The sequence below is a fragment of the Helianthus annuus genome, chromosome 2 (assembly GCF_002127325.2).
Source record: "Helianthus annuus cultivar XRQ/B chromosome 2, HanXRQr2.0-SUNRISE, whole genome shotgun sequence".
In the NCBI taxonomy this organism is placed as follows: Eukaryota; Viridiplantae; Streptophyta; class Magnoliopsida; order Asterales; family Asteraceae; genus Helianthus; species Helianthus annuus.
The window spans coordinates 15,533,889-15,605,977 of NC_035434.2; the positions used below are offsets into that span (position 1 = coordinate 15,533,889).

A 72,089-nucleotide genomic window follows, 5' to 3' on the forward strand; every position below is an offset into this window, starting at 1 on the left:
CTTGATACCATACAGATAATGCCTCCACATTTTAGTGCGAACACAACGGCACCCAGCTCCAAGTCATGGGTGGTGTAATTCTTCTCATGCACCTTTAACTGTCTTGAAGCATAGGCAATAACTCTGCCTTTCTGCATAAGCACGCATCCCATGCCAGTGTGTGATGCGTCGTAGTAAACTACGAACTCTTCGGTACCTTCAGGCAATGTCAGTACAGGAGCGTTGCTCAACTTTTGCTTCAGAATATCAAAGGACTCTTGCTGCTTAGGGCCCCAAACGAACTTTAATTTCTTCTTGGTCAAGGAAGTTAAGGGCGCAGCAATCCTTGAAAAATTTTCAATGAATCGCCTGTAATATCCTGCTAACCCCAGGAAACTACGAATCTCTGTAGGCGTCTTTGGCTCTTGCCAATTCATGACAGCTTCTACTTTAGCGGGATCCACTTGGATACCACGCTCGCTGACAACATGTCCAAGGAATTGGACTTCTCGAAGCCAACATTCGCACTTAGAGAATTTGGCATAGAGTTTCTCATGATGCAGGAGTTTGAGAATACAACGAAGGTGTTTCTCATGGTCAGCTTGGTTCTTAGAGTAGATAAGAATGTCGTCGATGAAAACGATGACGAATTTGTCTAAGTATGGCTTGCAGATGCGATTCATGAGATCCATGAATGCAGCCGGTGCATTAGTGAGCCCAAAAGGCATCATTAGGAACTCATAATGACCATAACGAGTCCTAAATACAGTTTTATGTACGTCTTCATCTCTGACTTTCAGTTGATGGTAGCCTGACCTCAAGTCAATCTTCGAGAAATAATTTGCCCCTTGTAACTGATCGAACAAATCGTTGATCCTCGGCAAGGGATATCTATTCTTTATCGTGACCTTATTAAGCTCGCGATAATCGATGCACAGACGCATCGATCCGTCCTTCTTCTTGACAAACAGGACAGGTGCTCCCCAGGGAGACGAACTAGGTTTGATGAAACCTTTAGCTAGCAGTTCATCCAGTTGGGTCCTCAACTCCTTCATTTCGGTTGGTGCTAACCTATAAGGTGCTCTAGCAACAGGTGCTGCTCCAGGGATGATATCGATCCTGAATTCCACTTGCCTATCTGGTGGCAAACCAGGTAGATCTTCAGGGAAAACTTCTGGATATTCCGAAATGACGGGAATGTCTTCTATCTTCGGTTTAGGCTCATCAAAAATCACTTGTGCCATGTAGATGACACAACCCTTCTTTAAACATTTTGAGGCCTTGAGCATAGTCACTTGCTCAGGCAATCCATACTGGGTATCTCCCCGAATGGTAAGTGATTCACCAGACGGAGTCTTTATCACCACTTGCTTTCTGTTGCAGACGATTTGGGCCTAGTTGTGAGATAACCAGTCCATACCCAATACTACGTCAAAACCGGCCAATTTAAAGGGAAGTAGAGATAGAGGAAAAGAGTGGTTCTTAATGGATATTACACATCCATCTAACACAGTGGAGACGGTTTCTATGGTGCCATCTGCTAGCCCTACCTCATAATTCACATTTAAGGTTTTGACAGGCATATTCAGCAATTTGCAAAATTTATGATCTACGAAAGACTTATCAGCGCCTGAATCAAAAAGTACTCTTGCGAAGACATCATTTACAAGGAAAGTACCTGTGATCACGTTATCGTCTAGCACAGCTTCTTTCGCATCCATCCTGAAGACTCTTGGATTGGTCTTCTTGGCCTCTTCAGGCTTCTTGGCGTTTTTAGGGCAGTTGGTTCTAATGTGCCCCTTCTCGTTGCAACTGTAGCAAGTTGCATCCTTTATCTTTTTGCAATCCAAGGTCTTGTGGTCCTTGGACTTGCATATCCCGCAAGAAATTGACTTCGACTGAGTCTGCGAGTTCGATTCGAGTCTGCATTTTCCAAAGTGGTGTCTCTTGCAATTCTTGCACTTGGGCTTCTCACCAGACTGTGGCCCATCTCTCCTTGACTCAGACCCTCTCTTGTTGTCACCGTTTCCACGGTGTTTCTTGTTCGACCTTCGTGAACTATCATCTTCACGCTTTCTCTTCTCAGCCTCTTTGTTCCTCAGCGATCTTTGTCTGACCGCATCCAGAGTGAGGGACAAAGATATGTCGGCTACAGATCTAAAGGTCGCTGGCCGAGAGGCCTGTACGCTTGCCTTTATCTCGGGGGCTAAACCACCGATAAAACGAGCTATTCTCTTTGGCTCCGGGGTTACCAGATACGGAACCAACCGAGACATCGTGTTGAAGCTCGTGAGGTAAGCTTGACAGTCAAGGTTCGTCATAACCAACGATAGAAATCAGATTCTATCTTTTCAACTTCATGTTGAGGGCAGAAATTTTCCTTGATGAGAGAAATGAATTCCTCCCACGTCATGCTGTATAAAACAGCCTTCCCCGAGGCCTGAACCAACGACCTCCACCAAGCCAGGGCTTCGCCCTTGAATGATTGCGAAACAAACTTTACCATGTCTTTCTCTGCACAGCCACTGATGTCCACCACGGTGTCCATCTCGTCTAACCATGTCATACAATCTACCGCGCCCTTCTCCCCAGTGAAATCTCGGGGTTTGCAAGATACGAAATACTTGTAGGTGCAACCCCTAGCGTGAGATGCATCAGTAAACACTTTTTCCTTAGGACGAACACTGTTTTCATTGGATGAGTGTTTATCGTCGTCCCTTCTAGGCTTAGACGGTGGTTTGCTGTGAGATTTTGAGTGGGTTTTCGGCTTTGAGTGTGGTTTAGATATGGTTCTGCTCCGGGACTCAGTGTACTCTTCGTATTGTCGATCCAAGGCTGCCTTAACAGCACCGTCGACAAGAGCTTTTAATTCAGCGCCCGTCAAATGAACCTGGGCATTATCGTATTCATCTGCTTTCGAATGACTATTCACCTCATTTGGATCAGCCATTGTAACTTGAATCTGCTACAGAAGATAACGAAAAAGTTTTATTTAGGAGTTTGTTATGGAATTGTCTTTTATGGCAATTCATTAACCATAGTAAACAGAGACCATATCCGGTTAATTTGTTACTCACTTTTATTTAGGATTTGAACATAACTTATCCTAATTACAAACAATATTGTTAGTGGCATAAAAGCCTAGTCACGAGGACGTTTTTATAATATTAGCCGGGATTACAGAGAATCAAGGCATGAAGGTTTGAACCGTAGTCCTTTTACCTTTTCTGACAGGGAGTCATAGACTACAACTGCCTTTTGTCTTATATGACAATAAATATGGCCCGTAGGCACCACACCACTAATGGATGTTTAACAAGTTTGGCCCGTAGGCTCTACATCACAAATGGATGTTTAATAAGTTTGGCCCGTAGGCACTACATCGCTAATGGATGTTTAATAAATGATCATCTTCATTGATGATTTAACCCATGATTTATAAATCATTAATTTGGGCTTCGAAATCCTTAGAAGGATTCTTATATAAGAATGACGCGTGCGATTGTAACGAATCACATCTGCCATGAACGTTAACATGTTTACAGAGGTTAATTGGGAATCTAAATCTTTTAATCAGGTCTTACCATCTTGGCCGGGTATTATAATGACACCTGGCTAGGTTTCACTCTTAAGATTCTTTATTTAGGCAGATTTAATTAAAGAGAATGATTTATTTCATACATAATATAAAAATGAAATTCATAACATAACATTCCATTACTTATAGTAATGATTACACGCTGCCCTAAACGGGACTTTTAAATAAGTAAATACCTACGCAGAGGTTTATAGAAAAACAAGTCCACGCGGGGACCAATACAATATAGATGTCCGCGTAGGGACTAAAAGGTAAGTCCGCGCAGGGACTGAAATGCAATTGTCCTCGTAGGGACTAAACATGATAAATGTCCATGCAGGGACTAAATTGTAATAGTAAATACAACAATACATAAGGAGACTAATGATCTCGTTTCTTCCTTCCTTTTAGTAGGTTTGCTAGGCCCTTGAGGAATCCACGATTACTCTTACGTTCTTGTTCGAAGTCTCGTTCCACACGGTTTAAACGGTGGAGTATTTCTTCTTGCTCCGGTGGAGAAAAACGTGGCTGCTGCGACGGTTGCTGAACCGGAGGTCTAGGAGGTATTGGATACCCATGAGCTGAGTAATCTGGTCTCCAAGAGGTTCCATGGAGAGCATTGTAATTAGCCGCTACCACGTATGGATCGGCATCATAGTTATAGTTGTAGTGCGTGTGAGTCGGCTGCTCAAACGGATTGTACGCGGTGGAACCGCCGTACGCTGGTATAGGGTTATCACAGCCGAAAGGTGGCAGAGGTGGTGCAACTGGTGCAGAATTCACCTCTGCAGGGTGACCCGAAGGTTCCCCTAGTTGTGGTTCTTCAGGCACTGACGGAAAGTGACTCGCACTCGAGTGGCGAGGGGTGCTGAAATGGAATTCCCCTCCTCGGGTGGACATCCGCGCGCCTGATCTTCTACGCCTTGGTGGATCTGGAATTACTGGTTGAGCTGGTGGCGGTGGCGGTGGCGTAACTGCCACAAACCGCGAATCCTCAGAAGGATCCTGTTGTTGCTGTTGGTCATGAGGCGAGAAGTGATGAGATGGTGTGAAGTACCAATTACATTGGTCAAACCTCGCCTGATAACTATCGGGACCTTGATAGGGTGTTCCATGAAAGGATGACCCATCAGAGATCTCGATTGGATGATTGGGAGTACCCCTTGCAGGTTCGACGGGATCTGTATCCTCATCCATATCCACTGCATTATCTTCAGAAAAGTGATCCTCTGGTCCTAAAGGGTTATACCCTATTGGCTCTTGGACATAATCAGCTGGGTTAAACTGTCCTACGAAGAAAGGAGAAGGATCGCCATAAGAACGGTGCGAAGCAGATCGCTGGAGGGGTATAAATGATGGTTGAGGGTTATTGGGGTCATTTTCTGAGTTTGGTCCAAAAGAATGACGGTATGAAGGTGTTGAACTGTGCGAGGTAGAATGTCTTGCAGGTTCAAAGAGGTTCCTTCTTCGCCTCTGTGGTTCCTCACTCATTGTACTGGAAGGTGCTCGCATGTTCGAAGGTCCGGCCTCGTGATCATTGTGAGTGATGATCGGCCCTTTGCCTCTTCCTCTTCTAATTGCTGGTGGCATATTTCCTGCTTTCAAAACTTTAAATAACAATAAACAATAAAAAGACAAACTGGAATAACAATTCGAATCTATCCTATATTCTTGTCTAGACTCAAGTATGTGCAATTGTGTCATTGAGATTAAACACTTAAGGATAGTGTTTAATTCACTCAACGTTGGCTCTGATACCAACCTGTCACACCCCGATTTCCACGTGTCTCACCGGTGGGCCCGGTGGGGGATTACCGTGACGTAGTTGGCAACAATATAGTCAAACCACACAATATATGAATGCACAGCGGAAGCATAAAGATAAATATATTTCAACATTTAATGTAATATCAAAGTATCACCATTGTTGAAATAAAATCCACAGGGGATCAATAATAATAATAAAAGTATTGTTCAACAGACGTAGGCATCTTAAGCTTGCGAGACTCTTTATGATGCTAAGGAGAAATATCCAGCCAATTACGCATAGTACCTGCATTTAGTCTTTTTGGGAAAATACGTCTGTTTACACTGGTAAATACATTCAACCGACACTTTTGTAAAATGTTTATTAAAATTGATTTGAATGCACAAGGCACAAACTCTTTTATAACTCGGGAGAATTATTTAAATTTATAATCTTGTGAACGGATTATATGTTCCTTATGCGTTCAGTAGCCCGGATCTTGTCCAGGTTAAAGATCAATAGACACACCACATCGACTATTTATGCACTGACGAGTGTACGCCTACACTCCGCGCTTAGGTCGGGCCATTTCGTAAAATGATGCCAGGGATATCCGAGACATGGTCATTAACCCCCCAAAGGCTTTTAAGTAACAAGACTATTTAAACGAGCCGATCAAATTTATTCAATTACCCACTCAACGGTGGAGAATTTGATGTCCGATCAAGCGGTATGCTATATACCGTAACCCAAGCCCGTATAACGGAAAATAAGTTAAAAGTATTTACCTTTGCAAGTATAAATCCTTAATCGAATAAATTGCAAATAGCTTTTACCGGTCTCCTATTCTGGAACGAAGGTTTAAAATAACCTATTAGAATCCTAACAGGTCTTTAATTTAGCCGTAGCTTAGACCGGTCAGTTTCAAAGGATAGTTACGGTTTAATCGCGTGAAAGGCGAAAACCGAGAATGGAATGTGATTTGGACCCAACAAGTTTGAATACTTGTTTTATATGGGTTTAATAACCACACTCTGGGTTTTGGGGTCAAAACAATATGGTTTGACCCGTTTCGGCTAGTTTATGTAAACTAGTTACATAAGTCGAACCGTGCGCCCAGAAGGCGCAACGGGTAACCGTAAGAGTCCTACACTGGCTTCCTAAGTCAATATGCTTTAAAGAGGTTATGGTATCAGTAGGATACCTTCCATAATGCCCGTAACGATTTTAAATCCACTTTATGCCCCGTAGGGGTATTTCGGTCTTTTTAAAGATTATAAAAGAGGTTTCTGAGTTCTACAGGAAATCTGAGTTTCCCGAACAGTTTATAAAGTCCAAAATACTTTATTTATTATTTAAAATCAGTAGCAACTGGAATCGGGTCAAAAGACCTTGTAGAACTCAAGTTATGGCCGAAAAGGGTATATTCGGTATTTACCGAACCGTTGCCATAACCGCAGGTTATGAGCAGGTTAAAAATAATTAAAAATCTTTAAAAATCCCAAAATATTACTTTACATCAATGTGTAAAAGGTTTGGTGTCGAAATCTGGGTTTAGATAGGCGTTATGCTTATTGCGCTATTTAATTACTAAAGTTTCCGTAATTTGCGCTATTTAGCATAACTCCTATTCTGGACCTCGGATTGACGTGAAATTTTAGGGATATGCTTAGAAATCAGTAACCAAGGTTATGGTTCTTTCACATGTCCGAAATTCTCGTTTTAAATTAAAAAGGGCGTTACGGTCAACTTTTAAGCATTTAACGGAAATGTGTAAAAGACTCGGACAAACAACGAACCGGTCACAGAGGGTTATACCATCATGTAACCTGGTCCTAAGAGAGTCCTAAGGCATATCTAACTCATATTTTAACGGGTCAGAACTGAAGTCAAAGCAAAAGTCAAAGTTTTGCGACTTTCGGCTCCGAACCGGGTCAAAACAGTAAATGGTCGGATCAAACAAGCTTAGACTAGTTAATATACTTATTATCATGTTTTATGAGTGTTAAAACAGGTTATACACCATCTACATTACTGATTATGCATGAAATCGCAAAATAGCATTTTTGTTGACTTTTTCTAAGCACGTTTGACTCGACATTCGGACTAGTTAGAGTGGGAATCAGAGGGTGCCCTTTTAGGGGTTTAAAGCCCACATGATTACCAACATATAACTACCTTTGATTCGACAAACCACTGCACCATTTGTGATTTATCGTAAAGTCAATCGTTAATTACGACGGATTGACTTTTAAGCTAAACTAAGCAAAAACTAAGCCACAAAAGGGTAGGCATACTTACAGAAGCTTGGTGCACGACTAAGGATGTTAGGAGAATGCTTGAGAGCTCCAGAAATGATCAGAAGGCAGGTTTGAGGTGTGTTGAACAATGGAACACTACCTTGCCTTTTATAGTGAATTATAGTGCACAAGATCATTACCACTCACTCTAGGATTGCTCATGGATGATCAGCAGGTGTCCTAAAGTGCTAGGGGACATGTAGAGGGCGCCCATGCTTCAATTAATGCACACAAGGTCGTTCACAAGCTCAAACATTGAATCTGTCCAAGAATTCTGCATCTGGGACCTTCACGCGGCCCGCTTTAGGATTCAAGCAACACAGACGCGGGCCGCCTGAATCCTTAAGTCAGAAAACGAATCTGCAGGTGGCGCGCAACCCGCATTAAATCATGCATAACTCTAACGCGGCCCGCATTGGACTTGTTTTTCAAGATTTTCATATCTTTTGTAATGATTAACCTGACCTTTCGATTTTGAAGGGGTAACTTTGCGATTTGGCCCTCGATTATTTACAATTAAGGGCCTCGTGACTTTTACCCGCATTGTTAAGTCCGCGGTTAGTTTAATTACTATCCGAAAAGCCTTAACTTTTATTGTTGACGCTTTTTACCCCTCGTATACGAATTTGATCATAAGTTTCTCGTTTTAAAACAGAACTTCGCGAAATTTATATCGTATATTCTAGGAGTAAATTACAAGTTTTGTCCTTTATGTTTGTCCAAAATTGCAGGCGCTGTCCTTTGTCTTTAAAATTGATGAGTTTTGTCCTTAATGTTTGCAAATCTTGCACGTTATGTCCTTTAGGCCAAACCCAGTTAATTTTTTTTGTTAAATCTGGTCATGTGCAAGTCATGTGAGGGTACTATTGTAATTTCATTGTCCAAGGACTATTGTGTAAGATAAATTATATCAAGGGGCTAATATTTAAAAATAAAACAAAATAATTTAAAATATTATTTTTATAACCATATATATATATATATATATATATATATATATATATATATATATATATATATATATATATATATATATATATATATATATATATATATATATTTCTGAAATTAGCAACCACCTATCACCACCATCCTGCACCTCCACCACCACCCCCCTTCACCGCCACCACTACCTCTACCACCCTTCATCATTTACAACCACCATCTCCAAATCAACCACTACCAATTCAGTCTTTTCCCTACTATTTTCATTTTCCACATTTATATAATCAAAAGGTTAATTCAGAAAATCTGTACACACTCTTCTCTTTGAATCTGTACACCCCTGTTATCGCCGTCATCAAGTCTTAGGTCACATAATCTAAACATACAACAAATAATCTACCTCTTGAACCCACAGTTAAAACTAATCTGTACACCCCTGTTATACACTGCAGACTATCAAACATTTGTTAAATAATCACAGGCAAAACTTAAAGGCCAGAATCCAAACACAAATCAACAAATTCATAAAAAAAGAAACAAGATAACAACTTTTTGCTACAAAACTAACAAAACCCATATTTTTCAAGTCTAATCAACTTCATTCTTGAACATTTAACAGCAAAACTAAAAATTTATCAACAAACTTGGAAAACCATATGTCGCCGGAGAAGACCGCCGGGATGGAGAATGTCACACCCCCAAAATCCACACGCGGAGTACCACCGCTAGGAGGCGTGACATGACCAGGATCAAGCCACCAATCATATTGAACAATATAAATAATTAAAGAAATTCATAACTCAATTCAATACAATTGATGTTCCAACAAAACATAGTTTAAGTAGCAGAAGCAAGTAAGTAACCCAACATAGTTAATAGTTTTAAATGTCATAACAGTTCAACGTAGTAATCACGATCCTTGTCCACAACGACCGCGCCTCCAGTGCAAGCTCCATAAGTACCTAAGGTCCTGCAAGGCATGCAGCAACGAGTCAACAACTAGTTGAGCGAGTTCACAGTTAACAGTTCAGTAATAGTATAGTGTGAGTAGTAGTATGTTCGTTCGTTATGTCATTTATCGTATTAGTTTCCATGGCGGCCTCCCAGGCAGGTATGCGAAGATATTAGGGGATGTTCATCCCGAGTATTCTAGACTAGGTTTATCTGTATCGCGGCCTACCAGGCAGGTGTGCGAAGTTTAGTAAATTTCAGTTCGCGGCCTTCCAAAGGCAGGTGTGCGAAGTCAGTCATAATATCGCGGCCAACCCTTGGCAGGTGTGCGAAGATCAGTTCAATAAGTGTTACTAGTCTAGTCGTAGTTCTATCAGCGGAGTATGTACAATAGTTCATCAAATCCCATTCCCACCCGGGAACCCCATGCCTTGGCTGTGTGAACTCACCTTGGTTTGCTCGGTATGTTAAACTATGTGCTCACGAATACTCAATCCCGTCCTATAGTATGCATGTGTATACAATCAGTTAAGTTCTCAAGGATTTCGCATGCAACATATGCAACGAAGTGTCTTTAAGCAATCATCATCATGCAATACATAACAGTTATAATTCACGTTTAACCAATTATGCATCATATGGCCGAGTCCTTAGTCAATTCTAGCGTAGTTAATCAATGACACACCTTATGGGTCATCAGGCTGAACAACAGTTGCATGATTTACAAATCTGATGAATATAATACAATTAACACTTAACAGGTTAAATCATGTAATAACATATATTCAGTTTCACTTAATCATCACACCAAGACAGACAGGGCCTTGCCCTTCATAGAGCCCAGACAAGTGTGGGGGGGGGGGGGGGTTTCCGCTGTTCAACACTCGGATAGCACATGAAAACATGTCACAAAACTCGGACAAGGGTAATGGGGGTTAATGTTCGGACTAAGGGAAGTGGGTTTAAAGTTCGGATAGCATGAGTGGGAGGAAAAAGGTCGGACATGGAGGGAGTGGCCAAGAAACTCGGACCAACTCACACTCCTAAGACAAACTCGGACCTCCCCTTGTCTAATAAAACTCGGACACCCCCTATTGCACAAAAGTCGGACTATAGCTTGCTTAATATTCGGACCAGTTAGTTCTTTACAAGGTCGGACCTTATACTCCTCAAGTTAAAACTCGGACAAGGTGTTTAATGCTTATAAAGTTCGGACATTACCCACTTCCTAAGCTCGGACCACAAACAAAAGCTTAAGAAACTCGGACCTCCATGTGTTTGTTTAAAAGCTCGGATAACATGTGTGATCATCAAATAATTCGGACAAGTTATCAAGTATAATACTCGGACTTTATTCATGAATCAAAACTCAGACAATCACAATCACAATTGTAACAGTTACGCACACATATTCAACAGTTACGTTCTTATAGTTCATATGATCTAGAAACCCTAATTCATGTATACAGAGTGTAGATTTCATAAGTAATCAATGAACGATTACAACAATCATTCGGCGAACAATCTTATTGCCATACAACTAATCATTCATCATATCACAATAATCAACATCAATTGAAAACACAGAACCATCATATGATAAACTAGGGTTTTCAAGAATTACAAGAAACATGCATTGTTAACAATCCAACAATCAATAAACATGTTAGTACATTAATGTCTATCGCCTCCGTCATCTCAGTTCATAGCAGAAACAGAAGAACTTTGTGTTTACAATGTAATATCTTGTTACTAAAAGGCAAGGTGGCATTATTGTAAATAAGGAAAGTTTCCTTATCACCTTTGGCCTATAAATAGAAGCCTTAGGCTTTTAGTTAAGGACTTTTGCCATTTTGATCTTTGGAGCTTAGAGGTTAGAGAGAGAAGCTAGAGAGAGAAAGTAGAGAGAGAAAGGCAAAAGGTGATTCACGGTTCTTGTATCTTTTCAGATCTATCAAAGAATCACGTTAATAGTACGTTTCGTGTGTTTCGGTTATTCACGTTCACGGTTTCCGCACGTCGAACGTGTCATACGCAATCGTTTCGGAGTCAAACCGGTCCTAACAAGTGGTATCAGAGCAGGAGCTCGATTGCACAGATCAAACGCACGAATACGCACAGAAATCCTTCAGATTCAGAGTCGAATTTACTCAGATTTGTCAAATTTCTTCATACTTTCTTGTTCTTCACGTTTTTATCTGAAAATTGCAAAATTAACAGTGTTTTTACGGTTGAAATTGGATGAAATTTTAATATGTTGTGCGCCTATATCTGATCTATGATCCTACAAATTTTCAGGTCAAAATTCCAAGCCGTTTGAGAGAAATCAGTGATTTTGTGTTCGTTTGAGCTGAAACTGTTCGTCATGTTGATGTCAAACTCTGTTCGATCGAACAGCAGAATTCCTACTTGAATCGAGTAGACCAACCGTTCGGTTAGGCTAGTCGAACGGCTAGCAAAGTGCTAACCGTTCGAACAGGAAATTACCACTCGATCGGCCGGCCAAGTCGTTCGAACAGCAGCTTCTGACATTCATTAAAAAAAGTGATGACTTTGACCCTGTTCGATCGAATAGAAGACATATTTTCTAACCGATCGGCTAGCTGCCTCGATCGGCTAGCTTCACCGTTTCATTCACTCGAACAGCATATTAGTGCACTTCAATCGAACAGCTGTTCGATCGGCTAGAAAGTCATTCAATCGAACAGCTGGTTAAAATTGGTTCGAACAACAGGCATTTTGGTTGTTGTTGTGAAAATCCTAACCGATCGGCTAGCAAATTACTAACCGATCGGCCAGCAACCTCCAACCGAGCGAACAGCAAAAGATCTTAGTCGAACGAACAGAATAAGCATATCTTTGAATCGAACAACTGTTCGATCGATTGGCCTAATCGAACGGCTAGCATATCCTGTTCGATCGAATAGCAGCATAACATTCATTAAAAGCCATTGACTTTTTGACTCTGTTCGATCGAACAGCACAGCATTCCTAGCCGAACGACTAGCTCCACCGCTACAATCCTTCAATCGAACAGCTGTTCGATCGGCTAGCAAAGTCCCACTCGTACAGCAATACCTTCCTACTCGATCGAACAGTATCCTTTCCTACTCGATCGAACAGAGACATATCCCTACTCGATCGGCTAGCATCCTATCCCTACTCGATCGGCTAGCATCCTATCCCCACTTGATCGGCTAGCATCCATTACTACTCGATCGGCTAGTAACCATTCCCATCCAATCGGTTGACAAAAAATTCAAATTGAATAATTGGTTGTCTTTGATTTGGAGCATATTATCTGTAAAATCATATCAAATCGATTAATTTCCAAAATTAAGTTTGTTAAAAATCGTTGAACTAATCGATTGTTTACGTAAATCATTCAGGTGTTTATTCAAAGTTCAAAACTATGGCTGAGGAATTTTATAACACGTTTTTCAACGCATTCACATCCGAATCGTCCGAAGTTACAACTGTTACACCAAAAACCATCACGAAGGCAATCAATGAGAACATCAAGCATGATAATTTCTACGGAACGCATTCTAAACCACCAACGCTTGAAAGCATTGAAGATTACACTTGGTGGAAAGAAAGATTTATTAATTGGGCAAAAGCGTATGCACATGAAAGTTGGTTTTGTCTTGAGTACGGATACGAAAAACCAAAAGATGACAAAGGTGAAGATTTACAGTTCAAAAAATTCTCCAGAGACGACAGAGCAGAATTTGCCGCCGAACAAAGGATGATCGCATTGATACAGTCAGCAATTAGAAACGATATATTTGCATTATTAAATCATAGCGGGACATCCAAATCAGTTTGGGAAGCTTTACGTATTAAAGCTGAGGGTGGCAAACAAATTAAAAAGAACAAAATCGCGCTAATTAAAAAAGAATTTGATCTTTTTGATAGTTTAAAAGGAGAATCGGTGAGGCAAATGATAGAACGATTTTGTCACCTAAAAATCGAACTCGAAAGATTTGAAATTGCTAAAACAAGAGAAGAAATCATTGATAAAGTGATTGAAGCGTTACCACGAGTTGATCAGTGGCAAACGTTTGTGTTTATTTTGAAAAATGATGATTCATATGATACAATTTCTCTTGATACATTGTTTGAAAAGATTGAGAGTCATGATCTAGAGCTGCAGAAACAAAGCAAGATGACAGAATCTTCACGTCAACAGAATGTCGGCTTGTATTACAAAAGTAGTGTACTTTCAGAGAAAGGCGTTGGTTCACCAAAAACAGCATTCGTTGGTGAAAAGATGAATGAATCTCAAACAACGTCAACAAGTCATCATTCTGGATATCATTCATCTTCACAAACAAATTCAGAAGACACAAATGAAATTTTATGCAACATTGCTCTTAAACTGAAAAATTCTCCAGCAATGAGTATCAATGCAACGAAGCAGCAAATGAGTTTTCTTGCATCTGTCCTGGAATCATATGAAGGTCTGGTAGCTGGAAAAATCGGCAATTCTGAACTGACGAAAGAAGACTACGACCAGATTGATCCAGAGGAGATGGAACTTATTGATATTCGTTGGTGTTTAGCAAGCTGCATTCGGAGAGCTCAAAGATACATGGAAATTACTGGGAAACAATCTCTTGGTGGTCCATCAACAAAGCTCGGTTTTGACAAGTCAAAAGTGACCTGTTTCAAATGCAAGCAAAAGGGTCATTTCAAAAGAGAGTGTAAGAATGCAGAAGTTGCTGAAAGAAATGAACGTCCTTTCAATGATGATTATTATCAAAAGGCGATCTACCATCGAAGCAGAGAAGAGCCAAAGTTGATTGAAGATAGACCAAAAACAACTTCAAGAGCTTGTCCTGTCATATATCCTGATGAAGGATATGATTGGTCTCAAATTTGTCCAGAAGAAGATCGAAATGATATTGTTCGCAAAACAGCTCATGGGAAAGCTACGACAGCACCAAGAAAGTTTGCGAATGTTGCTGAAATTAAAGAAGAAAAAGAACCTGCTAAAAACCATGAAGAAAAGATTGAGAACAAAGAGAAAACTCGAGAAGAGATCTTGAGTGAGAAAACACATAAAGAAAGAGATGTGGTTTACAGAAGAATGGATGAGATGCAGGAAGAATATGAGAATGCTGTCAGCAACAAACGATGGGACAAGAAGAGAGAATGTTATTACAACAGAGAAGGAGAACCAGTTGTTCCAAAGAAAGATATAATCTTTGATGATGTTCTTCTTGCTGTCCCGTTGAGAGCTGAATATTACAGAAGAGTGACGAAAGATGATGCATATGTTAAACAATACGAGAAAGATATCCGATATGCTATGCTGTCATGCTTGAGAAAAAGGGATGAAGAGAAAATGAAGAAGAGTGTTGAAGAGATGGTAGTTAATCTGAAGAAGGTTGCTGAAGAAGTTGAAACAGAAGCTATAGAAGCTGAAGTGGTGAAAGAAGTTGAAGAACAGCAAATTGAAGAAGAAGAAATGAAGAATGTCAAGTCAGATGCTGGTGATGTTGGCGAAGAAGTCAGTGTTGAACAAAAGCTAAATGATGCTGAGATGAAGCAGCCAGAGGAAGCTGAAAACACCGAAGTGCCAAACACTGAGGTACATTCTGATTCTGAATTCTTAAAATCAGCTGAACAGTGCAAGAAATGCATGGAACAGTGCAGAGCTTGTACTAAAAAAGATGAGCAATTCAGAACAAAAGAACTTGAATTCACAAAAATTGAAAACATTTTCAAAAATAAATGCAAAGAAATGTTAGAAAAAGAAAAGGTTTTTAAAGAAAATGATGAAAAACTTTCTGAAAGATGTAACAAATTGGAAAAAGAAAATAAAGTTTTGAAAGAAAACGTTTTGAAAATAACAAATGAATGTGAACAAAAAGAAATTGCTTGTCAAGAAATGAAAAAGGAATATGATTCAATGAAATTATCATATGAGATTATAAAAGAGTCATATGAAAAAGTGAAAGACGAAATGAAATATGCTCAATCTAGAATGAATTATATGTCTGAAACAACAAAAGAGCTTAAACGAATGTATGCTATAAAACAAGATGTTGTAAATTCCTATATTGAGGATGTTGCTAAGTTAAAGCAACAGATTGTTGATTTAGAACAGGAAAACAACAAGTTAAAAAGTTACCATGTGTCGTCATATGTGCTTGAACGAATTTTCAATATAAAACCGGGTGATGGTGAGTCTGAGCAGAACAAGAAAGGCATTGGCTCAGAGTTTCATCAAGTTCCACCACCGGAAAAGTTTGCATTTTATGATGAGGAAAAGGTCGAAAAAGCTTTCAACATGGTAGACCAATTGCCAGACAACATTGACATAACCTATTCCAAATCTGATGATATTCATGATTCAGAGGTGGTTGGTAAAGTCGTTGAAAGTGTCTTGAACGAAGAGTCGGTTCATACAGGTAAATCTGAATCACATGATGAAGATGAAGGAAATCTTCATGATGCATATCTGAAGAACACAAAATCTGAGAAAAGTTTGAATGATGATTCAAAGGGATTGGTTTATACCATGATTGGATCGGACAAATTATTCTTAGACGTTGTATTCCCGATTCAGAATGTGATTTCAGAAAAGATTGACAAAGTTTTCAAGATGGTTGAGATTGAAAAATCTGAAATTCCAAAATTTGCTGGTAAAGGTCACAAAACTTTTTATGACAAACATGGTTACAAGAAGAAAAACATGAAGGCTGGGTTGGGTTATAAGAAGAAACAAAATTGGAATAAAAATAAAACTCGTTCAACAACAACAGGTCAAAGATGTTTCAAAGAACAAGTTCAGAAGAAGAGAAAGAACTCAAATTTAGACAACAGTCAAATGAAGAGTTTCAGGCCCAGAAAAAGCAACAACAACAGGTCAAAGATGTTTCAAAGAGAACATGCTTTAAATGTGATCAAACAGGACATCTTGCTCGCAAATGTCCAAATCTGAAACCTGTTAGTGTTGAGACGGAAAAGAAATCTGTTTATGTTCAAAAACAGAAATCTGAAGTTGTGAATCAAAAGTCAACCAAGTTTGAATCGAAGCAAACTTGGAAGCCAAAATTGTCAAAGGCTGACTCACAACAAACTTGGAAACCAGTGACACCCGAACTTAGAACAACACAAAGTTGGAAAACAACTGTTGATGTAACAAAACCAAACCAATTTTGGAAACCAAAAGATGTTGTTCAGAGTCCAAATGTTCAAAAAGAGTCACATTTTTACAAACGTGGGACTCCAAAAGGTCAAACATGGAGTGTTAAGAAACATGTTGATTTAGTTAAAAATGAGAAACAAAAACAAATCTGGAAAACGAAAACAGAAACAAAAAGTTCAACTTATGAGGTGAAAAAGGCTGAGGAGTCAATTTCGATTGATTATGATGCAAATTTTCCACCACTTAAGGCTGAAAACTTTAAAATTCAGATTGCTAGAGTCAAGGTTACACCCAAGGCTGGTGAGGCTTGGGTGGATAAAATGTTTGATTGAACAATTTGATTCGCCGGAGCTTCCTTTATCGCGAAGCATGAATCGGCATCCATCTTTAATGAAAAGAAAATTATTGGGTCGTATTTGATAAAATTTGAATGTGCAGGTGTTTCTGAAGAAAACTGAATGTCAACCAAAGGAGAAACGAAGCAGCCTGGCACCGGAGGCTGCTGATCCCTGCAACGGTTAAACAGGGAGTTTGTTTGATTTCTGTACATAAATAAACAATATTTTCAAAAACTCTAAAAAAAAAAAAAAAAAAAAAAAATTTAAACCAAAAATATGTTTTCATTTTGTCAAAAATTTGAAAATCAAAAATATGTTTGTTTTAAATTTTTCAAAAATACAAAAATTCAAAAATATGCTATTTGAATTTGCCGGAACTCCCAGGTTGGTAATTGAGGAGTAGGAATCGGCATCTTTCTTGAGAAATGTTTTATCAAGGACATTAAGTTGTACTTGATTTAACTTTCGAAGTAGTTGATGAAAGAACAAGGTGATGAATAAACCCCGTGTGTGAATTAAACAAAATTTATTTTCCGGAAAAACCATTTTGATTAAAATAAACTTAAGTGTTTTGAAATCATAATGGGAAAATAGTTTGTTATCAGGGGATGTTCTGATTGAATACGCCGAAACCCTCACGGCTGAACAAACATGATTAATTTCACAATATTGAAAAACGGTTTTCAAACTGTAAAAGATCAATGTGTTGTAAATCATGGGGGTACATTATGTTTTCTGTAAATCTATGCATGAGATGCAGAAAATGGATGGCGAGACAAAGCTATCAGTATCAGGTTGTCAAATTTTCTTTAAATGGTTTTGAATTTTAGGGGGAGTAAGAGATATTATTTTATTGTCAGAAAATCCAAAAACATTAGAAAATTTGAAAAAGCCAAAAACATGATAAAATTTTGTTGATAAAAGAGGAAATGATAGTACATCAGTAGACTATCACAGTACACTAAAGAAATGTAATGTCAAATGTGATAAATGGTCTCACTGATGATGTGACGATAGGTTTTCGTACATTTAGTAGATTTATTCGGGATATAAACCTAAAATTTCAAACTTGCGAAATTTGTGGGGAACACTACTTGGATATATAGGTAACCCCTGAAATCTCGTTTGAAAGGTCTCGTATTCTGATATACTAGGTATTAATACTCTATGATGTCTGGGGTATTATTCCGGGACTTCTGCTGAACGGTAGTTCTGACCTAGTCCTTGGATAATGCTTTGCAGTAAATGCTTGAAACATAGCATTCTAGCCCTCAGTGATTAGACAATAAAATTGATAATCATCTGTTGTAGCTAAAAGATTCTCTAAAGAGGACACACCGCAAAGTCGAAATTGATATCTCTCTGCTGAACGGAAGTTCTGACCTGAGATCCCTCAATTCTCGCATTTAACCCCTAATTTATGTACAGACATCATTGTAGTACTCTTGCCTGTAAGACTGAATATTGAGATTCTAGATACGGGAGTATATTCAAGAGGTGGGACACATAAAACGAGCTAAGTTCTTAAAACATCTAAAGCATATCCTGAATAGATTGAAAATTGTGTGAAAATTTAAGAGGACAACTATATCGTTAATCGAGGTGAATCGTTTAGAACTTAAAATGATTAAAGCTTAACGGTGCTAGTGAATCGTCATAAACTGATATGATCCTCTTACACGAACTCAAACAAAAATATTGTCTGTAAATATGTTTGTACATATTTCTTTACTGCTTTATATTTTCAGAAAAATACAAAAAGATTTTGATTTCCGTTTTATTTTCGACAACCGATGTCTGAATGTTGTGTTTCAAAATCTAAGTATGCTAATCGTGTTTCTGAAAATAAATCAAGTTCATTAATTTGAAACTTGAAGTTTTTAAAATTAAAATCAAAATTTAAAAACAGTTTGTGATATCTCAAAGGTCATTAATTTGGACTTGGATGATCAACCGTGAAGGATTTTGATGCTCATATTGTTAAAATCATTAAAAGAGTCAGTTTTTCGATTTGGATTCTTTAACGCTGTCAAATCTATAAAGTATTTTGATAGGGGGAGAGAGTCAAGATAATCCTGGATATATTCATATTATTATATCTTAAAGCCAGAATCTTGATTTAGAAAGTTTAAAGAGCCAGATTACGATTTCTGGACAATTTCAAAACACTGTCACTTATAAACGTATGAGTGTTGCAGATGTTATTCCAGACTACGATCCCGACAGCCGAGTCTGAGGGGGAGTCTGAAGACGAGCTCAATGCTAACGGAAGCGTGTAAGGAGCCAGGTATCGTTCCTGGAAGAGCTTGTAACTGGAAAGCCAGGTGTCGATCCCAAAGCACGGAAGCTTGTCGAAAGGGGGAGCCTGAAGAGTTTACCGAAAGGGGGAGCTGAAGCTGAAGACAGATCCACCGGGATTCTATTCAAGCTAAAGAGAGAGAAAGAAAAGAAAAGAAGCTACGAGTCTGAATGATTGAGATTGACTGCGGCAATATCCAAGGGGGAGATTGTTAGTACATTAATGTCTATCGCCTCCGTCATCTCAGTTCATAGCAGAAACAGAAGAACTTTGTGTTTACAATGTAATATCTTGTTACTAAAAGGCAAGGTGGCATTATTGTAAATAAGGAAAGTTTCCTTATCACCTTTGGCCTATAAATAGAAGCCTTAGGCTTTTAGTTAAGGACTTTTGCCATTTTGATCTTTGGAGCTTAGAGGTTAGAGAGAGAAGCTAGAGAGAGAAAGTAGAGAGAGAAAGGCAAAAGGTGATTCACGGTTCTTGTATCTTTTCAGATCTATCAAAGAATCACGTTAATAGTACGTTTCGTGTGTTTCGGTTATTCACGTTCACGGTTTCCGCACGTCGAACGTGTCATACGCAATCGTTTCGGAGTCAAACCGGTCCTAACAAAACAATGATTACACAATTACCTTGAATGGTTCTAGAGAAAGAGAGGAATCAAGAGTGATGAATGTCTTGTGCCAATGATGGTGGTGATGATGATTGCTAGGGGATTAGAGAATTGCAAGTACGTGTTTTGTTTTGTGTGCAAATGATTAGTGAAAAGGGATTAGGGTTAAGTATCTCTAGGATTTCACTAATTACCCTCTACCTCCCTAAGTATCATATTTTACACATGTACACCATCTCATAACCATTTCATAGTTTCACCACCAAGTTCATGTATTTACCAAGTCTGTCACAATTAACAAACAACCATGCACAATCACATAATACCGTTCATTGTATTAAAACGTATACAATTCCATAGCAACTAATTGTGCAAACACAACTAAACAATAAATGAACGTGCAATAAATGCGAAATAGAAATCTTGGAAATTTGAGTTGTGACATTATCCCCAACTTAAAAGAAATTTCGTCCCGAAATTTGGTACGCACTCCCTGAGGAAGCTAGGTAAGCGGTGTTGTTCACTGGTTTTCCTGGGGTGTCACATTATCCCCCCGTTGATTTGGAATTTCGTCCCGAAATTCCGTAGTAGTAGCTTCAGACTCAGTAGTGGTTGCATTGGTTCCGAATAACTGGGGGTACTTTTCTTTCATTTGGTCTTCGCGTTCCCAGGTGTACTCTGGGCCACGTCGGGAGTTCCAACGAACTCGAACAAGAGGGATTCTCTTGCTTTTGAGGACCTTAGCATCCCGGTCCGTGATTTCAACTGGCTCCTCGACGAACTGCAACCGCTCGTCGATAGTGAGTTCCTTAAAAGGAACTATGAGGGTCTCATCTGACAGGCACTTCTTCAGATTCGACACGTGGAATACATTGTGAACTGCACCGAGTTCAGCTGGTAGGTTTAGCTTGTAGGCCACTTTGCCTATTTTCTCAATGATCTCAAACGGTCCGACATACCGCGGATTGAGCTTGCCTCGTTTACCAAATCGAACCACACCCTTCCAGGGTGAGACTTTTAGTAAAACCCGGTCCCCGACCTGAAATTCCAACGGTTTCCTACGCTTATCCGCGTAGGCTTTCTGACGGTCGCGTGCTGCCGCCATGCGTTGTCTTATCTGTGCAATCTTTTCCGTGGCGTCCACTACAATCTCTGGACCCGTGATCTGACTATCCCCCACCTCTGCCCAACAGAGAGGTGACCGGCATTTACGTCCGTACAATGCCTCGAATGGAGCGGCTTGTATGCTGGTGTGATAGCTGTTATTGTATGAGAACTCCACCAAAGGGAGGTGCTTTTCCCAGCCGTTGCCGAAATCAATAACACATGCCCGAAGCATGTCTTCAAGAGTTTGGATCGTTCGCTCAGACTGCCCATCCGTCTGAGGATGATATGCTGTGCTCATGTCTAATCGTGAGCCAAAAGATTTGTGCATCGCTTGCCATAGCTCTGACGTGAATCGTGCATCCCGATCAGAAATGATGGAGTTGGGCACCCCGTGCCTCGAAACAACTTCTTTAAGATAGATGTCTGCGAGAGTGGAGAACTTATCCGTTTCCTTTATAGCCAGGAAGTGTGCAGACTTGGTGAGTCGTTCCACGATCACCCATATGGTATCATTCCCACGCTGGGATCTGGGTAGGCCTGTAACAAAATCCATGGAAATTTCTTCCCATTTCCATTGCGGTATCTTGGGCTGCTGCAGTAGGGCCGCTGGTTTCTGATACTCTACTTTGACTTTTGCACAAGTCAAACACTTGCCGACGTAAGTAGCGATGTGGGCTTTCATGCTAGGCCACCAGTATGTAGTTCTGATGCCGTGGTACATTTTATCCGACCCTGGATGTACCGAGTAGCGGGACTTGTGAGCTTCGTCCATTACCAGCTCGCGTAAACCGCCAAAGAGTGGGACCCAAATACGCCCCGTTACATAGTAGGCGCCGTCTTCCTTTTATTCCATTCGTTGCCTTGAGCCGCGTAAGGCTTCAGCTTTGACGTTTTCAGGCTTTAATGCTTCCATCTGAGCAGTTCGGATCTGTGCGGGAAGACTGGACTGAATAGTGAGCTGCAAGGCTCGTACGCGTCTAGGTAGAGTGTCTTTCCGACTGAGAGCGTCAGCCACAACATTGGCCTTGCCTGGATGGTACTTAATAGCGCATTCATAATCGTTAAGCAGTTCGACCCATCGTCGTTGACGCATGTTCAATTCCTTCTGCTTGAAGATATGCTCGAGACTCCTGTGATCGGTGTAAATTGTGCACTTGGTACCGTACAGGTAGTGTCGCCATATCTTAAGTGCAAAAACAACAGCTCCCAGCTCTAAATCGTGCGTCGTGTAGTTCCGTTCGTGAACCTTGAGTTGACGAGAAGCGTAAGCAATAACCTTATCCCGCTGCATCAATACACAACCAAGTCCCTGTATCGACGCGTCACAATAGACCACAAAATCATCCGTGCCTTCTGGCAATGAGAGAATAGGTGCGCTGCATAGTCTATCCTTCAGGTACTGAAAGGCAGTTTCTTGTGTATTACCCCAACGATAGGTAACACCTTTCTGTGTCAACATAGTAAGCGGCTGTGCGATCTTGGAGAAGTCTTTGATAAACCGCCTGTAGTAACCCGCCAAACCCAAGAATTGGCGTATTTCCGTTGGAGTGCGAGGCGCTGGCCAATTCCTGATCGAATCTACCTTGGATGGATCGACATGAATCCCATCCCTGTTCACCACATGGCCTAAGAAGTGGACTTCAAGAAGCCAGAAGTCACATTTCGAAAACTTTGCGTACAGTTGCTCCTTTCGAAGAAGTTCCAAGATAAGTCGTAAGTGCTGCTCGTGTTCCTCCTGACTCTTGGAGTAGATCAGAATGTCGTCGATGAAGACAATGACGAACTTGTCAAGATAGGGTTTGCACACCCTGTTCATAAGATCCATAAAAACGGCGGGTGCGTTCGTAAGCCCAAATGGCATGACAAGGAACTCGTAATGACCGTAGCGAGTTCTGAATGCTGTCTTGGAGACGTCCTCCTCACGGACTCTCAGCTGATGATACCCTGACCTCAGATCAATCTTGGAGTAGTAACTCGACCCTTGCAACTGGTCGAATAAGTCGTCAATACGAGGAAGAGGATAGCGGTTCTTCACCGTCACTTTGTTGAGTTCATGGTAGTCGATGCACATTCTGAACGTACCGTCTTTCTTCTTCACAAATAACACTGGAGCTCCCCAAGGCGAAGAGCTTGGACGAATAAAGCCCTTTTCCAAGAGCTCTTGTAGCTGTTTAGACAGTTCTTCCAGTTCAGTTGGAGCTAATCGATAAGGTGCTCGAGCTATAGGTGCTGCCCCCGGAGCGAGCTCGATTTGAAATTCGACTTGGCGGTGAGGCGGTAAACCGGGTAAATCTTCAGGAAACACCTGAGGAAAGTCACGTACAACTGGAATATCCTCCAGCTTCTTTTCCTTTGCTGATGCGTCAGTGACAAGTGCCAGAATGGCCGTGTGACCCTTTCGTAGACATTTCTACGCCTTCAAGAAAGAAATGATGCCAACCACGGCACCACTCTTGTCGCCTTGAACTTCGAGAGGTTCTTGACTAGAACGAGGAATACGAATGACCTTTTCCTTGCATAAAATCTCTGCGTGATGCTGGGATAACCAATCCATGCCGATGACGATGTCGAAACTACCCAGAACTATTGGAATAAGATCAATCGAGAAGGCCTGACCCGCTAGAACGATGTTACAACCCTTGACTACATGCGTGGCTTCTACACTCTTACCATTTGCTAACTCTACGACATGTTTGGTGTTTAGGGGTGTTGGTGTACGTTTTAACGATTTACTCATTTTCAAGGACATATAACTTGTGTCAGCACCCGAATCAAATAAGACAGTAACATAAATATCGTCGAGAAGAAACTTACCCATAACCACATTGGGATCATTCATTGCGTCGCCCCGACCCAGCACAAAAGCACGACCCCGAGCTTCGTTGCCATTGTTGTTGTTGTTTCCCCCGTTGTTGTTGTTCCCGTTGCCCTTGTTATTGTTGTTGTTGCGATTCTAGTTCTGGTTCAATTGAGGGCAATCACGTTTGTAGTGGCCTTCAGCCCCACACTGGAAACATCCCCGGTTTCCACGCTGTGGCTGCTGGTGCTGGTTCTGTGGAGCTGGCGGTGGGAGTTGCTGGTTCTGATTTGCTGGCCGTGAGCTTCTACAATCCTTAGCCTCATGACCCATCTTGAGGCATCTTTGACAACGTTCCCTGCGACATCTTCCGCTGTGGTGTCTGTTGCACTTATTACACAGTGGGTGAATTCCCCGATATCCACCCTGCCCCTGACTACCAGATGATTGCTGACTCGGATTCTGGTAGTCATTTGTCTTGCGCTGCTGAGACTGAACAGAAACTGATCCCTTGCTGGAATCCCCCTCCCATTTTTTCTTGTTGTCACTGGGAGTAGCAGAAGTAGTGACAGCAGTAGTGGTAGCATTGATACGTTTTGGCAGCCTGTTCAGATCCACTGCCTGATCTGTAATACGGTGAGCAAGGCGCTGAATAGCCTGGATATTATCAAGATTAGCCGATGTCACATGGCTCTGGATCTCTGGCGCTAACCCCTTGAGATACAACTCAATGCGCTTAACTGGAGGGTCCACTATAGTTGGGCATAGCACGGCCAGCTCATTCGACCGTTTGGTATAAGCTTCGATCTCTGACCCAACCATTTTCAAGTGATACAGTTCATCTTCCAGCTTGTGAATGTCTTCACGAGTGCAGTATTCCCTTTTGATCAATTCCTTGAAATCATTCCAAGGGGTGGCGTTAGCAGCTGCCAACCCTAGGATCTGTACTTGCGCGTTCCACCAAGTCAACGCGATTCCTTCCAAAGTGCCAGTGGCGTACTTGACCCTGCGAGCCTCAGGGCATTCACACATTTCGAACACAGATTCTAGCTTCTCAAACCAATGGAGGAGTCCCACTGCCCCCTCGGTGCCACTGAATGAGCTTGGACGACAGTCCATGAAGTTCTTGAAAGTGCAGACGGGCTGCTGAGCATGTTGACCTATTGTGTACGAATAGGACAAGGTTAAAACACAAGAGTTAATGTAGGATCTAAAGATCCTAGTGTGAGTCTAAACTGCAGGGTATACTACCTGCTTGAGCAGCTGCTAGTGCCGCAGCAACTTGTTCATTAACGAAAGCCGTCAACTGGGCTTGTGTCATGTTAATTCGTCCAGCCATGATCTTCATAGCAAAAGCGTCATAAGTTAGAGTGGTTCGTGAATAGTGTGATGACAGAAGAGAGTAAGCACGCATGTGTTCTCTAGCAATAACAAGTAGTGAGCAATGTAATCTAAGCATACTACGAGCAAAGTTCTATGCAGTTCTAGCAAGCACGTAATAAACATAAACCTTATTACCTAGGATGTTGAGTCTTGCACGTGGAGTGAAGCGTCATTGTGGATCGTTGAGAGCACTATTCTGGTTATAGTCTGGTTTTAATAAAAACGTTTTCCCATATTAAAACCAAGTTCTCTATAACCAATGGCTCTGATACCAATCTGTCACACCCCCAAAATCCACACGCGGAGTACCACCGCTAGGAGGCGTGACATAACCAGGATCAAGCCACCAATCATATTGAACAATATAAATAATTAAAGAAATTCATAACTCAATTCAATACAATTGATGTTCCAACAAAACATAGTTTAAGTAGCGGAAGCAAGTAAGTAACCCAACATAGTTAATAGTTTTAAATGTCGTAACAGTTCAACGTAGTAATCACGATCCTTGTCCACAACGACCGCGCCTCCAGTGCAAGCTCCATAAGTACCTAAGGTCCTTCAAGGCATGCAGCAACGAGTCAACAACTAGTTGAGCGAGTTCACAGTTAACAGTTCAGTAATAGTATAGTGTGAGTAGTAGTATGTTCGTTCGTTATGTCATTTATCGTATTAGTTTCCATCGCGGCCTCCCAGGCAGGTATGCGAAGATATTAGGGGATGTTCATCCCGAGTATTCTAGACTAGGTTTATCTGTATCACGGCCTACCAGGCAGGTGTGCGAAGTTTAGTAAATTTCAGTTCGCGGCCTTCCAAAGGCAGGTGTGCGAAGTCAGTCATAATATCGCGGCCAACCCTTGGCAGGTGTGCGAAGATCAGTTCAATAAGTGTTACTAGTCTAGTCGTAGTTCTATCAGCGGAGTATGTACAATAGTTCATCAAATCCCATTCCCACCCGGGAACCCCATGCCTTGGCTGTGTGAACTCACCTTGGTTTGCTCGGTATGTTAAACTATGTGCTCACAAATACTCAATCCCGTCCTATAGTATGCATGTGTATACAATCAGTTAAGTTCTCAAGGATTTCGCATGCAACATATGCAACAAAGTGTCTTTAAGCAATCATCATCATGCAACACATAACAGTTATAATTCACGTTTAACCAATTATGCATCATATGGCCGAGTCCTTGGTCAATTCTAGCGTAGTTAATCAATGACACACCTTATGGGTCATCAGGCTGAACAACAGTTGCATGATTTACAAATCTGATGAATATAATACAATTAACACTTAACAGGTTAAATCATGTAATAACATATATTCAGTTTCACTTAATCATCACACCAAGACAGACAGGGCCTTGCCCTTCATAAAGCCCAGACAAGTGTGGGGGGGGGGGTTTCCCCTGTTCAACACTCGGATAGCACATGAAAACATGTCACAAAACTCGGACAAGGGTAATGGGGGTTAAAGTTCGGACTAAGGGAAGTGGGTTTAAAGTTCGGATAGCATGAGTGGGAGGAAAAAGGTCGGACATGGAGGGAGTGGCCAAGAAACTCGGACCAACTCACACTCCTAAGACAAACTCGGACCTCCCCTTGTCTAATAAAACTCGGACACCCCCTATTGCACAAAAGTCGGACTATAGCTTGCTTAATATTCGGACCAGTTAGTTCTTTACAAGGTCGGACCTTATACTCCTCAAGTTAAAACTCGGACAAGGTGTTTAATGCTTATAAAGTTCGGACATTACCCACTTCCTAAGCTCGGACCACAAACAAAAGCTTAAGAAACTCGGACCTCCATGTGTTTGTTTAAAAGCTCGGATAACATGTGTGATCATCAAATAATTCGGACAAGTTATCAAGTATAATACTCGGACTTTATTCATGAATCAAAACTCAGACAATCACAATCACAATTGTAACAGTTACGCACACACATTCAACAGTTACGTTCTTATAGTTCATATGATCTAGAAACCCTAATTCATGTATACAGAGTGTAGATTTCATAAGTAATCAATGAACGATTACAACAATCATTCGGCGAACAATCTTATTGCCATACAACTAATCATTCATCATATGACAATAATCAACATCAATTGAAATCACAGAACCATCATATGATAAACTAGGGTTTTCAAGAATTACAAGAATCATGCATTGTTAACAATCCAACAATCAATAAACAATGATTACACAATTACCTTGAATGGTTCTAGAGAAAGAGAGGAATCAAGAGTGATGAATGTCTTGTGCCAATGATGGTGGTGATGATGATTGCTAGGGGATTAGAGAATTGCAAGTACGTGTTTTGTTTTGTGTGCAAATGATTAGTGAAAAGGGATTAGGGTTAAGTATCTCTAGGATTTCACTAATTACCCTCTACCTCCCTAGGTATCATATTTTACACATGTACACCATCTCATAACCATTTCATAGTTTCACCACCAAGTTCATATATTTACCAAGTCTTTCACAATTAACAAACAACCATGCACAATCACATAATACCGTTCATTGTATTAAAACGTATACAATTCCATAGCAACTAATTGTGCAAACACAACTAAACAATAAATGAACGTGCAATAAATGCGAAATAGAAATCTTGGAAATTCGAGTTGTGACAGAGAAGATGGAGGATGTCACCGGAGGAGCGATTTACCGTTATGTCCTTCACCCACCGCCGCTTCTAACCCACCACCGTACACCTACCACCGCTAAACCCACCATCAGCGTCACACCCACCACCACTGCCGTACCTAACCCACCACCACCGCCGTGCCTTCACCATCGCACCTAACCCACCACCACCGCCGTGCCTTCACCCTGCACCTAACCCACCTCAACCACCTGCATCTTCTATTGTTTGAGAGAGAGATAGAGGATATGAAATAGGGTTTCAGATGAATCAGATTAGAGATGAGAGAGAGAGAGAGAGAGAGAGAGAGTTAGGGTTTGATTGGATGATTTCTGGATAGAGGTTTTGATTTCTAGGAGGGTTTTGTGATTCCATTTTTTGATCTGATTAGAGTTTGGATTTTGTTTGTAAAGATTGGAAATGAAGGGATGTTTATATAATGTTTTGTTTTTAAGTTATACAACATGGCCCTTTAATAAAAGTTATTTACAAACTAGCCCCTGGAAAGATCAAATGACAAGAATGCCCTCATGTGCAAGGCACATGATCAGATTTAACTAAAAAATCTAACTGGGTTTGGCCTAAAGGACATAACGTGCAAGATTTGCAAACATTAAGGACAAAACTCATCAATTTTAAAGACAAAGGACAGCGCCTGCAATTTTGGACATACATAAAAGACAAAACTTGTAATTTACTCTATATTCTAGTGAGCGTATTTTACTGTTACAAAGCCTCGGGTTCGTCAAAGAGTCACTCAGAGGTATAAATTAAACATGTTGACACAATTAACCCCTGTAGCTTGTAATCTCTCACTTTCTTCCGCGTTTCGCTCCGTACGATCCATGATTTATTCGTTTGAAGGTACGAGCATCATTTAGGGTTACTATACAGTATATTTACCCCTCGTTGACATTTTCAACCCTCGAATTTACATACTTTCAAGGTTTGTCAACTTTAGTCCTTTATTTAGTATTTAATACCACATGTAAACTCATGACACGTGTCAACACATTATTGGACACAAAATTTCAAGGTGTTACATATTTATTATCTAAAAATTTCGGATAGTCTATATAAGTAATTATGATAAAATAATAAAATGTCACTAACTGAAAAATAGATTATTGAGAAATATTATATTTTCCAAAATATATCAGAACCTACATATTCTTTTAGTTGCTGCTGGTGCAACCTTATAAAGGGAATGCCACCTACATATTATCCAACAAAGTTTTGTTTAGCATCAAAAGCACAAGAGCCATCTCTTGTGTAGTATGATTATGAGCCTCATCAGTGAGAGTCAAAACAGAAATGGGTCAAAGCGTGTCAAATTTGGTGCAGGTCAAAATCGGTTGTATTGGGTTAGCTTGACTATCATTGCTTATTTATCATAACAAATCAAATCCATTTGTGGGGGGGGGGGGGGGTTCAATCTTTTTTCTTTTTTACTTCAGTTATTACCTTTTTACCCATATCATGGAACAATCTGATTCTAACTTTGATGATAAAACTAATTTTAGGATGGTTGAGCACAATGATGTGTTAGAAGACATCAAACTAACCAATGATGAGATTGTTAATTGGCAAGTTATGCAACATAGGATGTAGGTCCCGTTTTTTTTCGGTGGATCGATAACGAAAACCTATCCTTGTTTATCACAAACACGGTAACGCGTGCGGAATCCCCGTGACGGTGCAAACCAAACACAGTGTAAAATAAGAACACGTGTAACCAAAAGATTCAATATCTATTGATTAGGGATGAGTACAACCAGAAACATATACAAACAATGTTTACAGACTCTCACTAAGTCTCGCAGGTCTCTCATACTCATCTCTATTTCACACAGAAACTATAACGAGTATTTATACTAAACAGACACAGACCTTGACGAAACAGAAAAGGACTCGGCGAAACACCTTTGGGCAAGAGATTGGGCCTGAAGAAGCTCAACAGGCGACGAAACAGGGAGAGGCCATTACAAAGTCGACGAAACACACCTTGTTTCGTCGACATGTGGTTTGGCCCAAGTTTAGTCAAAGCCCAGTAAGATTTTCGGCCCAACAGTGTGTTTCGTCGACAACTGTTTTTCCCAAATTCAACAACTACGAAGATTAGTCAACCATGACATCATCATGACATCACATTGATGATGTCATGGTGATTTGTCATCGGGACATGATTTATGGCGCTCCGTGCTTCGCGTGTCGAACTCTGGGACGCACGACGGAGGAATGTCGTGATGTCGGGCTTGAGCCGGACCTAACCGTGTCGAAACCAAGTTGAACCGAACCGAGTTGAACCGAGCCGAGTCGCGTCCACATAAAATGTATCAACAAACTCCCCCTTGGACGCTACTCGTGATGGTTCGTCTTCTGTGTCTTTCATGTCGGAGGATCTTCAAAGTCTTCACGCTTCGTAAGTAGAAAGTGTGTCAACAAACTCCCCATTTCATTTAGGAAGTGCGTTAATAAACTCCCCCTTGAATGAACTCTCCATTGAGTTATGCTCGTGAATCTTTTGATCTTCAATTCTTTAGATCCTTGTGGTGTTGATGAGAGGTCAGCGGCAACTCGATCATTTTTATCTTTTGAGTGCCTTCACGTCGTGTCTTCATTCCAAAGCTTGTCATCGAACATGTTCTCCTTGCCTTTAGCATCTGCACACACAAGAAATCTAAACGCATAATGAGAACAACCGCTTGGAATATAGTTTCCATAAACAAACGACACATGTGTGACCATATTTCAATCAACTACCGACCGACAACAGTTTGAAAGTTTAAAAATTGATCAATTTTAATCCTTTAACTTTCAAAACCTCTTAACTTCGACTGTTTATGAAGATGCAATTGATTTCCGGCTTACGATCAGGATTTTGGGTAGGATAGACTCGAGTTCCAACATCGGTCAATCAAAAATAAACTAGAAGCAAAATCTTTTTGGATTTTCTAAAGTTTATATTAAAACAAACCTAAAATCTTTTTGATATTTTTCATTTTTCAAAAGTAAAGACGGAAAACAATAAATAAATATATACAAAGATGCAAAAACTAAAAGTAATAAATAAATATTTACAGACATTCTTTTTGCAAGTTTCGAGGGTAAGAGAATCATATCAGTGTACGGTCATGCCAAAACGCTCTTGTTGTTCTTTTAGTTAACATTTAGATAAGCATCCTATAACAATTATCGGTATTGTTGTCCACATAAGCTCAACTTATCAGATGTAATCATGGCGAAGGGATACGTTAAGGTGTGATTTATACTTACCGACCGATGTTCATCCACACACGACACATTCCCGTATCAAGGTATGCACGAGGGTTCATCTTACCGTTGAGTATATCGTTTATCATCCGTTTGACCGTATATGATGTGAGATTCTCACTTATTTTGATTGAAAACAAGCCCTATGTGATAGAATCACTTATTGAAGAGGAACTTGATTTTCAGATGCATGAGGGCACAGGAGCAAGTCCTTGAACAGGTCAGTATTTTCGTACAGCAGAGAGACGAACTTGACTCCCGGATAAATGTGATATATAATCACTTATTTGAGGGACATGTGATTGTTGATCACTTATTGAGGTCGAATGCAATATGTACACGTATGTATAGTATTATGGAAGATCTTAACTTCGTCTCTGTAATTTTTCGGTAAAAGATACAACCATGATACCCAAATGATAAGCAGCATAAAGACCGAATATCTCAGAACCTCGGCAATCTCTCAAACGAAATTTCGGTACCAAGACCATATGCCAATGAGTGGTTCCCACACAGTCTTCAGTCGATTTAAGTTTATATCACCCTGCACACTTTAAAATGATTGTGAGCTTACCGATACATCTTATATAGAGCTGCTTAACATTTTTCATTTTGCATTTCAGTTCGAAGAGGTTTCGACAGACCACTGATTTACTATCATTTTCTCTTTTTCTCGCCAGGAAACTCATTTTTGTTTTTCTATTGTTTTTTAGTTTTGAAAATTTTCAATGTTTTTGGATTTTTAAAATTGGATTTACTCCCCCTAAAATCAACAAACTATGATAAAATTTACAAACACAAAGGTATTTACAAAAACGATTTCCCGATGTCAAATTAACTCATATTTTACCTCAATGCCGTTTACCAAAATTAATTTTAATCAGAAATGATTTATCGAATTTTGGGAAAATGAGTTGGCATGTCGGTAAGCGATGCGGACCATGATAGCATTGACGAGTTTCATAGTGAAACAATCACGTGTGAGGTGATATTTGAGTTCAACGTGTCAGGCCAAAGAGTGCTGTACGAGATGATAATAATTCATAAAGCAGCTTAAATATCGACAAGCATAGGAGAGATTAGAAATTCAAAACCGTATCCTACAACTGCTTCGTGCATTGCAAGGAACCTGAGTGCTCTCCCAAACTGGATATCCACCCGGTGTGGACTTCAAAGCCGATTTTTGTAGCTACTGAGAAATCTCTTCAGACTCAACTACAGTTCTGCCCCAGAAAGTGTTGAAATTAAAAAAAAAAATTACTTACCCCAACTTTGGTTTTTTGCATGGCCAGAAAGTGAATCCCATTGCTGGTCTTCAATCCCTGAATCCAGGTCTACTTCCTCGCATCCCTGACCTTCCAGATATTTATCACCAAAAAATTCATTGTTGAACAATAGTTTCACCATCTCCATCTCCATCTCCATCTACCATTTTCTGCACTTGTTCTTCGAATCCATTCAGCTTAATTCCAACCATTTCCCCAATCGCCACTGTATCAGCAACTTCTTAAGACCAATTCGACATTCCGAACACAGGTACCGTGGTTGTCTCACACGCCGGCGTCTCATCAACCAAGATAGTCTGGCCGTCCTCCGTCGATCTATCTTGTCCGTCCTTAGGAATCCGGCAAGAATTATTGAGGTCAATAGATTGATTTTCTGAATTAGCTGGGAAGGGAAAGTTCCAGTGTTCATTTGTTTTATTTGAGTTAACTGGATCAGGTGACCTAAGGCCATGGGTCCTCTTCCTGGGCCTAGCTGCAGGTGAAGGGTCCACCATATCATTTGAGCCCACCCTAAAATGATCCACATTACCCCCTAAGCCCACATCAGGAATCCATCTCTCACAACCTTGGGTGGGTCCCTGTGCTTTATCTCCTCCATAAACAAAATTCTCAGCCGTTTTCCCCCATTCCCATGCAAACGTGCCTCCACTTCCCCATTCCCATTATTACCCCCCAACGTTTCGTTTCCCGACAGTTCATTACCCGATCTTCCTTGACCGACAACCTTCTCACCGGCGGCCATTTGTGATTGCTGGATTTCACCTTCCTCTATATCTTCATCTCCGACTGCCGAACCTTCTGATTCCAGGTCTTCGTACATCATCTGAAACCCCATGTTTTGATCATCTTCCATAACCCAAATCTTCTGTTGATTCCCACTCAAGTTTATTTCAACTTCCTCGTCAATTCTAGATGGCGAATTCATAAGAACACAACATCTACCATCTGAGTTATCTGATCTTTCCCACGAGAAATCCGACTTACACACCACTTTGCCAAACATTTCTCCAATTTCATCATACACCAAGTTATCCTGCATCTATATCGGGACGCCCATAATTTTGACCCATGCAAGTCGGTCGAACTCAAGCATTTGGCCTTCCCATAGTGCCACCGAGTTAAACACTCCACTCCACAGATTCATTTCTCTGCCCACGAACTCAAGAGCCGTTCTCTTATCTTTAAACACTACCATGTATTTTAAACCACCTATGTAACAAACTATACTATTTACGTAACCTCCTCGTGCCAACATTGGTTTAATTTTTTCAACCTTTGAGACTCCATTCACCTCTGCCACTACCGCTCGCATCATGCAATGATCAGCGTATAGATTTCCTCTCTGGGCCAACGTGATGACCTTCCTAGACGACTCCTTTCGTTCCTTACCAACAAGAACCTCACTATACAGTATGTTGTTCTCCTTCCAGGGAGCCGGAACATAGATTGGTGGAGGTCTATATTGGTTTCGATAATGCTGTTGTTCTGGCTCTTTTGGAAGCTGTTGATTTGCAAATCTTTGGTGATTCTTATTGTATTTGGCAACCAACACACCTACCTTAGCCTCATATATTTTCACTTTGTTCATTCCCCGTAATACCTCCATCATATTAGCTACCCCTTCATAGCGAATGAATCAAAAATAGTTCCCCCATGAATCACTCTTCCTCGCCACATACGCCTCCTTGACCACACCAAACGGTTGGAGTTGTTAACCGATAATTGTGCCACATAATTTTCGGATCAATATTCTGTAATTAAATGTATTGATTGTATTTGATTATTTCCGTTTTGATTGGTGAAGTTGTGGAAACTGGTGTTGTCAAATTCACAGCCCATGTCGCATTGGATTGCTTGTATGGGTAGCCGAAATTGAGTGGTGACAAATTGGTGAAATTGAATTAGTTTTGAATAAGTTTCTGATTTAAAACGAAGAGGGTAAACCCACGTATATTGAGTAAAGTCATCAATGATTACTAGATAATATTTGTACCCTGCATAGCTTGCTAAAGGTGATGTCCACAAATGACAATGCAATAATGAAAAAGGACATAAAGTAGAATTGATAGAGTCGGAAAAATGGTAAGCGTTTGTGTTTCGACAATTGACACGCATGACAAAGAGACGAACTCTTGTGTTTATTACAAGAAATAAAATTATTCAAACGAAGAAAATCCACAACGGGTTGACCCGGATGACCGAGTCGGTTGTGCCAAAATGGAGATTCTTGAGTAGAAGCAAAATAAGCATTGGCGGAAGCGTTGGGTGTGAGCGGGTACAAGTCACTCGAACTGTTGTGGCGACTCAGGATCGTGCCATCCTTGAAATCCTTCACAGAAAAACCATATGGGTCAAATTCAATAGAAGTGTAATTATCGATATTGAATTGGTGAACAGAGATAAGGTTTTTAACAATATTGGGATTAAATAGGATATTTTTGAGGTGAAGAGGTTTGGAGGCAAAGTTTAGGGTTGAGTGTCCCGAGCCCAAAACCGGAACTTTGTTGCCATTACTGACAATTATTGACGCTATTGGCGCAAACGTGGAAAACGTGTCAATATTAGTTTTATCAAAAGAGATATGGGAAGAAGCACCTGTGTCGAAATTCCACTGATCATCGGTTGCACTAGAATCCACAGACAGAGCATGAACTGCATCCGCAAGCTGGGTGGGTTCAAGAGGATCCACTGCTGCCAAATTAGCCTGTGCCGACCTGTGATTGCCTTGGTTGGACTGAGTGTATGGAGCGGGTGGGGGCTGCCATGGGTTGGACCAATTTTGAGTTGGATAAGGGCATGGTGGAGGTGTCCAATAGGGTGGGGCCCAATAGGGTGGGTAATATGGCTGCTGGGGAGGTTGGTTGAAGGCCCTGTTGTAGGAGTGTTGGGATGGGGCATTGTGGTTTCGGTTTGAGTAGTGACTGGGGCCGCGGGTATTGTTGTGAGAGCGGGAGTTGGAGCGGGTATTATTACGTGGGTTGGGGTTACGGTGGGTGTAGTGTGCTGGTGGGTTAGACTGGGCCGAATTATGATGAGAGGGTGGGGCCGATTGGGGGTTAGGTGGTGTTGGCGAGGGTGGAATGGCAACAACCAAAGCAGGAGAGTTAACAACCGCATCTCGGGTTTTTATGCGACCGGACTCGGAGTGGAGTTGGTCGATAGCATCTTCCCACGCCGGGAGAGACTGGTTGAGAATAGCAGAGATGGTGTCATACTCTTTTGGTAGACCCTTAACAAGATGTAAAATGCGCTGTTGGTCGTTCATAGGGAAATCCAAGGCATGTAGTTGGTCGGTTAGATCACGTATTTTCTGACAATACGCATCCAGGCTAGGCATGGAAGCAAGGGTGAGATTGGCAAGCTCATGTTGGATAGCTTGGGAACGGGGTCCTTTGTTATTCACAAAGAGTCGTTTGACCCGTTGCCAGGCCTCAGCAGCAGTGGACTAATCGGCGAGAACTCGAATAAGTAGATCATCCGAAAGGGTGCTATAAATCCATTGCAACACAATGGAATCAATGTTCTCCCATGTCGCGTATTCGGGAGTGTCTTTAGCGGGGGACGGCGAACCGTCAATGTGAGAAAGCACTTGGTAGCCTTTTGCATGAAGCATAAAAAGCTTAACCCATGATGCATAAGAAACATTGGTACCATCGAGGATACGAACTTTATTCTGGATGTTGCTAATAGTGTATACCGGATGTAGCGGTTTGTGGGTGGAATCGGCAGTGGCAGCAAGGATTTCCTTGTCTGCAGAATTGTCTTTGTCTGGCATGGGGCCGAAGTGAGTGAAGAAAGAGGGTTAGTGTGAAGGCTGATCGAAATTAGGTTTGGACGGCAGTAGGGGTGATCGAAATCAGGAACCCTAGAAGGGTGATACCATGTGAAATATTGTAATCCCTTAGGGAAATTCATTAACATCCACTGTACATAAATAGTTACAAAGGAATAAGATAAATACGGAAATAATCAAATACAATCAATACATTTAATTACAGAATATTGATCCGAAAATTGTGTGGCACAATTATCGGTTTATATATGGACGATATTATATTAACCGTATCCAGTGATGATCTGCTCCAGCAAATAATTGGGTCCCTTACAGCTGAATTCAAAATGACTAACTTGGGGACTTTGCATCATTTCTTGGGAATTGCTGTAACTAAACATGCTAACGGGTAATTTTTATCTCAGTCTACCTATGCAGCGGACATTCTCACTCGTGCCAACATGTCTAATTGTAAACCCGCTAGCACCCCTGTCTAGCCTGGCTCTAAACTTAGTGCCGACAGTGGTTCACCCTTTGAAGATGGTTCTCTCTACAGGAGTTCAGCCGGGGCTCTTCAGTATCTCACGATTACCAGACCTGACATTGCCTATGCCGTTCAACAGGTCTGTCTCTTCATGCATGCCCCTAGAGAACCGCATTTTCAGTTTCTCAAACGGATCCTTCGCTACCTCAAGGGCACCTTTGAGCACGGTTTACTGCTTTCTAAGTCATCCAGCACAGAATTGACTGCCTATTCAGATGCTGATTGGGGTGGGTGCCCTTATTCTCGACGTTCTACATCCGGCTATTGCGTTTATTTGGGATCCAACTTGATCTCTTGGTCTTCTAAACGTCAGTCCACCATTTCCAGGTCAAGTGCAGAAGCTGAATACCGCGCCGTGGCAAACACCGTTGCTGAACTCAGCTGGGTTCGCAACCTTCTACTCGAGTTACATGTCCCTGTTCGCCACGCATCGCTCATCTACTGTGACAACGTCTCGGCTGTCTACCTCTCAGATAATCCGGTTCAACATCAACGCACCAAACATATAGAACTGGATATCCATTTCGTCCGAGAAAAGGTCCGCCTTGGCTCAGTCAAGGTCCTTCACGTCCCTGCCGATTACCAGTATGCAGACACTTTCACGAAAGGATTACCGAAGCATCTGTTCCTGCGTTTTAGATCCAGTTTATCCTTCGGTCATCTCCGGCTCAAACTGCGGGGGCGTGTTAACCGATAATTGTGCCACACAATTTTCGGATCAATATTCTGTAATTAAATGTACTGATTGTATTTGATTATTTCCGTATTTATCTTATTCCTTTGTAACTATTTATGTACAGTGGATGTTAATGAATTTCCCTAAGGGATTACAATATTTCACAGGAGTGCCCTACCAAGCAACGTGTTTGAGATACCTTCAGGAAGATTAGTGATGTAGAAAGTTGTTTGTGGCAGTCTGTTTGTTGGTCTTTTCTTCTCTCGATAATCCACATCCTTCCAGGTCTCCACTCTCCCTCTCCCCCCATTTCCGCAACCGGAAACCCAGATCTATAAGAGGTTAATAGAATTCGTATAGATCAAGCTAAACTATTCGAGAAAACCTGGAAACCCAAAATCTGGGATCCGACGAGGAAATCCACCGAAATTTTCAAAGAAAACCTTAACCGATCAAACCCAAAAACCTGCTAACAATGCTCGTATCGAACAGCTTGGATTCGATTCAGCCGTACTATCACAGGATTGTTACACAAGAATCGGATGTAAGATCGATTATGGATGAGATAGTCTGTTCATCTTCCCTCACAACATAAGTTAACATTGCTTATTTGGAAAAAAAAAAATTAAATCTTATTCGTATTGCATAGAAATTTTAATATGTTATTCACAATGCATGTGTCTGCACCCATCGTTCTTAACTAAAGTTAGTTGATTTTTTAAATGTCTTCTAATTTCAATGTATTCTTAATAAATACTTATACCCATGGTTGCAAAAGTCGCTAGACGCTCTTTAGTTAGTCGATCGGGAGTTGAAAATAGTTGGCCTAGGCGGAGAGTACTCGGGGAGTGCTCGGACATGTTAAATTCTAAAGAAATTAGTTTTCAGAAATTAAATATATGTTAAATAACATAAATTTAATAATATTTATAACAAAATACGTGAAAATGATATTCATTCTTTAATTCTTTAATATGATAAGCATAGAAATTATTTTTTATTTTTTTAAGTCAAACTTGGCTTGAGTTGACCTACTAGCTCCGATTCTACACAAGTTTGACCGCGTTTGATTGATTCCGAGTAACTAGGTGAAGTTGAAGAAAGTCGGCTGCAGCCTACCTTATAGTGACTACTCGGCCTTGGAGACCTTTCTTTACAACCATGCTTATACCGACACCATGTTAGGATTTAAACCCTCCACCCTTAAAATATAAGAGAGACACGTTCAGAGGCGTAGTTTGAATGGAAACTCAGTAGGATCCGGACTCTAAAAATCAAAATCGATAGAGGCTAACACTTAAAATTCAAATATTTTACAAAAAAAACAAATTTTGATAAAATTAACATTACGTGCGAAAAATCACCGTGGGCCGGGCACCTCCTGGCCTCCATATCCTCCACCCATGGACACATTACTTCTAGGATGTGCCTTGAAGAATACAGTTTTGGTGGATAAACATTGTTAGCATTGAATGCCACAAACTGTATATGTGATGTGGCGTGTGTTATGATAACGAAGAACAAATCAAGTTGATTATGCGAATACCCGTGATGATCTTCCCCAAACCCCCAAAATTCAACCCTAAGGTTAGAGAATTTGAAGTGAAAAGTGACTAAACTCGAAATTGATTTCTGACCATTGAAATTACAAGAGCAATACATAAATAGAGACTGAAATTCGAAATGGGTCACAAAAAGGCCATGGGCAAAACATAAGCCCAAAAACAAAATGCATAAAACACCGAAAAAACATAAAAAGTGTCCAAAACTCTCATTAGAATGCGTTTTCTCGTTTCAAGCTTTGATTTGACTGGTCGAACGCCTATAACGGTGACCCGTAGCCAAAGTTATGCTCGTTTTTGTAAATCACCCTTGGAAGCTCGATCATGAGCCTCCAGAAATGTCATGGCCCGATCCTCTACACTTGAGACAGCATCAATATGTTTATCATTGAACGAATTTATGGAAATAGTTAGGTAAATGAATTTATAAATTGTTTAGAAAATTGGTGCACAAATTAAACATTGTTTAGAAAATCACAAACAATGTTTAAATTCACTCACCTAACTATTTGTCTATTTCCACGAATTCATTCACTTGTCGACACATACAGTTTGTGGCATAGTGGCATTCAGTGTTTCATTATGCACCCGTTTTCAAACAATATTTAATTATACATCAATTTTTCAAACCTTATAATAAAAGAAATTATGCACCAGTTTTCAAACAATATTTAATTATACACCAATTTTTCAAACTTTTTAATAATAGAAAAAAGAAGATAAAGACACTTGAAACAAACAAGCCAAAACAAATAAAGCACGGGTAGTGGATTTCGTTTGTCATGGTTGGCCATAAGAAGATAAAGAAGATAAGACACTTCACTACTTTTTCGTTCTTGATTCACTTGCAAATACGTTGGTAATGAAGTTTCACAAACAATCAGGTAAATTCATAAAACCATTGGTTCCAACTCCTTCAAACCTTAAACACTACAAGATAGGCTTCATCGACGAACTTGCTCCACTTAGACATGTAGCTATCGTTCTTTTTTTCACCAAAAATCCCAACCAAGACCCAAAGTTTGTTGTCCAACTAGAAAAATCCCTAGAAAAAGTCTTGACGCGATTATACCCTCTCACAGGTAGATATGTTGAAGAAAGTCACATCGTTGACTGTAACGACGAAGGTGTTGAGTTCATACAAGCCAAAGTTAACATTAAACTTGAAGATATTCTTGGTCTACATGTGGATGTTAGGCCTGTAGATGAATTTACAGTGGAAACAAAACCTCAACACATTCTTACAATTCAACTTACCACCTTTGAGTGTGGGGGTGTAGCACTTGTTGGAAATATTAAAGATAATATTAAGAGGAACATACAAGTTGGTATGTTTCCTCCATCCCACATTGGTGGAGTGATTGAAGTTTGAGTGGTTTATAAGGGATTACCCCTTATGGGCCTCCAAAGTGTTAAATGGGTTGAGTAGTGGATGAAGCCCACACGCGCGCCGAGCCGAGCCGCGAGCTCGCGAATGGGCGCGTTTGAGGCGCACTTCGCACTTCGCACGTCGCTAGGAGCTTTTATTTTTAGCTAAGGTTTGGTTTCAGGTGGGTCAGATCTGTAAACCGAATAAGATGAGATAAGAAGGAGATAGGGATGGATTCGAAAACTGTGGGGGTTATCCCATAGTCAATCGAATTCGTTTAAGGATAATTATCTAGTAACCGAATTCGTATGAGATAGGTAATTCGAATTGGTTATGGATTGTTATCTCTCTCCCTATTTTTCTCACTCTCTGGTATAACCCACAACTATAAATAAAGGCTTCCTGTTACCCATTCAAACACTGAAAATTTCGCAGCCTACTCTCCTCCATCTGGGTGTTCGTGTTTTCGTTCCAGCTTCTGCGTTTTTCTGGTTTCCATTGCTGTTGGAATACCAGATCAGTTCTGCATTAAATCCTGGGAGTTTACGCTGCAGCTCACAGCAATACGAGCGCGTAAAATCCTTTAAGGACAGGAATCATCCGTGCAGTTCAAGTTTCTCGTTTAAAGATCTTCGATCTCAATCGCCAGGTTGGTTTTAATTTTGCGTGTTATTTAAATTCGTCCGACAACGGGACAGTCTCCTTCTACCTTTCTTTAATCAGTTTGCTCAAGTTGGAACAAACTGGTTTGGCTGATAACTCGGTAATTAATAAATTAATTGTGTGATTAAATTATTTTCAACAATCTTAAAGGATTTTAATTTGTGTTTTAATCAACAGAATTAATGGACTCTGAACTACCAACAGCCAATCTGAGATTCATGAATCAAGAGTTTGTCAAGTTGGACAGATTCGATGGTCAGAACTATACCCGCTGGGCGGACAAGGTTAAGTTCATGCTAGTTGTGCTGAAACTTTACTATATCCTTGATCCTGACTTGCCTGCAATCCCTGATGACCCTCCTGGTGAAGCAGGAGAGCTCCCAAATGAAGATTTGGCAAGGCAAAGACTTATCCGTAAGGAAGCTGAAGATCTTTGCCTGGGTCACATCAAAAATTCCCTTTCGGATCGTCTCTATGACTTGTACGCGCCAATAAAAAGTGCTAGAGAATTGTGGAAAGCTTTGGAAGATAAGTACAAGGCTCATGAAGAAGGTACTAACAAATACCTTATTGCCAAGTACCTAGACTTCCAAATGGTCGATGACAAGTCAATCTTGGAGCAGGTGCATGAACTCCAAGTTCTTGTTAACAAATTGACTGCACTTTCTATTCCGCTGCCAGAAATATTTCAAGTAGGGGTTATTATTGCAAAATTGCCTCCTGGTTGGAAGGATTTCTCAAAGAGAATGATGCACAAGTCTGAGGACTACTCTTTGGATGAACTGTTGAAGCACCTTGGAATTGAGGAGGAAACGCGCAACAGGGACAAAAGAGGTAAAGTCGGATCGAGTGTGAATCATGTTGCTGGTGGATCTGGTCAAAAGGGAAAAGGGGCATCATCAAGGAATAAGAAGTTTACAGCACCAAAGAAGAAAGAATTCAAGAAGTCACAACACACTAACAACCATCAACCAAAGAGGTCTGGTAAATGTCATGTTTGTGGAGAAACAGGGCATTATGCACGAGAGTGCTCTCAGAGGAAATCTGGATCCACGGTTGGTTCTACGAGTGCTATTGATGTTGAGAAAGTCACCAATCTAGTGGCCAATGTGGGTCTTGGTGAAGTCAACATGCTTTCTCAATATACACGCATTGTGGCATGTAGAGGATGGTTTTTGGATTCTGGAGCCACTGTTCATGTTTGTGGGAATCGTGGCTCGTTTCTTACTTATGCTCCTGTTCCTCAAGGAACAGTGGTGGTATGTGCTGATGGACATCGTGTAGAGGTTCGAGGTAAAGGCACGGTGCGTCTAAACTTCAGAGATGGTCAAGTGGTTACTCTTCAGGACGTGTTGCATGTTCCTGGTATCACCAAGGGTCTTGTTTCTGCTGATAAGTTTGATCGGAATGGTTACAAGCTGGTTATCAAGAATCTCCGTGTGAAGTTTTCTCTAAATGACATCTATGTGGGTCAAGCAAAGAACACGGGTGGAATGTATCGTCTTGACTTAGCTGAAGATGGGATTGGTGAAGAAGAAGATTCGGATCAAGGGGGCGTTTCAGTGATTGACGGGTTTGGGAATGAAAGTGATAGTGATAGTGGTGGTAGTGTTAGTTCTAGTATTGGTGAATGTAATGCAATTGGTTTTGATTTGAATGAAATTATGTCTTCTGATTATATCGCTTGTTCAATTTCTTTATGGCACAAACGTTTAGCTCATACAAATATTAAAAACATTGAAAAAATGCAAACTAAAGGTTTATTAAAATTAAATGATAAAGACTTTGAAAAATGCGAAACTTGTGTTAAATCAAAATTCACAAAGAAACCTTTTCCAAGTGTTCCTAAACGCAATACATCACTACTAGAACTAATTCATTCAGATATTTGTGAACTGAATGGAGTTCTTACTCGTGGGGGTAAGAGATACTTTATCACTTTCTGTGACGACTCGAGCCGATACTTATATGTTTATTTGTTGCATTCAAAAGACGAAGCTTTTGAGGCATTCAAAATATATAAGGCTGAGGTTGAAAAACAAAAGGAGAAACGCATTAAAATTCTTCGCTCGGACAGAGGCGGAGAATACTTTAACCGAAGGTTTGATGCATTCTGCGAAGAAGAAGGCATCATACATGAGAGAACTGCACCATATACTCCCCAACAAAATGGTTTGGCTGAGAGAAAGAACCGAACCTTGGTAGAGATGGCTAACTGTATGTTAAACCAATCGGGTCTACCTCGTAATATGTGGGGGGAAGCTGTGTTAACCGCATGTTATGTTCATAATAGGATCACTAGTCGTGTGATACCTACGAGTCCATATGAGTTATGGAAAGGAAGAAAACCAAACCTAGAGCATTTGAGGGTTTGGGGTTGTCTTGCTTACTATCGCGTACCTGATCCAAAGACACTCAAACTGGGAGAACGAGCTTTCAAGAGTGTGTTCATTGGATATGCTTCGCATAGTAAATCTTACCGATTGTTGGATGACGAATCAGGTATAGTTGTAGAATCCAGAGATGTGGAATTCTTTGAGAACAAGTTTTCTAGAGATGATGAAAACTCAAATGGCACCACAACTTCTAGTACTTCTGAGAAAAGGGTTCAACCCTCACCAATAGTTGAAGAACCAAGGAAAAGTACTAGAGTTAGAAAAGAGAAAAGTTATGGAGATGATTTCTTTTCTTACCTGGTTGAAGGAACTCAAAAGAAAGTGACGAGAGAGGTCATTTTTGCTGTAAATTTGGATGATGATCCTAAAACTTTCAACGAGGCAATGTCATCAAGAGATGCTCCTTTGTGGAAGGAGGCAGTCAATGATGAAATGGATTCCATTATGGGAAATGGAACTTGGGAGTTAGCTGATCTACCCAAGGGAAAGAAACCTATTGGATCCAAATGGATTTTCAAAAGGAAGTATCATCCAGATGGATCCATCTCTGCCTATAAAGCGAGATTAGTCGCTAAAGGGTATAGGCAGAGAGAAGGGATCGACTATTTTGATACCTATGCACCTGTGGCTAGAATAGGTTCTATTAGAACTCTGATAGCGGTGTCTGCTTTGAAAGGACTTTACATCCATCAAATGGATGTAAAGACGGCATTTCTAAATGGGTATCTAAATGAGGAGATTTATTTGGAGCAACCAGAAGGGTTTGTGATGCCTGGACAAGAGAACAAAGTGTGTAGACTTATTAAATCTCTGTATGGTTTGAAGCAAGCTCCTAAACAGTGGCATGAGAGATTTGACACCACTGTGACTGCTTTCGGGTTTCGACACAATAGTGCTGACAGATGTATTTATACTAAATGCGAACCCGGTTATACAGTCGTGATTTGTCTCTATGTTGATGATATGTTGATCATTAGCACTCACCTTGAAGGTATTTCTGAAACAAAGAAATATTTGTCCTTGAACTTTAAGATGAAAGATCTAGGAGAAGTTGATACCATTCTTGGGATCAAGGTGAAGAGAACTGGAAGTCAGATTTCTCTTAGTCAATCTCATTACATAGAGAAAATTCTGACTAAGTTTCAACACTTAAATATTAAAGAGTTTAATACTCCATTTGATCCAAGTGTGAAACTTAATGTGAACTCTGGAAGAGCAGTGGCTCAACTGGAGTATGCGAGTGCTATTGGAAGTATGATGTATGCAACACATTGCACTCGTCCTGATATTGCTTTTGCTGTAAGCAAACTGAGTCAGTATACTGTTAATCCAGGGACAGAACACTGGAAGGCAGTGGGTAGAGTACTTGGATACCTGAAAAGGACCAGTAACTTAGAACTGACATACACGTCTTCTTCCAGAATACTTGAAGGTTATTCTGATGCAAGCTGGATTGATCGCACAAATGATTCAAAATCTACAAGTGGGTGGATTTTCACTCTAGCAGGAGGAGCAGTTTCTTGGGCGAGCAAGAAACAGACGTGTATTGCCCACTCGACTATGGAAGCTGAGCTCATAGCGCTAGCTGCGGCTGGTAAGGAAGCAGAGTGGATTAGAGATCTACTTACTGACATCCGTCTGTGGGATGTTCCAATGCCGTGTATTCCCATGTATTGTGATAGTGAGGCCACACTATCTAAAGTGTACAACGCAGTGTATAATGGGGGATCAAGACACATAGGTCTTCGGCACAATTATGTGAGACAACTGCTTGAAAGTGGTACCATCAAGGTTGTCTATGTCAAGACAAGTAAGAACTTGGCAGATCCATTTACTAAACCTCTGACGAGAGATTTGGTTGTGAATACCGCGAGAGACATGGGTCTAAAACCACAATAGAATCGTTAGTGATGGAAACCCAACTTGAACTTAGTGCTCCTATTTCTCAAGTTTAAAGGGTAACAACGAAGTCACTTAACGATAGAAGGTACTATCAAATTTGATAGATCCATGTGAGGTATGATAGTACGTCGTTGCCGAGAACAAGGGTGAGCTTATGCTCTTAACAAAGTTTTGGAGGCATCCAAGCAACGTGGATGATGTAAAACTTTGCCTATATGATCTAGGGGTGGTGCCGCCTCGAGTGAAGATTAGTGGTTTATCTTCTAAAGGGTCATGAAAAGGATTTATAGCGCACGGCCATATTCGCGCTCAGTGAGAACGCAAAGTCAGCTGGTGATGTGTGGGGGTAAACCGAAGGGGGGTATCAGGTTAATGGTTTAATTCCATAGGACACCATCTAATCTGTCTCTTCTTGTTTGTCAACATAAACTGGGTTTAATCTTCGTGACACCTAGTGACATCATTAGTCTAAGTGAAAGGAAACATTCCAACTTGGTGGGGGATTGTTGGAAATATTAAAGATAATATTAAGAGGAACATACAAGTTGGTATGTTTCCTCCATCCCACATTGGTGGAGTGATTGAAGTTTGAGTGGTTTATAAGGAATTACCCCTTATGGGCCTCCAAAGTGTTAAATGGGTTGAGTAGTGGATGAAGCCCACACGCGCGCCGAGCCGAGCCGAGCCGCGAGCTCGCGAATGGTCGCGTTTGAGGCGCGAATGGGCGCGTTTGAGGCGCACTTTGCACTTCGCACGTACGCATCGTCGCTAGGAGCTGAGGAGCTTTTATTTTTAGCTAAGGTTTGGTTTCAGGTGGGTCAGATCTGTAAACCGAATAAGATGAGATAAGAAGGAGATAGGGATGGATTCGAAAACTGTGGGGGTTATCCCATAGTCAATCGAATTCGTTTAAGGATAATTATCTAGTAACCGAATTCGTATGAGATAGGTAATTCGAATTGGTTATGGATTGTTATCTCTCTCCCTATTTTTCTCACTCTCTGGTATAACCCACAACTATAAATAAAGGCTTCCTGTTACCCATTCAAACACTGAAAATTTCGCAGCCTACTCTCCTCCATCTGGGTGTTCGTGTTTTCGTTCCAGCTTCTGCGTTTTTCTGGTTTCCATTGCTGTTGGAATACCAGATCAGTTCTGCATTAAATCCTGGGAGTTTACGCTGCAGCTCACAGCAATACGAGCGCGTAAAATCCTTTAAGGACAGGAATCATCCGTGCAGTTCAAGTTTCTCGTTTAAAGATCTTTGATCTCAATCGCCAGGTTGGTTTTAATTTTGCGTGTTATTTAAATTCGTCCGACAACGGGACAGTCTCCTTCTACCTTTCTTTAATCAGTTTGCTCAAGTTGGAACAAACTGGTTTGGCTGATAACTCGGTAATTAATAAATTAATTGTTTGATTAAATTATTTTCAACAGCACTTGGTGTATGCGCTTCACATACGGTTGTGGATGCGTCGACACTATGCACATTCCTAAATGAATGGGCTGCCATGAACCGAGACCAAAATGAGATCAAATTCACTACTCCTGGTTTTATCTCATCCTCGTTTCCTGCCCTTGGTTTCCGTCCCATGCCACTACAACTCTTGACCGACGATGATACATTGAGTAGATATACATGCAAGAAACTTTCATTCAGTGAGAGTGCCATATCCAACATGAAAGAAAAGGCCATCAAGAGTGGAAGAATTGGCACACGTCAATTGTCGAAGTTACAGTTGGTAACCGCGGCCATTTGGAAGGCTTTCATTGGTGTTGATCGCGTGACACATGGTAATCCAAGAGAGTCTATACTCTTCCAGCCAATAAATCTAAGGGAAAAAATGGCTTCTTCAATATCCAAACATGCTTGTGGAAATATTTGGGGGATTTGTGCTACGAAACCTACGATTCTTGAAACAACTATAGAACTAGCGAATCTTTTAAACGATTCTGTCACGAAAGCAGTGAATGACTACTCAAAGGTACACCATGATAGCGAACAAGGTCAAACAATGGTTTTGAATTCTATCTTAGATATGACCAACATTCCTGAATCAACAAATGTAATTCCAATAAGTAGTTGGTGTAAGTTCCCTTTCTATGAAGCTGACTTTGGTTTCGGAAGGCCCATTTGGGCGGTTCCTGGGACCGTGCCTGTGAAAAATTCAGCACACTTGATCGACGATGAGGAAGGTAATGGAGTGGAAGCATTCATCTTTCTAGATGTTAAAGATGTCCCTTATTTTGAAGAAGCACTAGATAACATTTTTAGTGCCTAAAATCGATTTGGTTTGCATATTTATCATCCTCATCAACTTCTTGCTTTTTGAAGAAGCACTAGATAACATTTGGTCTTAATGTTCTTATATGTTTTTTTGTATGTTTTTCTGGTTTTCTTGTTAACATCGAGTGTCACATGACATTTTATGTTACCTATATTACAATCTAAAATAAATCTATTATAGTTAGCATATTGCATTGCTATACATATCCACTGACATAAAGAGAGTGAAATATATATGTTTTAAAAATATCATCTAAGAATTGAATGTTTTAAAAATATCATCTATTATAAGGCTCGTTTAAAGAAATCACTACGACATATCAAATGTCTTGAATTTCCAGTTATATTTAAGAAAAATGTGATTTAAAAGTTAGGTGCAAAATGAAGCGTGTCCACATTAAATTCCCAAATTATGTATTATAAGGCCACCCGGGGTGGTTAACATTTTGTGCGTATTGGAAAATTTTCACGCGTGAACAATTGCCAAACACCACCGCCACCTCTATAATTCAACGAAGTTAATTCCCGTTATAAAAACAACGCGTTATGGGAGATGTGTGATAAGCTTTTGGGTCTTGTTTCATGTTTTATTTAATTGCTTTGTTGGGTTTTGAGGATTGTTGTGAGTGATGGGCATTTCCACTAAAAAAAGTTGTGAGTGATGGAATAAAGCTCGATGATGTGGCGGAACTTGATTGGAAGTTATGAGTGATAAATTGGTGGTGAGTGATGACCACCCCTACCCCTAAAGATTAGTCACATGTACTAGTTGTTTAATCTTTAAATTATGATAAGGAATTAAAGATTATGATTTATGTTTAAGGACTAACATATTCGATTATGAGTCTTAACACTAGAAGCAATTAATATATATGAACTGTTTTCCAATGTTAATTTTCCAAATAACATCTAAAAATGGGTTAATACATTAAGTCAGTGTTGGACAAAAGTAAAAATAGAACGCAAAATAAAACAAGATAAGCACAGAATGATTCGCTTTTCTTTTACTGAATGCTTCAAATGCTTACAAAAGAAAGAAAACAAACTGTTGCTTTTTCGACTGATTTATTCTGCAGCTAGACTGCCTATTTATAATAAAAAGCTGAAACAGAAAGGACCTAACGAACAGGTCTTATTCCAGAAATTGCTCATCTAAAGCAACGTCTCTTTTGACTAAACTCACATGCACGTTTTTATTTGGGAAAATTACGAAAATGTCAGTTGACCAAACCTGTTTTCAAATTTGTCATGCGCGGGATGCGTCCTTCAAGCACGGGATGCGTCCTTAGAACGAAACCCAATAAAAAATGGACACGTGACCACATGATGCGTCCTTCAAGCACGGGATGCGTCCTTGGAGCACGGGTTGAGTCGGACAAGTTTCTGAAGCGTCCGGCGAGGTTTCCGGCAAGTTGCAGATTTCCGATGAGTTTTCCGGCGAGTTATTTCATTGCAACGAGCCTCCATTGTCTCCTTCCAACATCATCACCACTTTGTTTTCGTCCGCCCCCTTCCAACAAGATTCTTCGGTATCCGGAGACCTCCCTTATACTTCTGCTAGAATTTTTAATGTTTCTTCGTTCACTTACACATTTCCGGTGTCCCAAGGACCCAAATTCCTCCGCCTGCATTTCTATCCTGCCATCTACTCCGACTTCAAACCAGAACAATCTTTCTTTTCAGTATCATCCAATGGCTTTTCACTGTTAACCAACTTCAGTGCTTTCCTAGGTACCTCCTATTTGAACAGGAAAAGCTTTGTCAAAGAATTCATGATCTATGTAACAGATACACAATTCCTAAACATTACCTTTACACTGTCACACCCTGGCTTTGCGGAAGCGTGGGTTAATTTGGTGTGACTTCTTAATACCATAGCTTAATCACAACAAAGCTATATGAAAGTAAAACCATGCAGAATAATCCATTAATTAAAGTCTTAAAAACAAAATACCACGACATTGTTTTAAAATGCAGACACATGCATCGAGTTTACAATACTACAAAATAAAAACATTGTTCTTAAGACACAACATAATTTAAACACCCTTTAAGACTTGCGACTCGTCCAGGTAAAAGTCGCAATCCCTAAACGAGGTTGATCCCGTAACTCTAACGCAACGTAGCATACCGTGCCAGAATCCTTAATTCCCTGAAATACATGTAAGTTAGAAAAATCAACAAAATTGTTGAGCGAGTTCATGTGTAGTGAGTATGTAAAAACCTTTGTAAGTATAAAAATTCCTGGTATGTAGCAAATAAGGAAAAAGAGATCACCAATGGTTTGCAAGGCCATTGATATGTGTGATGTGCAGTAGGAAGACTCAAACCTAGCAGATTTTGCGATGGGTACAAAGTCACCCCGAGGTCCGTTCAGATGGGCCTGGGGCTGGGCTCGCTACACCCAGATAGATCTACCGCTACTGTCCCTCGGTCCTACAATGAGGACTAATGGCCTTTAGTTCACGCCTACCCACTCACATGATCTAAGTAGTAACCCTCCTTACGCTAATCATACCATGTGTAAAGTACTCGTAAACATAGTAACATGTATTTCACCCCCGCAGTTTAGAAAACTGAAAACAGATAAGAGAAAAGGGGGACATGAACTCACAGAAGTGCGTCTCTAACAAGAAATCTCCTGGTCAACCTGCTGTGCGACGACCTACACGTACTAACTCTTATTAGACGAACGGCTGTGCCTTAGCTTAAGGTTTAATGTCTTTGGGAAATAGTTAGGCAACTATTTCGTGTTTACACTTCGTAATTATTTGGTATACACATTCCTTCCCAAAGATGGGGGTTTTAATACATGTGCGTTCGTATAACTTCGAAATATATTATTAAGTCTCACTTATAATATATTCTAATTCTTTCTCCAAAATATAAATATTTTTCCCAAAAATATTATATTTTATTACATATAATCTTCCCAAAATAATACTTTTGTCAAAATACGCGTTCAATAGTATTTTCCGAAAATACGTAAGTTACGTTGTAAAATTCGGGTGGTATTAATAATACCGGTGTAACTTAAATATTTATTGTGAAGGCGTTCGTATTTTTTTGGAGTCGTGAATATTTAGTAATATTATTTTTACCCTAAAAATAATATTTATATAGTTCACAAAATAATCATAAAAATCTCACAAGTGTTGTTATGGAAAATATATACTAAATATATATGTTAGCAAGTTTTATTTTGTGAAAATCCCACCTCCGACACTTGCTTATTTTGTAGTAAAAATCGTGGCGAAATTTATATTTTGAAAACAAGTTAAAAATATAGTTATAGACACTTGTCACCAAAAATATTTCCAAGTGTTTATATTTCTGCAGAAATTTCGCTAGAGTTTCCCCTGTAACTGGAGGTGGCCACGCTTTTAAGCGTATCATTTTCTTTTTTAAATTTCAATTCAACAATATTCCCAACATCAATCAAGCAAAGTTTCATCATCAAAATAGTCAAAATAGATATAAATCGCAAAACACATGAACTTGTGGTTTGTATAAGATATGTAGTAACTTTCCCCGTATTTTTAGTAGATCTTTTTATAAATAAACTCTGTTTCTTGAGAATCTTGTTTTTAAAGAATATACATCTTTACAACTTCTCGTCAAAAATTACAAAAATAATTCTTTGTTAAAACTTTTTGTTACACAAGTGTCTACACACTTGTGTGTTCACAAAAATCACCTTTGTTTAGGAAAGATCCGACTTTAAAAATATGATTTCACCTTACACTTGGTTCTTCGAAAATACCACTTGTAGATCCTCAGATCTACTAGTTTAGAACTCCATTTCATAAGAAAAATTGTTTTTACACAAGTTCATGTTTATGTTTGAAAGGGTTCGTCATCTAATAACTTTACGACTTAACATAAGGCTAGTTCATGTTCTATGAACATGATCTAGTGTGGTTTGATGACGATCCATTCCAACACTAGCAATCAACAACAATAAATAATCATAACAAAACTAATTTCACAAGTTTTACACTATTATTCATCTATTAACCATCTTGTTCATCATTTAAGTAGACTTTTAGACTTTGATCTTGTATGTTCATGAATTTCAACCGACAAAATTCTTATTAACCACATTAGAATAGATCAAGAAGGCGTTTAGAGTCACTTACTACTAGCTCGAGGCTAGGGAAGAAACTAGTCGAAAAACGAGGGGTTAATAGCGCCGTAGAGAGGTCCTTGGCAATCCGCAAGCACCGGGCTTCCTCGTATCAGATCCTTCACACTTGTATATGCTTGGAATGCCTTGATCAAAATCGAAAAATGGATGGATGTGGGGCTTGGTTCTCGGCCGAGATATCTAGAGAGAGGGATGAGAGTGATTTTTGTTCAAGTGTGGTAATGAGTGAATGGTGGACATAATCTTGTTCTTATAGACAATTCTATCCTAATTATCCAAAGGGTTTTGTGTCATCTTGATATAAGGCATGGGGGGATTAAAATAATCAAGTTGTAAGTGTTTGTCCCCTTTACTAACCGAGTACGGTTATGTGGGGGGGGGGGGGTCCCATGGTTGGTTTCTAACTAAATGAATAAGTATTAGTTAACTAGTTAGGAGGTTAATTAGTTACTAGCATGTAGTGTCTTGTGACGGGTGTTAGGGTATTCGGGGACCCTAACTAGCTCAGAAAAAGAAAAACAATGTCAATGACAATATTTTTGTGTTCCGGGTAAAGTCCGGTTATTCGGTTGGATACTGATCCGTTAAAGTGCTTAATAAAGCTTTAAAGTGTCGTTATTATTATTTTTAGTGACACGAAGAATTCCCGACACTTTGGAAAGTGTCTAGTATTATTTTCCCATGTTTTTGCACTTTACTAGTTTGCTAAAAAGCTGAATTTTTATATTCAAGTGCAGAATTTGTGTTTAAATCATGTTTTAGGCACATCCGGTCACTATAACTATCACCTAGTGACGCAGTTCTACAATCTTCATCTCCCTACACTTCCTACTAGTGTAGTAAACTATTCCCGGCTCATACAGGCCTTAGAGGCAGTGTCTGCCTGATACTGGTTATATCAGCATGCTTAATGGGTTATCCATTCATTGTGCTACTGTGCTTTTGTGCATGATGTTTGTCACTAAAGTTCTATATGTAAATAATGGAGTGACAGTTAATGAAGTATGATGCAAGTATATGTATGTATCAGCATTCAAGTAGCAGTTTATCCACAATTTCAAGCAAGCACAGTAATTAACCAGTAATTAAATATTAATTAAGTCATACGGATACCTGATTCGGTGAGGGTTGTCACATACACCCTCACCCAACTGATATGCCTTCATCAATGGTATTGAAATCGTTTCAATGAAATAACTCGCCGGAAAACTCGTCGAAAATCTGCAACTCGCCGGAAACCTCGCCGGACGCTTCAGAAACTTGCCCGACTCATCCCGTGCTCCAAGGACGCATCTCGTGCTTGATGGACGCATCCTGTGGCCACGTGTCCATTTTTTATTGGGTTTTGCTCTAAGGACGTATCCCGTGCTTGAAGGACGCATCCTGCGCATGACGCGCCGCTCCAAGGACGCATGAGCGTGACAAATTTGAAACAGGTTTGGTCAACTGACATTTTCGTAATTTTCCCTTTTTATTTTGGCTCCCATGTAACTCGCTCACAACAGAACTAGTCAACCACTAATTAACCAACACTCTCCCCCTTAGTGTTGGCTCCGTTCTTCAAATCCTCGACTCTGACAAGACTCCGCATTTCACCAAACTTGATCCGAGGCAATGCTTTCATTAGTGTGTCTGCCTTTTGCAAGTCGCCACTTACATGCTTGACTTCGATTTGTTCCCGCTCTATACATTCTCGTATGAAATGAAATTTTGTATCAATGTGTTTACTTCGCCCGTGAAAGACGGGATTCTTCATTAACGCAATCGAAGACTCGTTATCAACTAACAACAACACCTTTTGAGCTTCTTTTCCGGTTAACTCGCTAAGTAAACTTCTTAGCCATAATGCTTGACGTGCCACCGATGTCGCGACCATGAATTCAGCTTCACATGAGCTAAGAGCCACTGTTTTCTACTTCTGAGAGGACCACGTAATCAGATTTCCCGAAAAATAAAACACCGTACCAGTTGTGCTTTGACAATCTTCACGGTCGGTTCCGTGGCTGCTGTCTGAATAACCCACTAACCGACCGTCACCACCTCTTTTGTATTTTAGTCCATAACTTGTGGTAGATACCTTAATATTTTCTTCACTTCTGTAAGATGAGATTCTTTAGGTGATTGCATAAATCTACTCACAAGCCCAACCGAGTAACTCAAGTCCGGGTGAGTGTGGAGTAAATAACGAAGACTCCCGATGATTCTTCTATACCCAGTTGCATCCACCACCTTGCCTTTCTCATCTTTTGTCAGTTTCAATTTTTGATCCATGGGCCACTTAGTGTAACACCCCATTCGCGTAATATAAGAACACGCGGCGGAAATATCGGGGAGTCACGTTACAAATTGCTCATAACTCTGGTACTAATTTGTTTCATTATCATTAACATCGTTTTACAAACAAAGAATACATGTAATTGTTCTTTTGTTTTAGAAGTCTAAGGACCGTATGCAGTCCTATGCGTTGCATGCTTGAACAGTCGAAAATCCTGAAACATATGCGAAAACAGTCAGCATAAAAATGCCGGCGAATACATAGGTTTTATTGGCCAAATAAATGGCAAAAACATTTGGTATTATAATCTTAATTGTGAAAACTTGTGACAAAAATAGGTTTGTATATGGCATTATGATATTTACTAAATCATTTTATGTCTTACATTGAAATCCCGATTAAACCATCATGAAAACTTATGAATATGTTATTAGGAATCCAATCAAGGATTAATAATAACTGTTTTGAAATAAATCAAAACTTATATAGTATTACATAAATCAAATCAATGAGTCATGATAATACTTCAGATATCTTTCTAAGAATCTAACACATAAAAATATGGGAGATTCTACAAAGATTTTGATAATGAACATTGAAACAATTGTACACAAAATCCTAAAGTGATCCAGATAACGCTACAAGAATAATAAAATAAGAACACTTATATATAGGAAGTACCAGCGGCGTATCCACAAATGTTCTTATTTTATTATACCCGTTTCGTTATCTAAATCACAACTACCACATAACACATAAATTGTCAACTTGTACCAACTTGTAAACAAGCATTAAACCACACAATGAATCCAATAAAGGATTTCAATATCAGTACTTTAAACATCCTACAAGAATCAACCTATGAAGGTAGGTAGATGCTATAAGGATTTGAGTTCTATCACATTGTCTAATCTAACATGCATTAAAGTACATAATAAATCCAAACATGGACTCCATTATTAGTACTCTAAACATCCCATATAAGTTTAACTATGAAGATAGATAGATACTGCAGGGATTCTGGGTTCTTATCATATTGAATTACCTAACATGCATTAAAGTACACAATGGATCCAAACATGGATTCCAATATTAGTACTCTAAACATCCCATATAAGTCTAAGGGGCTGTTTGGTAGCATCTGAATGACATTAAAAGGCTACCTCTTAATGAAATCATTTAAGAGTTTAACAAAGATAATGTAGAAGAATGTGACATGTGATGGGTTACCATTCATATGTTACCTCTTATCCAGTCAGACATATGGTTACCTCTTATTCATTCAGACATAAGGGCCACAAATGATTTCATTAAGAGACAGCCTCTGAATGGATTAAGAGGCTACCAAACAGCCCCAACTATGAAGATAGATAGATGCTACAGGGATACTGGGTTCTTATCACATTGAATTATTGAATCAATACAAACCTAAATCCTAATGGTGATTCGGGATAACGCCACGAAAGGTAATACAATAAGCACACTTATATATAGGAAGTACTAGTGACGTATGCACCATGTGCTTATTGTATTATCTAGTTTCGTTATCTAAATCACCAACAAACTACACAAAAACCAACCATTGAGTTGTAAAGTACTTCTTAAAAATCTCACTATGAAGATAGGAAGATCTAAGGCTGTACTTCAAATATCCTACATGAATCTAACTATGAAGATAGGTAGATCACTTAAGGATAAAACATTACATTTGCATAATCGGAATAATACACATAAAAGCACTTAGTGAACACACACATGCCATACATTTTGAAAACAGATCGATTGCACATATGAATCACCCCAAAACATTTGAAAAATGGTAAAAGAGGGGAACTATGTACTCGCTGGGGTTGCGTATAGTCCCGGTTCAAAGGGTATAACAAAGCTCAAAAGACGAAGAGTTCAAGAGTTGAAGTGATTCCTAGGGTAACAAATACTATGTTAGGGAATCGACACCTAAATCGGAAGATCGGGTAGAATGAGGTCTTGTAAACCAAATGAGTGTTGGAACACAAGTGGTATGGTTTAACAAAGCCTACATTCTAAAACGAAAACCTATCCTAAGTGCTTACGACCCAATACGACCCGTTAAGGTAGCTTACGCCGCTTTAACGCGTCGTTTGCGCGAATGCGCGTTCGAGACGCCTAACTAGTCGTATGACAAGTATTATATGCCTTAACATATCTAATTATGTTATATAATTAGTTTAGATGTCAAAACATGTGTTACATATGCTTAAATGAAATTATGTGAAAAAGGGCGTTTTGGTCATTTTCCTAAGGCATATAAACTACCTATCATACAACTAACTAAACGAAGTGACCATAAGGTATAACCTTGGAAGGTTATTACCTATACAACTATGGTCACATTATATCTTTGGTCGGATCCTAATGATCCACCAAACGGGTCGGGTTCGTAAGTCTAAGCGATTGATTAGATCGCTTGACTTACAAGCACTAAACCTAAAGTGACGAGCTAAACATGTTCAAACATGTTTAACGAGGTTTGAAAACAGGTTAGGTATCAAAACAAACGGTTTTGATACCTAAAAGTAGTTTGGTTACAAAATACGCAAGAATACGCATTTTGGCCGAAACTACGACTCGTCACTATGCCTAGATAACGTGGTAATCAGTAGGTATAGTCACAAGGGACTATAACCATCGTGATTACGCTCACGTTATGAAGTTCAAACGAACTTCGTGTTGACCATAAACTGGTCAAAGCAGAAAGGCAAACAAAACGCGTAAAAGAACGAAAGAGGACTTACAACGGGTCCAAGAAGGAAAGTTTTGACCCAAACAACTCAGGTATGGAGCATAAAATCCCCAACTTAGAGCTGAATGAATCAAAGGTGTGAGTTGCAAGTGAAGGGGGTAGGGTATTTATAGTTTTCTTACAACCGTTAGGATCGTTCATCGAAAACCAAGCTTAAATCTGGACCGTACACATGCACCCATGGTTTTGCAAAACCATGGGCACTTAAAAATGGCCCATAGTAAGCTACGATACCATTTGCAAGAGTGCACAATAGCTGGGAATTGATTTTTGCAGGTCTGAGAGTTTTACACCGGCCGCGTAACTTCAGGGGGGGGGGGCTTACGCTGGCCGTCTGAGATTCCCAGTTCAGCAATAAGTTTCAGAAATTACAGAAATGGTCCCTGCATGCTTCTAAGGCCCTTTTTGATGCGTTTAAGGCCCGTTAAGCCATTTTCAAGGCTCTACAATGATGCCTAAACATAAGGGACATGAAACATGCTCAAAAATATCTCGGATGTCGGTTCGTTTGGTCGTACGGTCGCGTTGTTCGGTTAATTACGACGAAACACGAACGATTGCGAAAAACGATCCAAATTACGCGACGAATGGAATTTTATCATGCCAATCACTAAAATAAAATATTTTAATGATTACATAAATTTTTGGAAGTCCGGATATATTCAGAACGTAAGTTATGCGCGAAAATGCAAACTTATGCACTTTTTGACGCTTTTAGTCCCTATTGATCAAGAAAGTTTATTTTTGCGCACCAAACACCTCAAAGCCTATTTCTAAGCCATGTGAAGGATATTTAGGGCATATTTAACTTATGATCAAGTTCCGGAATGTGAAATACTATGTGAATCAGCAGACTTTTGCAATTTGACGCAAATAGTACCTGAGTGTGAAATAACTTGTTTTTGACACACCAAAGCGTTCAAAACTTATTTCTAAGTTATCTAAAAGTTATTTAAGGTATGTTAAGCCTATGTCACTACTCTGGAGTGTTTGCCGCATTAAACTGATTACGTTTACGCATCAGTTCGCGTTTAACTTTCTAGAAAGCGATTTAAAGCTTGAAAATGAACTAGAATCAACATGTGAAATTGTAAAACCAAAATAAACAAATTTTTGAGGTCAAAACACATTGTTTCTTTGATAAAAGATAGTGTCCTACTTTGTGTGTGTTTACGGAGCACAGGTGTCACACTTAGCTTCATTACAACTTTGCATTCCAGTCATCTTTAGCACCATTAAGGCATAACCTTCCTGCTTTACGATGATCCCATCATGTGTTTGGTTTACTTCTATACCCAAATAATAACTCAACATACCCAGGTCACTCATGTCAAAAATTGTCTTCATCTTTTGTTTGAATGCCGCAATATCTTTTTCACTTGAACCCGTAACTATCATGTCATCTCATCTACGTAGACGCCAACTATTATAAGTGAGTTGGAGGTTCGTAGTTTATAAACGGCCTGTTCTTGGTTGCACCCACTAAATCCAAGTTCCTTAAGTGACCTTTCGAGCTTGGTGTTCCACGCTCTCGGAGCTTGCCTTAAACCGTAGAGTGACTTGTGTAACCTGTACACCATATCCTCTTTGCCCTTGACTTCAAAACCGCTCGGCTGTGTCACATAAACTTCCTATTTTAGTTCCCCATTTAGAAATGCTGACTTGACATCTAGGTGATGCAAAAGCCAGTTTCCCTTTGCAGCTAATGCAAGTAACAACCGGATAGTTTCCAACCGTGTAACCGGAGCAAACGCGTCTTCAAAGTCAACACCTTTCTGCTGAACGTAACCCTTCACGACTAGCCGGGCTTTGTGCTTGGTTACTCTTCCATTTGCGTCTTTCTTTAGCTTGAAGACCCACTTTAGTCCGATCGCCTTATGATTTCTAGGCAAATCGACTAGAGTCCATGTCTTGTTCTTGATGATAGAATCAAGTTCAGTTTGCATTGCCTTTCTCCGGTAGACGTCGGTTGTGGCTTCACGATAACTTGTTGGTTCGTCATCAACAAGGAGGAGTTCCTCCCTTTCATACAAATCTCGTACTTCTTCCTCTGTGAACGACCTTGTATTTTGATAAACTTCTTCAAGGGGTCGGTACTTACAAACAATCTCTTCATCTACATCACTTGAAGAGGGGTTAATTTTTATGGAACTAGATGAGATTTCTTCACAGCTTGAGGTCTTATTGTGGTTAGAAGTACCTACATCTTCTGTCGCATGCTTTGAAGCATCATTTTCTTCATTTTCACTTGCATGCACGTGTGTATTAATGTGGACCCTTGTGATGGGGTTACTAACAGCAGAAACACTATTTTGTCCCCATGCCCATTTTTCTTTCTCATTAAACTTCACATCACCTTCTGCTATCACCACTACTCTTTTATTCACTGGATCATACATTTTAAAGCCCAAATTCCCAGGTTCTACTCCTAGGTAAACTAGAGGTCTACTCCTGTCCTCTAGTTTAGTAACATGACCTTTCAACTTTATTGCATAACCAATGCAACCAAAAATCTTCATGTACCTCAAGTTTGGTTGTTTTTTCTTCCACATTTCATATGGAGTTTTATCTTTAACGGCTTTTGTGAGAACCCTATTTAGCACATAAACCGCATGTGCTGCAGCCTCCCCCCAAAACTCATCAGGAACATGCATAATTTTAAGCATAGCTCGTATGGTTCCTACGATTGTTCGGTTCCTTCGCTCCACAATACCGTTTTGTTGTGGAGTGTAAGGTACCGCTTTCTGTCTTTTTATACCCGTTGCTTGATAGAAATCGTTAAAAGCTTGTGAGTTGAACTCACCTCCTCTATCTGTTCTTAACATTTTTATTCTAAACCCACTTTCTTTTTCAACTTGGGTCTTGAAAATCTTAAATTTTGCCAGAGCTTCTACCTTAGTTTTTAGTAGGTAAACCCACATATACCTACTAAAATCATCCACAATCAAGAGAAAATAATTGTTACCTCCTAATGATGATGGAGTGATGGGACCACACAAGTCAGCATGCAAGAGTTCCAATGCTTGAGAAGCTCTCCATTATGCCTCCCTTTTAAAACTTCCCCTGGCTTGTTTGGATACTAAACTACCTTCACAAAGTTGTCTTGAATGAGAAATAGTTGGAAGCCCCACTGCATGATCCCCCTTCGACATAGCTTAAAGCACTGGAAAATTTGCATGCCCAAAACGAGCATGCCAAGCCCAAGCATCATCATCATCGAGTTTGATTTCTAAGCATACGGGTTTCGAAGGACTTAACACAATCTTGTAGAGCCTGTTAATCGACCTTCAAACATTTATCACAAGCATTCCCCGTGCATCTCTAATCTTCAAAAACTCGTGCCTCATAGATATGTCATAACCGTCTTCTGTCATTTGACTGAGACTTAGGATGTTGCTCTTCAAAGCTGGTATAAAATACACCTCTTGGATCATCAATTGATCTCCATTCTTGCACTAGAATAAAATTGATCCTTTCCCTTTAATCTCTACCCTTGAATCATCACCAAAACGCACATACCCCGTCACATGCCTGTCTAGTTCGGCAAATAGATCCTTCTCGCTCGACATGTGGTTACTAGCTCCATTAACCAGGTACCACATGTTTTTATTCTATTTACACCCTTCTTCATGTTGTAGCAGTACCTTTTGCTCATTCAAAAACACTTCTTTGTGGGTTTCTTCTCCATGCACGGTTAAAAGGAGAGTCGGTTCATCATCATTTTCTTGTGTTAGATGGGCTTCCTGATCTTTTTTCTTTCCACTTTTTCACTCTGACGCATAGTGTCCAAACTGTTGACACTCGTAGCATCGAACGGTACTTTTATCTCGTGGTTTTCTTGAGGGGTTGGCACCTTCTTGAGACGACTTGCTCCCATATCTGTCGCCTCTGCCCCTGCCTCCACCACGACCTCCCCTAGACCCAGATCTTCTTCCCCGTGTTCTAGCCCCAACACGGTTCTGGTTCGAGTTACTTTTGCCACCTTTGTTAATATTCGAGCCTTCCTTCTTGGTGAATAACAAAGAGCTATCACCTTTTGAACTACCCAAACGAAGCCGGAGCCTTCTCCACATCTGATCTGAATACTGTTCCATTGACGCAACGAGATGGATGTATTTATCAGTAACCGTATCGAGAAGCTTTCTAACCAACTCTGCCTCTTCTAATGTTGCACCGACATTGTTGTACTTCGATATCATGCCAGATAGTATTCCCGCATACTCATCAATGGACTCGCCGTCCTTCAGTCGGAGTCCCTAGAACTCGCTCTTCAACGTATGTAAGCGAGCCTTTTGAACCCGTTCCGCACCCACGAATCTTGTCTTCAAAGACTCCCACACTTCTTTCGCCGTCTTCTTCTTCGCTACTTGCATCAAGAGGTCTTCCGGTATGTTGGAAGATTGCTGCGAGAATAAAGGAGTTCGTGGGTTATTTTTGCATGTGTTTATTTACTCTTTTAATTATAAATAAGGTAGTAGCAGTAGGTTATTTGTGTACTCTCATTTTTCATTTAAGCAAGAATTATAGCATTAAACTTTGTGTGTTTGATCTTGGGCTGATAACCAACATTTGGTATCAGAGCAAGGTTAAAGAAGGTGTTGCGGGTTTGAGAGTCGACTTCCGAGACGGGCGGAGCATCCCTCTAAACTGAGAGGATATAAACGGAGAATAAATTTGCAGAACGGCGTTCAGGAACGAGACACCAGCGAAAGTTACTGGTGATCGAAGAAGAAAGAAAAGATAGGTCACCGAAAAAAACAAACCGAAGAGCAACATTTGTGGCGGTGATTGCGGGGAAGATGAGGAAACAAATCACAGTGTGTTACGGAAGCTAGAACAACGACATAGCCGTAACATATGGTGGTGATGTCATCGACCGATGAAAGAAAAAAAAGGAAGCAACCAGGGAATGTCGAAAGTGAAATTAAACGGAAAGAAAAGGAGGAGCATGACAAGAAACTACAAGCATGTGTGTGAGCAAGGTGCTGGGCATGCAAGCCAAGGTATTTGTCTTTTGATTTGTGAACAGCATGTGTTTAGGTAGCTATGTGAGAAGGCAAAGAGAAAAGATCAGATGTTAGTTGTACTGTATAACTGGTCATGCATGAAGAAGTAAAAGTGTCTTTTGACTTGGCAAGAGTAACATAAAGTCAATAGCATACTTACTGTCGAAGAAAGTAAGATTGGAAACAGCAAGAAATCTACATGGTGAACTAATTCTCGAAGAAATTAGATAGTTTGAAGCAAGATCAGCAAGAAAGAAAGTCGGGTTCAAATCTTTGAATCGTTATGAAAGAAAGAAGAGGCGCCACAAGAAAGAAGAAAGTGGCCGGCGTCGCTTAGCAAGAAAGAAAGAAGGCCTCGCAAGAAAGTAAGAAAGAGACCGGTGCGGTAAGAAAGAAAGTGAAAGCATCAGCTAGAAAGAAGAAAGTATAAGCGTCGATTTGAAAGAAAGAAAGAATCGACAGCCCGAAGAAAGAAAGAAAACTTGAAGTTAGCAAGAGACCGGACCCGTGTGGTTCGTAGGAAGTAGCAAGATTGGACGTTGTGTTCGAATAGCAAGTCGGCAAGAACGGATTCGAATAAAGCATGCAAGAGTGATTCGAATCAAGCAAGAAAACCGATCCAGTTTTTAGCATGGAAAGCAAGAATGAATGCAAGCAAGTAGAAAGAAACGACATCAAGATTAAAGGGGTGAATGTTGGAATTAATCTTGATGTTACGGGTTGTATACGGGTCAAGTCGGTCATGGGTACGGGTCAGAAAATGGGTTATCCACATAAGTTGGTTAATGTGATTTAGAAGAAGTCAAGATTGACCTAGTATTGAGGTGAAAGTTGGAAGATTGCTGGGAGAATAAAGGAGTTCATGGGTTATTTTTGCATGTGTTTATTTACTCTTTTAATTATAAATAAGGTAGTAGCAGTAGGTTATTTGTCTACTCTCATTTTTCATTTAAGCAAGAATTATAGCATTAAACTTTGTGTATTTGATCTTGGGCTGATAACCAACACCGTATCGCTTGGAAGATAAAAGCTCGAGCCGTCTTGCTCTTTTCTCGTCTACAGCCTCACCGACTGCACGTTCAACAGATTCCATAATCCTTGGGCTTCCATTATTGCTTCCATCTTGATAGCCCACATAATGTAATTAGAAGCTGCGAGAATGGAATCGGGTGTTCTTTTGGAGGGTTCTGAGTATTGGTTACAATCGACATCGGTTCTGTTTTGATGAATTCTGGCATAAACAGGAAGGAAAGAACCAGGCAGGCTCTCGTACCAAATGTTGGACAAAAGTAAAAATAGAATGCAAAATAAAACAAGATAAGCACAGTCGAATGATTCTCTTTTACTGAATGCTTCAAATGCTTACAAAAGAAAGAAAACAAACTGTTGCTTTTTCGACTAATTTATTCTGCAGCTAGACTGCCTATTTATGATAAAAAGCTGAAACAGAAAGGACCTAACGAAGAGGTCTTATTCCAGAAATTGCTCAACTAAAGCAACGTCTCTTTTACTAAAGTCACATGCATGTTTTTATTTTGGCTCCCATGTAACTCGGTCACAGCACAACGAGTCAACCACTAATTAACCAACAGTCAGTATCCAAGAAATTACTTCAAAATGAAACGTCTCTTTCACACTTTTCCAAATCCTATTTAGGGAAAATTACCAAAGTGGCCGTTTGACCAAGCCATTTTCCAAAATAGCCATTTGACCGGGCATAATGCACCCTCCCATCAAAGTGAACTCCCATATTTATGCACCTTCAATCCAACCACCAGCTAGCCGACACGTGTCCCTGAAGCCTGAACCGGCTTTATGCCGCGTCGCCTGGCAGCCGAGCCGCTTCCCCCCCAAGCCAAGCCGCTTCGCAGAACACCTGCCAATATGCCGCTACCGCTATGCCCATTATGCCGCTACCGCTATGCCCAAGCCGGTACACCTGCCAATATGCCGGTTCACCTACAAATATGCCGGTACACCGCTACCCCCAAGCCGCTTCGCTGTATTTATGCCGCGTAACCTGTCGCCAAGCCGCTTCGCTGTATTTATGCCGCGTGGAGGAATTAACTTGGGTATCCTATCAGCTCCTGCCTGGAGGAAAAACTGGCTAAGACACTTTGATTGTAACATAGCGGCGCGGGTTCGAGTCACGCGGAGGGCCGGTCCGAACAGAAGGACCCCCTTTTTGTTTCTTTTTTTTGACTAATAACTGAACTAACTGAGTCAAAAACATATAAAAGGAATTAACTTAGGTATCCTATCAGCTCCTGCCTGGAGGAAAAACTGGCTAAGACACTTTGATTGTAACATAGCGGCGCGGGTTCGAGTCACGCATAGGGCCGGTCCGAACAGAAGGACCCCCTTTTTGTTTCTTTTTTTAGACTCTTAACTGAAGTAACTGAGTTTTCTAACTCAGTTAGTGGTTTCTTTTATAAAAACTAACCTACTTGGACTAACTAGGTTATTTTGAATGTATTAAAGGATCTACTAACTAGGTTAGTTTTCTACTAACCTTGTTAACCAAAAAATAATTTATTAAAATATTAGTTTATTTAATTTAATAAAATATTAAATTATTAAATTAATAATTGATAAAAAATAAAGAGAAAAGAGATAAAAATGAATTCTATTATTCACAATATTCAACCGAGTTATTAAATATATGGAGAGAAAGAGTATTTTGATATTTTTGGATTTTTTTTTATATTTTTTGATGTTTTTTGATATTTTTTTGATGTTTTTTTATATATTTTGATATTTTTTAAAAAATGCAACTGTCGCGGCTCGGCTTGTACTTTACGCGGCTTGGCTTGTAAATTAGGCGACATGGCTTGTACTTGTGGGCAGGCGGTGAAGAGGCTTGGCTTGGGGGGGAAGCGGCTCGGCTGCCAGGCGACGCGGCATAAAGCCGGTACAGGCTTCAGGGACACGTGTCGGCTAGCTGGTGGTTGGATTGAAGGTGCATAAATATGGGAGTTCACTTTGATGGGAGGGTGCATTATGCCCGGTCAAATGGCTATTTTGGAAAATGGCTTGGTCAAACGGCCACTTTGGTAATTTTCCCTCCTATTTATATAAACTAGGACCCTAATTACTAGGATGAGCATTTGGTACCGGGTACCGGTACCGTACCGGGTATATTCGGTACCGTTACTCACTTTCCCTGTTTTTCTGTACCATTCCGAAACGGTATATTCGGTATCGGTTCCCACTTTTCTCGTTTTTCGGTAGCGGTACCGGTTTGATGCCGAACGGGTACCGAGCTCATCCCTAGTAGTCACCTGTACTTTGCATAGGGATGTAATCAGAATTTGTTATGTATCGTACAACATGATAATCGATGAATGGATTCATAAAATCAAACGAAATAATATCAAGATGTGTTAATGCTATTTGCAATTTAATAAGAAGAGTTAAATGTCTGATTGGTCCCTGGGGTTTGTCATTTTTGCAGAATTCCTAAGGCTTTAATAATTACAAATTTGATCCCAGTGGTTTCAATTTTTAAACTCGAGTGGTCTTTATCATTAATATTTGTTAGATTTCTTAGTTAAGTATGTGTATAACAACTCTCGAAAACACCCTAAACCGCTCCGTAATCGCAAACCGAACCCGGATAACCTTATTTTAAATAAAAAATGGATAAAATGGGTTTTTATGCCGGTGGCGGCCCGCGACGGATGAGACCTATGTGTGCCGCGGGGCGCGACAGCCTTTACTTCCCGAACACTGCTTAAGGCCACGTGTCGAGTCTACGTTAGGACTGGTCAAAGCTAACCTAGTTAGGGGGTGTGGCGGCCCGCGACGGGTGATCCCTATGTGTGTCGCGGGGCGCGACGGGGTCACTGATCAGCTATAAATAGAGCTGATAGGCACAGTCCCATCTCCTTCAAAAATGTTTTTTAGGAACTCAAGAATATTAATAGAAAGTATCATCAGGAACCCATAGAAAAACCTAAGTTTACAATGTGAGTCATTTCCCTTTTTCTCATAGTTTGTGAGTCATTCTCTTTTTCTATCAAACTATTTTACAAAACCCTAAATGTTTTTAGTTATACTTACAGTGATTAAGTCTTTGTATTCTACAAAACACTGCCGGTATTATGGGGTTTTGTATACACTACTTGATAATCTTCACAATTGGACACGGGTAGCCAATGTTTGATATGACCATAGTCACAGATCCGTCGAGTGACAAGTACTTGGAGTTTTTGGTTAGATATAAACATTGTAATCGCTCTTAATACTGTGAAGTTATAACAATGTGTTTTTATAAAATGGAATGTACTCGCTAGTATTTTATAAAATATTTTCAAAACGCGTTTCAGGTAACCTAATGTCAAGCTATAAGAAGCCAGCTATGGAGCACTGAAAGCTTAAAGAAAGTGGCTTTAATTTACCTGAATAAAAGAATGATTTATATTTTCAGCAAACGAGGGTTTATCCCTACAAAAATGTTATAAATGGAATATGGGTTTTTATCCATTTGTTTAAATAAAAATTTGGTGTTTTGAAACTCTGAATTTATTTCCTAACTACGATCCTGATGTCTCATCTCCGCTGCCAAATTAATGAACACCGATACCACTTGACTGTCTCGCGGCTCTCGCTCCCGGGGTGGGATCGGGGGTTACGACAATGTGTGAAATTATTATATTACCCTTTAACAATTAAAAGAAAAAAAATATTAAGGAGATAGCCCACCACTCATCTTCTTCATCACCCCTCTCTCTCCCTCTCAAAAACTTTGCCAACACCATTACCTCTCAATTTCGGCTCGGTACGGTACCGGTATTATTATTTGTGTGTAAAATTCACCGGTACCGGAAACGCCAAAAAGTGGGTACCGAATCGGTACCGAAAAAAATTGGTACAGGGAATTCGATACCATTACCAAGTCTCAGATGCTCATCTCTAAGTAAAACAAAAATGATTGGAACTCAATCGGTTTCGATACACTCATTATAGCAAACAAAAAATTAAGTTAAAAAATATGTCCAAAAGGGCATTTGCGCGTGTTCAGTTTGTTAAAAAGTTTTTGAAAGTTAAAAGCTGTTTTCGTACTGCTGTCAGTTTTGTTCGTTAAAAAAACTGAGCTAAAAAAAAGACAGAAGTTGGCACTTGGCAAAGCATTGAACTCACAAACAAAGCAACAGCCTAACTACACTCCTCAGCAATGGCCCAGCTACAACTATTGACCCATCTCCTCAATTAACCAGCTTTTAGCCCATTTTCAACCATACAAAAACACCAATAAACAATATATAAAAACACAAAAAATAACATACAAAAATACCAATAAGCAAAATATAAGAACACATAAAATAATTTAAATTTGACCAAAAATTACACCAAAACTTTTAATAAGTTTCATTAACATTTATTCAACAAGATTGAAAATGATTATATATTTCAACACATACAATGTTTAGTTATAAGCAAATATTCCAAACAATGTTTAAATTCATTAACTTCAGTGTTTTCACGAATCCATTCACTTGTAGCATACATTGTTTAATTAGGTACCATTTTTCCAAACAATGTTTTTAATTACACACCGATTTTCAAACCATGTTTAAATTAAGGATGTTGAACGCACTATGTAAAATTGACTTCTTTATTAATGTTTGTCATTTATCTCCAATTCATACTTTTTCTTTGTTCAATTGTGAACTTTCACGATTGCTGGAGGGACGACTTGATCTGTATGGATATATTTTAGGCTTGAATTAAGCAAGTCCTGTTATCAGTCACACCCTAAAATCAAATTATTTACCATTATTCACCACTATATATATATGTAATATCCGTCTTCCCATATCAGTTAATATTGTCTGTTTTTCCTACCATAAACTTATTTATTTCTTTTGGTTGCTTGAGCCAGGGGCAGATCAAGGGTTTTTTTTAGGGTTCCCGAGAACCCCTCTCGGTTCAAGCCACTAATCATGTTGAACAAATATGTAAGTTATTAATAACCATCACAGTCAACACAATTAGTGATTAATATTTAATTGTCCGAAACATAGTTTAAACCAAAAGCGGAAGCTAAACGTAAAAATCCAGACATGAGTTAAAAACCACAATGTTTAATAAAATTTAAAACCAAAAGTTTATTACAGCCATGACAATCCAATTGTTGCAAGCTCCCATGCTGTACCTAATGGCCTGCAGCAGTAGTGTGTCAACATAAAGTTGGTGGGTTCACTATTTGAGTTAAGCGTAGAGCGTAAGCGTAAGTTAACGTGTAAAAGTGTTATAAGTATGACTTGGGTAGCTAACCCTCATCACATGACTAAACTGTGTAGATACCGAAAACTGACGTAGTAAGTTTTTGTGCCCTCCATCAATGTCTATCCACATTGATGAAATAGGAAAGGTCAATAGTTCACGCCTGGCTCCTAGCACGGTGTGAGGTTTGTCAAACCTAATAGCGGTATCAACTAATTCCCCGTCTGCCAACCTGGCAAGCTAATCGGTATAATGTTTAAGGACTTACAGGTAGGGGTGTTCAAAAGTATCCGTATACGAAAATCCGATCCGAAATATCCGATATCCGACATCCGAATCCGAAATATCCGATCCCATTTTTCAGATTCGGATTCGGATAGTGATTTTTAAAATTTTTGGATATTTCGGATTTTCATTTTTTCGGATATCCGAATATCCGAAAATATCCGAATGTAACACCTTGAAAATTTGTGTCCAATAATGTATAAACACGTGTCATAAGCTCTGAATGTGAGAAAGAATACTTTGGAGGGACTAAAGTTGACAAACGGGGAAACTATGAGAATATAAGGATCCAAAGTGTCAACAATGGATAAATATATTCTAAAGTAGCCCTACATAATGTTTATACCTTCAAACGAATAAATCATGGATCATACGAAGCTAAATATGAAAGAAAGTGAGGAATTACAAACTACAGGGGCTAAAAGTGGCAACATGTGCAAAGTATACCTCTGAGTGACCTTTTGGCAGACCCGAAGCTTTGTAACAATAAAATATACTCACTAGAATATGTGGTTAAAATTTCATAAAGTTTCGTTATCGTATGAGAAAGTTATGATCAAATTCGTGTTCGAGGGGTTAAAAGCGTCAACATTAAATACTATGGCCTTATGAGTGGTTACAAGGTTAGTCAAGGACTTAACCAAGTTAGCAAAAGTCCCAAGGCCCTTAAAAATCAAGTTAGAGGGCTGAAAATGCAAATTAGGGACTTAAAACCACGTTACAAAGGACCAGGGAACGAAAATGCAAACTTTGAAACTTGTTTGGCAGGTTTTGCCGGTCCAGGCGGCCCGCGTTAGAATCCCCCATAACCTCAAGCGGGCCGCGTCAGACTGCCAGCATCAGAATTCTTGGACAGATGCCTGTAAAAGCTGTGTAACCGACTTAAGGGGCTTGTTTTGCATACCATGGGCTGCCCCAACCAGTTTTCATGCATTAGGGACATGTGGGATGATCTTACAACAAGTGTAGACTTGTTTGGCACCATCTTGGGAGATCAATTTCACTATATAAGGGACTTGAGGTTGTAACCATTTGAACACCCACTTTCAAAAGTTCACAAGTATACTCTCTGGAACTCTCTGGACAGCAAGCACTCATCCTTAGCATCCCTAATCCCAATTAGGACTCTTGTAAGTGTCCTTAACCCTTCCAAATTCGTTTTAGCTTAGTTAATTAGCTAAAAGTCAAACCGTCGTAATTAAGGTTTGACTTCGTGATTAATTAAAATGTGCTCTGTCAAATCACGAATTAAAAGTACCTTTAAGTAGGTAATTATGTGGGTAACAAACCCTTAAAAGGGTATTTCCAGATTCCCACTCTAACTATGCTAATTGTCGAGTCAAAGCTTATTATAAAAAGTCAACAGAAAGGTTATTTGCAAATTAATGCATAATTAGCAATGTAGGATACATGCAACCTGTTTGATCATTAAAATAACTTGGTAATTAATGTAAGAACATGTTCCAACATGTTCAACTCGACAATTTTCAGTTTAGGCTCGGTTTGGAACCGAAAGTCGCAAAGTTTGACTTCTGCTTTGACTATCAGTTCTGACCCGTTTAAGCCAAGTTTAGGATTGCCTTAGAGCTTCTTTTGGACCTATTTGCATGTTAGTATAACTCTCTGAGATTATACAACTTGGTTCATTAGATATCCTATTCACATGCATGTTTCCGTTAATCACTTATATGTTGACCATTATGCCCATTTGACCATAAAACGTGATTTTTGAAAATGTAAAGGGGTAGGCACTTTAGCTACTAATTTATAAACTTGCACCCAAAATTTGAGGTCAGTTTGAGGTCTAGATTAAGAGTTATGCTCAATAGCGTAATTAAGAGCTTCTTTACTAATTAAATGGCGTAAATTGCATATAGCCTATCAAAACCCAAATTTTTATATCAAACTTTTTACCCACTGTTTTAAAATAATATTTTAGGATTTTTGGAAATTTTTATTTAATTTTAGGTTGAGCATAACTTAGTGTTCTAAGATTAATTCGGTTAATGCCGGTTTTGCCCTTTTAAGCCATAAAATGAGTTTTACAAATCCTTTTGACCTCAAACCAATTTCTACTAATTTGTTATGATAAATAAATTATTTTGAGCCTTCTGGAATATTAAAAATATCAGCTTTTTACAGAAAACCCGGAAATGGCTCCAAATCGCCTTTTTAAGCATTTTTTAACGCATAAGTGTGCACTAGAACCTTATTAAGCTTAAGGGATTGAACCTACTGATGTAATCAGTAAATTTTTATATTTTAAACAGTAGGCAAATGTTTTGAACCCAGAATTCCAGAATTTACCTTTTAGGCACATGCGAAATGACCAAAATGCCCCTACGGTGCATAGTAAGGTTAAAGATAATAAATTTCACATAGATTTGCTACCCTACTGTTATAACTTAGTAAATTAAGTATATTTGCTAATTTAATCAGACCTGTAACTCAGGTTATTATTTTAACCCTTTTTACACCTTATAAAATGACCAAAACACACTTATGAGGCATAGTTTTGGTTTAAAACCATTTGGGGCATAATGGAAGGTATCATTCTGATACCACAACATATTTTAAGCATATTTCAGAAACGTGTATTTGACTCTTATGGTTACTCGTTACGCACTATACGCGTTCGGATCAGCTTATGTGACTAGTTTGGCCATTTTAGCCGAAACGGGTCAAACCATATCTTTTTGGTCTCAAAATCCAGAATGTGATTATGTTGCCCATGTTAAATAAGCATGCAAGCTTGTTGGGTCAAAACCACATTCTAAAATGGTCTTCGCCTTATTGTGCGTTTAAAACCGTGATCTTCCTTTATAACTGAACGGTCTAAGCTTAAGACCCGTTAGAATTCTAATAGGTTATTAAAACCTTAATTTCCAGATCTAGGAGCCCAGTAAAAGCTACGTGCACTCGCTAATTTGATTTATACTTTGCTCAGGTAAATACGTTTAACTTATTTTCCCTATACGGGCTTGGGGTACGGTATATAAAATACTGCTTGGTCGGGGAATTAACCTTAACCAGTTGATGGCTAAGTGTTGTCAAATTAACCCGTTTAAAAATGTTGTTTTGTTTGTTTAACGCCTTTGGGGGTTTAATGACCATGTCCCGGATATCCTTGGCATCATTCAAAGAATGGCCACGACCTTAGCACGCGGGTGTAGGCGTACACCCGTAGTGCATTTCATTAAAGTATAATCGTCGGTCGAGAGAAGTCTTGCGGCGGAATTATATTAAGTGGTGTGTCTATTAATCTTTAACCCGGCACGACCCGGGCCACTGAACGCATAACGAACATGTAATTCTTTTACAAGATTATTAAGCAAATAATTATCCCAAGTTATAAAAAGTTTTATGCCACGGGCATTTAAATCAATTTTAAACATTTTCAAAATGAGTCAGTTAAATTGTATTTACCAGTGTAAACTGACGTATTTTCCAAAAAAGGCTAAGTGCAGGTACTACGCGTAATAGGCTGGTCACTCCTTAAGCATCCATAGAAGTCTCGCAAGCTTAGGATGCATGAAGTCTGTTGAAATGAAGTTTCCTTTTTGTTTGGATCTGCCTGTGGATCTATTTCGACTATTTTGTGATACTTGAATATTACAATATTTTAAGTTGAAATAAATCTTTCTTTGCTTCCGTTGTGCATTTATATTTTGTATGTTTGTCTATGACGATATCAACTACGTCACGGAATCCCCCACCGGGCCCACCGATGACACGTGGAAAATAGGGGTGTGACACCGAAGTATCCGAAAATATCCGAAATATCCAAA

General features: G+C 39.8%; 2 protein-coding genes across 2 annotated transcripts; both read left to right on the plus strand.

Annotated features, from left to right (window-relative positions):
- The first annotated feature begins 39,823 nt into the window (after positions 1–39,823).
- Positions 39,824–40,333, plus strand: LOC118484296 (pelargonidin 3-O-(6-caffeoylglucoside) 5-O-(6-O-malonylglucoside) 4'''-malonyltransferase-like). Its single transcript, XM_035980322.1, has one exon. It carries the CDS (start codon positions 39,824–39,826, stop codon positions 40,331–40,333), a length of 510 nt encoding a protein of 169 aa, XP_035836215.1.
- Positions 40,334–46,802: 6,469 nt separating this feature from the next.
- LOC110911294 (pelargonidin 3-O-(6-caffeoylglucoside) 5-O-(6-O-malonylglucoside) 4'''-malonyltransferase) lies at positions 46,803–47,573 on the plus strand. Its single transcript, XM_022155897.2, has one exon. The coding sequence runs from the start codon at positions 46,803–46,805 to the stop codon at positions 47,571–47,573; it is 771 nt and encodes a 256-aa protein (XP_022011589.2).
- Positions 47,574–72,089: the final 24,516 nt, after the last annotated feature.

Bases quoted from the DNA above. Each gene is read 5' to 3' on its own strand.
- LOC118484296 (XM_035980322.1), top strand. From the start codon at position 39,824: ATGAAGTTTCACAAACAATCAGGTAAATTCATAAAACCATTGGTTCCA.
- LOC110911294 (XM_022155897.2), top strand. From the start codon at position 46,803: ATGAACCGAGACCAAAATGAGATCAAATTCACTACTCCTGGTTTTATC.